The following is a 72,089-nucleotide window of genomic DNA, read 5'->3' as shown; positions in this document are numbered from 1 at the left end:
GTCCCATATAACTCCAACTGCACACGGCCCATACCATTACAGAGCCTCCACCAGCTTCAACAGTCCCCTACTGATATGCATGGTCCACGGATTCATGAGGTTGTCTCCATACCCGTACAGGTCCACCCGCTCGATACAATTTGAAATGAGACCGACCAGGAAACATGTTTCCAGTCGTCAACAGTCCAATGTCGTTGCTGACAGGGCCAGGGGAGGCGTGAAGCTTTGTGTCGTGCAGTCATCAAGGATAGACGAGTGGGCCTTCGGTTCCGAAAGCGCGTATCGATCATGTTCCGTTGAATGATTCGCATGCTGACACTTGCTGATGTCCCAGCGTTGAAATCTGCAGCAATTTGCGGAAGGTTCAAATGGCTTGAGCACTATGGGACTCAACTGCTGAGGTCATTAGTCCCCTAGAACTTAGAACTAGTTAAACCTAACTAACCTAAGGACATCACAAACATCCATGCCCGAGGCAGGATTCGAATTTGCGGAAGGGTTGCACTTCAGTCACGTTGAACTATTCTCTTCAGTCGCCGTTGGTCCCTTTCTTGCAGGATCTTTTCTGGCCACAGTGATGTTGGAGATTTGATGTTTTACCAGATTCTTGATATTAATGGCACACACACGAAATGGGCGTTGGGGAAAATCCCCACTTGATCGCTAGCTCGGAGATGCTGTGTACCATCGCTCGTGCGCCGACTATAGCGCCATGTTCAAACTCACTTAAATCTTGATAACCTGCCAATGTAGTCGCAGTAACCAAGCTAACAACTGCGCCAGACGCTTGTTGTCTTACATAGGCGTTGCCGACCGCAGCGCCGTATTCTGCCTCTTTACAAATGGTTCAAATAGCTCTGAGCACTATGGGACTTAACATCTGAGGTCATCGGTCCCCTAGAACTTAGAACTACTTAAACCTAACTAACCCAAGGACATCACACACATCCATGCCCGAGGCAGGATTCGAACCTGCGACCGTAGCCGTCGCGCGGTTCCGGACTGAAGCGTCCAGAAACGCTCGGCCACCGTGGCCGGCGCCTCTTTACATATCTCTGTATTTGACTGCGCATGCCTATACCAGTTCTTTGACGCTTCAGTATATTTAAGTAAAGAGAGACTCAAATCCTGCTCAGTGCACTTTGTTTGGATCTGGTAGATGGCAAAGAATCATATTAGTAGCGGCTTCAACAACCAATACTCTTGCTCATAAACGCTTTGGCACGTACGGCAGTATCAGGACCAAACTATCACGTCTTCATGCGGCATGTCAGATTTATATTTGTGTACCAAAGTAGTAAATAATTCAGAGCTGCATCAAATATGCCTGATTCAGTATTATTGCAATTGCTTGGCATCACATGTTCCTCAATTTTATTGTTCCATTTCCTATGACATCCGTTTTACTCCTACTTATTCCACTGTCAATAAAATACGTGTACGAATCTGTAAATTCATCAAAACAGATCAGCAAACAAATATTCATTTCGACTGGTGTTTCAGTTATATCATGCTCTTGAAAGCAAGAAGAACTGCTGTCGAGAGGAAAATGTGCGAAAAGGTTAAATATTCTCTTTTTTAAACTGTCTTGGCACGTTTTCAGAACGTAATAATGCACACTGTAGAGCTCTCTCTCAAAAAACCGGAAAGAGTATGTTAGCTTTCGCTTCTGTACGACCTTCTTTTTTCCTGAGACATGAGTGTTCTGAACGGTTTGATGTGGCACCCCATGAATTCCTCTCCTGCGCCAAGCTCTTAATTTCAGAGTAGCGCTTACCCCTCAGTTATTTGTTGGATGTAATCCAGTTTCTGTCTTCCCCTTCACTTTTCATCCTTTCCTTTCATCGCCGATTCTGCGGAGAATCTCCTCATTCCATATCTTACCCATACACCTAACTTTCAACATACTTCTGTAGCACCGCATCTCAAACGCTTCGAATCTCTTCTGTTCCAGTTTCCCCATTGTCTATGATTCACTGCCGTTCCAATGCTGTGCTCCAAACGTAAATTCTTAGAAATTTCTTGCTCAAATTAAGGTCTGCTTTTAATACCAGTAGACTTCTTCTGGCCAGGAATGTTCTCTTTGCCAGTGTTAGTCTGCTTCTAACGCCGTCCTTGCTTCGTCTGTCTTGGGTTATTTTGTTTCCAAGGTAACAAAATTAGTTAACTTCGTCTGCTTCGTGACCACCAACGTTGATGTTAAGTTTCTTGCTGTTCCTCATTTCTGCTACTTCTCATTGCTAGATGACAGTTGGGTTTTTGACTTGAAGTTGGGAAAAAGTGGCCCTATTAATCTGACATCAATAAATCGTAGCCCCTCCAAAATAATGAGGTAATCTTTAGCTATGAAATTATACAAGATTCACAATTAATTCAGTTAATAAAGTCAAATCATCTGACAAACATTAACAATATCAAGCTATTATCTTGGCAGATCTGGGTGAAGGGTTGTTGGTCTGATTCTAATAATCATGTCTTGGTATAAAATAATAATATTCTTGAAGTCAAACTGTGGTTGCTGAAATGTTAGTATCAAAAGATAAGTAGCGTTATAGAAGGGTAGGCATCTGAATCTGTGACCGGAATTGAAAGCGTATTGATCGTAAAAATCTGCAGTGAAGTCTTCAGAGGGAAGCTTGAAAATTACTGAAACTCAGTAGTAATGATCTGACTGTCGCTACTGTTCATCTCACTGTCGCAGTAAGATCTCACCATCTTTACCTGCAGTTGAAGGCTGAAGTGGCTGCAAAATTAGTTTCGCACAAATAACCTGCACCTGCGGCTAAGTGCAACTCAGCCCGAAATATACTAAGTCCCCCAGCTCATCTGCTGACCGCGACGCCTGGTTGCTCAGTTGATAAGTTGCAAAGAAGAGCCCTGTCGTAGGTGTCTGGCAAAGAAGATGAACTTCAGCGATGAAGTCTGGCGATGAATCGAATTTGTTCCGTCTGCTTCCTAAAACAAAGACTCGGGTTTCACATTTTCTGCTGTATTGGCAGAAGAGCCAACACCGTGTTGCTAGAGGAGGCCGAAATGCACGCTTTTAAGCTCACGCAGGCTGGCGCGAGGTCTGGAACAGTTAAGGGAATTAATAGTAGCAAATAAAGTACGTAGTTGATGTAATACTTAACTTTAATCCATAAGTGGTGTACATCGGTCTGACGGTACAGGCATCACAAGTTAAATATCTATTGATAATGGCGCCTTGCTAGGTCGTAGCAAATGACGTAGCTGAAGGCTATGCTAACTATCGTCTCGGCAAATAAGAGCGTATTTGTCAGTGAACCATTGCTATTAACGTCGGCTGTACAACTGGGGCGAGTGCTAGGACGTCTCTCTAGATCTGCCGTGTGGTGGCGCTCGGTCTACAATCACTGACAGTGGCGACACGCGGGTCCGACGTATACTAACGGACCGCGGCCGATTTAAAGGCTACCACCTAGCAAGTGTGGTGTCTGGCGGTAACACCATATTTTCGTTCTCCATGTCATTGTTGATTGGCTGAGTTACGGATATTCGGAGTGCCGACTAGCAAAAGCATGCCTTACAAGAAGCTGATCCCGTCTCTGTTTCTGATATCATGCAGTTAACCAGTAAAATGTTTCTTAACACTCGGTGCTGCGTTTCTCTCTCTCTCTCTCTCTCTCTCTCTCTCTCTCTCTCTCTCTCTCTCTCTGTCACTGTCCGTCTAATTTTCTATGGCCAATGAGGTGGGTCCTACTGGGTCTTACACAGCTCAGCCATGTCTCTCTTTATATCTTCTAGTTTATTTATAACATTAGAAGACAAGATTGCTTAATGTGAAATAGTTTATTTCATGACCAGTACCGAGAGTAACTAGCTGTTATCTTCAGATTTCTCACAAATATAACAACATATTTGTCTTGTCGACATAATGAGAACATGATACAATTACAATAATACGGCTGCACACTGGTCTGCCAAACATAAAAACTTGCTAAATAAAGTATCCATAACACCAGTTGGGAGCACAGGAGCAAAAACATCTACATCAGTAAAGATGATAAGTCGGAATTTCAGGAAGACACAAGGAGTCGCCACACGGGCTAGCAGCGTGGTCTGCGGCGCCTTGCCTCGGTTCGCGCGGCTCCCTCCGTCGGAGGTTCGAGTCCTCCCTCGGGCATGGGTGTGTATGTTGTCCTTAGCGTAAGTTAGTTTCAGTTAAATTAAGTAGTGTGTAAGCTAAGGGATCGATGACCTCAGCAGTTAGGTCACATAGGAACTTACCACTAGCACCACAAATAGTCCTGGCAACACTTACATTGCGTTAAACACCTATGGGGTGTCGAAATGGTTGCCCACTCTCAGGAGCTACAGCAACCACGAGGTACTTGTCAGCAGAACAGGTATCGAAGTCTCTTACAGGATCATTTTTAATGCACATAATAGAGGCGCATGGGTGGCACCGAAGGTGAGATCCATTGCCATTTTATTCACGATAATGTGAATATTGCACCCTTCTGAGATCGCGCCATAGGACGGGGGCAAACAGGATGACTGAAAAAAGCACCAACACCCTTTGCTGTTTCGGATCACGTTCAAATTTCTTCGAGTGCTTTTAAATGGACCCTAGTAGTTCCATCCGGCATACCAGCCCGACTATACACCAAGGGGGTCAGATCACATTCATGGGATTCCAGCACCACGATGTCCCTATGGTAGGGTTGAATCGTCTGCAACACGCCACCCGTGTTGAACGTTGCCAAGAACGCCGTACTGTTGCTCATCGTACTGTGAACTGTAGTTTTCGACCGCGAAATGTGTGGGAATCAACACCTCAAGGGAAGGGATGGTTTCATTGACGCCTTTTATGCCATCTCCTGAGGGTTTCTCGTATCGTTTCTCATTGGTGGAGTATCTGTAACGGTTTTCTCGGCCACTCATAAAAAAATCTCTTTTTTCTAACGCTGGGGGCCACGGTTCTGACCTCCATAGCAGAGGTGCGAAAGGAAGGGTGAAATGTAAGAAGTGCTGCCACGATCTTCCAATCCTGACATGTCCACGATGGCATTGGGCACAATTGTGGTGAAATTTGGTACCTTGTGACATCATTAATCCACATTACACTTCACGTGAACTTCTGAGCCTTTCTTTTCGCACCTTTTGATAGACTGTTGTTTGAAGCTTCACAGAGCGCGAGGCTGCTGCAGGGCACCACGACTTTGCACCAATACAGAGGAGTTTTGTAGGTACCTTTGAGCCACATTTCAAACTCACGCGTCGAAGTGGAAGACAATTACAAGATCTCGCAAAAGTGACAACATTTTCACTTTCAGTAGTGTATTTCAGGTACGCACATGAAATCTAAGGAAATGAGGAAAGGCAAGTCCACTTTAAAATGATGTAGGTACCGATTACATCTTAAAATCGGTTGTTTAACTTGGAAGGTAGATACTCAAAGAACAAGCAAGAGGAAGATGAAAATTGACGCAAAAATTCATGGGAGAAAAATACTGTCGCTACAGTTTGCTGATATGATTATCGTTCTGGCTGAAACTAAGATAATAAAGGGTGCAGAAAAAAATGTCGCACTTGGAGGTCGTCAAATGATTCCTCATCCAGATTCAAGACGAAAGTTTGTCTAGCAAAGTCAGATCGGGTGCATTCTGAAAACACATGTATTAAAACAAGGAGTACATCGTGTAACCAATCGGAATGTGCAGTGGAACGTGTATCAACCAGCCGTACCGTACCAGTCGTCTGTGCTCAGTGAGTAGACTTCTGGGACATCAAACTTATATCCAATGGAGCTATAGTTCGATTCCGCGTCCAGTTCCCCCCTTTTTTTTTACTTTTTAAACGTCCGTTCCACAGTTCTCTTTGTTTATAAGCAGAACGTCGTTTTGTTACATGACAAGACCCTATCACATGACAATGAGATCCATTAAATTGGATGCAAGTGCCTAATAACCGCGCAGTTCACAAACATAACTGGTCCTGTCAAGTTTATGTAAGGCGGCTTTCCGCTGCAGTACATAAATGACGAATGCTCAAAAATGGTTCCAATGGCTCTAAGCACTATGGGACTTAATATCTGAGGCATTAGTCCCCTCGACTTAGAACTACTTAAACAGAACTCACCTAAGGACATCACACACATCCATGCCCAAAGAAGGATTCGAACCTGCGACCGTAGCAGCAGCGCGGTTCCGGACTGAAGCGCCTAGAACCGCTCGGCCACAGCGGCCGGCTGACGAATACATCGATATGCTCTCGCTACTGAGTGCATCCGATAACCAAGTTGCTGTTGCTGTACGGTACCCTCAGAGGCAGCGTCTCCATAAGAATGTTTTTCGTCGCCTGGAGCACCACCTTCGGGAAACCGGTAATCTTCGTTCACAAGTCATGGAGAGAGGTTCTCCAAGGACTAGACGTACTCCACAAACAGAGGACGCGATTCTTGAAAACGTTCACCGTTCACCTGGACCGAAGTACCAGTGATAATGTAAGGCAGTTCCACATATCTCAAGGACTGGTTGCTGAGGTGTTTCCCGATGAAGAACTGCATCCATATCACTACACGTTTACTCAACAAAAGCGTCCACAAGACCACACTCGACGAGTACAGTATCCTAAATGACTTTTGCACCAAGTGGAAGGTAAAGAACATTTTATAAATACCGTGACACTCGAATTTAGCTTCTCGTGAAGGTATTTTCAACCTCCAAAACAGCAATTATTGATCGGGACACGGCCGAAATGTCACCCCTGAACGTGGCTTTCAGGTGCGCTTTGGCATACACCTGTGGGCTGGACTCGTGGTAAAGTGAATGTTGCTCATACCTGTGCGTACCGGGTCTGTGAGGATAAAAGGCTGGACGTCAAACACACAGACCCGAATTATTGTGCGTGGCATTATGTTCATTGTAGTGGTGGTGGTGGTTAGTGTTTAACGTCCCGTCGACAACGAGGTCATTAGAGACGGAGCGCAAGCTCAGGTTAGGGAAGGATTGGGAAGGAAATCGGCCTTGCCCTTTCCAAGGAAACATCTCGGCATTCGCCTGAAACGATTTAGGGAAATCACGGAAAACCTAAATCAGGATGGCCGGAGACGGGATTGAACCGTCGTCCTCCCGAATGCGAGTCCAGTGTGCTAACCACTGCGCCACCTCGCTCGGTGTCCAATGTAGTACAGCTACTTATTGTGTTTTTGTACCTCGGTGGATACAGACGATGTTACTGTTTCCACTATTACTTTCGGTTGGCTTTATTTGTGTCATGGACGAAAGAAAGTGGTCGTTTACGTCTGTAAGAGGTTCATGTTACATCTTAATGTTTAAGTAAATGTAACAGTATAAAAAATTATGCACGAGATACCCCATTATGAAAGTGTAGATTGTGTACAAATTTGATGCATTAACTAAAAAATAAAGGTGAGTCCGAACGCGAGTCGAATATCGACCAGTCTGCAAATCGTTCGCACCGGCACTGCCCCGTCTCACTTTTTTTTCTGATCTCATTTTGTTCTTTAATGTTCGTTGCATTTGTCCGTGGCGGTCGTCCCATGACACCTGATCAAGTTCACCGTTGATCCGTTCATTCGGATCATTACAGAGGCAACTAATCCTCTGACCGAACACGCTGAGCTACCGTGCCGGCTAGCTCAGCTAATGGGACAGCTCCGACAGAGCACAGAGTTCTTGCTACCTCTTTGCCACGTTTCTTGGCCACGCTCCACGCATTTACAGCGTTGCCAGAGACACGATTTTTAAGTCGCATTTCGCCTATTGGCGGGACAGGTTTTATACTAAATACAATTTTGTCTTGAACTGAGATAAGGATCCGCACGCCTGCTGCCAAGTGTGGCATTTTTTCTTCGCCCTAACAACTATAATGCATTCACTATACACAAATAAATTCGGATTAAATAAGAATAAAATGAAAGTGATGAATAGTAGCAGAAATTGAGATAACGATCTATTGAATATCAAATCTGAGGAACATACGAGGGTAAGTCAAATATTATCGGCAATTTAGTTATATTTTTGTTTATTTTGGTAGTACTGTCGTTTTACGTTGATGACGTATGCTTTGTTTATTTGTTGTTATATATTTGCAATTTTTAAGCTGCTGGGTTAATTTTGTTGTCGCTGCCGTGCTGTTAATCATGGTTCCTGTCTATTTGCACCAAAGAAGAGCAACGTTCAGTGATCCGTTTTTTGTGGAATGAAAGCATATCAGGAGCCGATATTCATCGAAGACTTTCGGTACAGTACGGGAACAGTGTTTTGCCACAACGAAATGTCTACGAATGGAACGAAAAATTCCGAAATGGTCGCACAAGTATTACGCACGGTGAAGGAGCCGGACGACCGTTTACCGCCACAAATGAAGAAACCATTGAGCTTTCACGTGAAATGATTCTCTTAGACAGACAATTAATTATTGACTAAGTGGCACATAGTCTGCAAGTTACTCACGGTTCTGCCTACGAAATCATCCACAAAAGACTTGGGTTTCTTAAAGTTTGTGCAAGATGGGTCCCAAAACAACACACACAGTTGCATAAACAAACGCGCTTGGACATCTGCAAAAAACATTTAGATCGCTATGGTAAGGAAGGGGACAACTTCTTAGACAGGATCATTACTGGTGACGAAACATGGATCCATCATTACGAGCCGGAGAGTAAACGGCAAAGTATGGAATCGAAACATCCAAATTCGCCGTGCAAGAAAAAGTTCAAGACCCAAACGTCCGCAGGAAGACTAACGCTTACGGTTTTTTGGGACGCACAAGGTCCAGTACTGGAACATTATGGGGAAAGAGGTACAACAGTAAACAGTGTAAGTTACAGTGAAAAGCTTACTGCCAGGCTAAAGCCTGCAATTCGAAGTACACGCCGAGGATTGCTGTCAAAAGGTGTTGAGTTGTTGCACGACAATGCGCGTCCGCATACTGCTGTCCACATTGCTGAAACGCTCCAGAAACTCAAATTTGAAGTACTGAATCATCCAACATATAGTCCCGATCTTGCCCCTTCTGAGTCTCACTCGTTTGGTCCTCTCAAACAGGCATTAAGGGGCCGTCGATTTGCTTCGGATGAAGCAGTGAAAGAAGTGGTGCCTTCCTGGCTGACAACTCAACCGAGAACCTTCTTTTATGAGGGCATCAGGAAGCTTGTACAACGATGGACCAAGTGCGCTGAAACGCAAGAGGCTATGTCGAAAACTGATGTTCCAGTAAGGTTCCTATTTGATTACAATAAAATGTTATAACTACTTTGCTGATAATAATTGACTTACCCTCGTAGCTGCGTTAAAATTTTTAACGTAACTAGTGTGTTATTTCTTCACATCAGCATTCTTAAAAATCAGTTGCTGAAAACAACGAACAAAAAACTAAATAACAAGTCGGTCTTTACGGTGGGTGTAGATGTTTGAGGGTAAATGTTGACGCAATCGCCATTCGTTGCTACCAACAAAAACTGCAGTGTTTAACTTCCTCAGGCAAATTTGACACCACAATTGGTAGCTCGCTGGCGTTTGTCAGGGAAGCATGGAAGCTGTAGGGAGAGACGGTTAATATGCAATAAGTACAAGAGCCAAGAGGGAATAATAATAGTGGACGACCAAGAACGAAATGCTCTGTTTAAAATAGATGTAAAATAGGAACGTAGTCTTTCGCCCTTATTGTTCAATGTGTACATCGCAGAAGGAATGACAGAAATAAGAGAAAGGTTGAGGAGTGGAATTAAAATTCAAGGTGAAAGGGAATCACTGGTCCGATTTGATGATGAGATTGTTATCCTGAGTGAAAGTGAAGAAGAATTACATGACCAGCTCAATTGGATGAACAGTTTAATGAGTAAAGAGTATGGATTGACAATAAATCGAAAGAAAGACGAAAGTAATGAGAATTAGCAGAAATGAGAACAGCGAAGAACTTAACATCGGGATTGATGGTCATGAAGTGGACGAAGTTAAGGAATTCTGCTACCTAGACAGGAAAATAACAAATGATGGACGGAGCAAGAAAGACATCAAAAGCAGACTAGTACTGGCAAATCTGGCATTCCAGGTCAAGAGAAATCTACTAGCATCAAACATAGGTCTTAATTTGAGGAAGAAACTTCTGAAAATGTACCTTTGGAGCACAGCATTGCATGACTGAGGGCAGGAATATATGAAAAACACTGACAAGGAGAAGGGACAAGATGATGGAACACGTCACAGAATGACAGCCATGTACTAGAGAGAGCTGAAGAGGGCAAAAACCGTAGAAGAAGACAGACACTGGAATGCATCCCGCAAATAATTGAGGACGTAGGTTGCAAGTGCTTCTCTGAGATGAAGAAGTTCGCACAGGAGTGGAGTTCGTGGTGGATCGCATCAAAACAATCAGAAGACTGATGACTCAAAAAAAAAAAAAAGCCCTGAAAGGTACATTCCTTCCAACAGGATTATGCAGCGATAGCGCCTAAGACCATCTAATAAATAGCAGACTACAGACTGACTACATCACATGTTTTCAGTGGGATGGAAGAAAGGAAGGAAGAGCGATTTAAGGCCCATTGATGGCAGAGTCATGACAGAGTGAGTACGCGCATATGAGCGTCACAGCAATGTTTAACAAAGTTCAGTGGAAGACGCTGCAAGAAAGATGCTGTACTTCCTGAATGATCTTACGCTGAACATTCCTAGGTCAATCTAAAAACAAATTATTTTCTTCATCTCATATACTCCGTCATGATGACGAGAGAAAAATGCATCCACGAGTAGAAGGTAAAAGAAAGAAACCGTGAAAATGATTCTGGTATAGAATGTAGCCGTCACCTCATGCGGTACAGTGGGTTGTGGAATGCTTATGAGTGTATTAGAAAAGTAATGACACTGGCAATACTGTGAGCGATCTCGCAACGCTGTGTTATTCTACTTACGTTGACCACTGCGGTCATTCCTTTAAGATGCCCAGTCCGAGTTTCAGCTCCGCTGGAAACCCTCCTTTACCAGGCGCACAAGTTTTTCGATGGCACAAATCATTTTTGGAAGCCCGAGAACGCGTTGAAGAGTAACCTCGTTCAGGGAGACCTTCAATTTCAGAAACTGACGGAAACGTCGAACATGTGCCTGTTCTTGAGAGATCAGACCTACGTTTAGTAGTAAAGGTGCTGGGTGATCTGTTAAACTTCAAAACTTTCACGGAACACCAAATTTTGACAGACAATTTGCACAAACGAAAGGTTAGTGCCAAAATGGCGCCGAAAAACCCTTCAACTGGGCAGAAGGATAGTCGAAGAAACTTGTGAGTTGATGTTCTTGGGAGGGTTGCCAATGATCACGAATGGTTCATTCGGGTGATCACAGGTAATGAATTCTGAGACAAAATGGCTGAGTGACGAGTGGCACACTGAGACATTTTCTCGACCGAAAAAAGCCCAAATGGGCAAATCAAAGCTCAAAACAATGCTATTTGCTTTTTTGATAGTAGGGATATCATGCATACAGATTTAGTTCCTTTAGGACAAACTGTCAAGCAAGTGTTTTACAAAGATGCACTTTAAAGGCTAAGGAAAAGAGTAAATCGAATGAGACCAGACATTGCAGACAAGTGGATACTGGAAATGGAAATGAGCGTTTGGCGTCATTGGCCGGGAGGCCCCTCGCGGGGCAGGTCCGGCCGCCATATCGCAGGTCTTATTACATTCGGCGCCACATTGGGCGACCTGCACGCCGGATGGGGATGAAATGATGATGAACACAACACAACACCCAGTCCCTGAGCGGAGAAAATCTCCGACCCAGCCGGGAATCGAACCCGGGCCCAGAGGACGGCAATCCGTCACGCTGACCACTCAGCTACTGGGGCGGACAAGTGGATACTGCATCATGACAAAGCGCCATGTCACACGGACACATCAGTCACGGAATTTTTAACCGAAAACGAGTTCATGTAGTTCCACAGCCCACCTTTCACCTGATCTGAGTACTTGTGACTTTTTTCTTTTCCCAAAATTGAAAAACGTCTTAAAAGTATGTCAGTTTGGGCTGTGGAGAACATTCAAAAGAATGAGACCGACAAGTTAAACTTTCTAACAGCTGATGCCTTTCGCTGCTGCTATCAAGACTGCGAACAACGACTCCACCAGTGTACAGCTGTTATTTCAGTAAATCTTTGGTAGATAAAAATTCAGCCTCATTAATTTTCTCACACAACTCGTATGGAGAAGTGGAAGCTTGGTACGAACTAGGATGGAAAAGGACATCTGATGTGTTCTCCTCAAAGGAAAGAGAACAGCTCCAAACAGGCCGGACCTTGTCGGTGGCGTTTAAGTGTAGAGAGGGGGATTAGTAATCATGACGTCATCATGGCAACTGTGGTTGCGGAAAGTTAATAAATCAGTCAAGAGTGCTAGGAGAGTGTTTCTGATAGAAAGAGTAGATAAGCAGTTGCTAGTATCTCACTTAGATAATGAACAGCAGTCATTTAGTACCATGATGATGGTCAAAGAAGAATTATGGGCAAAGTTTGAACAGATTGTAAATCCTGTGCCTGGTAAATGGATTAAGGATGAAGAAGACCCACCGTGGTTTAATAAGAAAATCCGGAAAATGCTAAAGAAGCAAAGGCTGTTGCACTCTCGATTCACAAGAGGACGCACAAACGACGACAGGCAAAAATTAGCAGAGATTCGTGCATCTGTCAATTGATATATGCGCGAAGCACACAACAGCTACCGCCGTCATATCTTGGCTAAAGATCTGGAGAAGACCCCGAAAAAATTCTGGTCCTATGCAAATCTCTAAGCAGGTCTAATTATTCCATGCAGCCACTCGTTGACCAGTCTGGTTTGACCCTAGAAGATAGCAAAAGGAAGGCCGAAGTCTTAAATTCCACGTTTAATAAAACGTTCATGCAGCAGAATCGTACAAAGACCCGTGTGGATGACACAGTAATATGCACCCCTGGCGTAGAGAAACAACTGAACGAGTTGAAAACAAATAAGTCGCCAGGTTGGGATGGAATCCTAACTCGATTTTACAAAAAGTATTCTACGTCATTGGCCCCTTTCTTAGTTTGCATTCACCACCGTGGATGTCTCAACCAGCCCCAAGTGCCAAGCGATTGGAAAAAAGCGCAGGTGGCTCCAGTGTACAAGAAGGGTAAAAGAACGGACCCGCAAAAGTACAGACCAGTATTCTTAACATCTATTTGCTGCAGACTTCTTGAGAATATTCTACGTTCAAATGTAATAAACTTACTAAAGACCGAAAAGCTCACAGTCGCGAATCAGCACGGCTTCAGAATTCCACTCATGCGACACCTAGCTTGCTCTTTTCTCGCATGATACACTGCGGACTATGGATGAGGGGAGGACAGGCATAGTCCATACTTTCAGATTTCGGAAAAGTATTCGACACTGTACCACACGACAGTCTTTAACGAAGGCCTCCAGATATGTGACTGGCTCGAAACTTCTTAAGTAACGGAACACAGTATGTTGTCCTTGACGCCGAGTGTTCTTCTGAGACAGGGATAACCGAAGGATGCCCCAGGGAAGTGTGATAGGACTGTTGCTATTTTCTGTATACATAAATGATCTGGCAGACAGGGTGGGCAGCAGTCTGCGGTTGTTCGCTGTTGATGCTGTAGTGTACAGGAAGGTGTCGAAGAACGTGACTAGAATGATACAAGATGACCTAGAAAAAATTTCTAGTTCGTGTCATTAATGACAGCTGGTTATAACTGTAGAAAAATGTTAATGCGGATTAGCAGGAAAAACCAAACCCATAATGTTCAGATACTGCATTAGTAGTTTCCTGCTTCACGCAGTCAAGTAGTTTAAATGGCTGAGCGTAGCATTGCCAAGCGATATGAAGTGGAACGAGCATATGAGAACTGTAGTAGGGAACGCGAATGGTTGAGTTCGGTTTATTTGGAGAATTTTAGAAAAATGTGGTTCATCTGTACGGAAGACCGCATATAGGACGCTAGCGCAACCAATTCTTGAGTACTGCTCGAGTGTTTAGGATCCGCATCAGATCGAACAGAAAGAAGACATCGAAGCAATTCAGGCGAGCTCCTACCGGTACGTTTGATGGGCATGCAGGTGTTACGGATATGCTTCGGGAGCTCAGTTGGGAATCCCTGGAGGGAAGAAGGCATTAATTTCGAAGAACACTACTGAGAAAAATTAGAGAACCGGCATTTGAAGCTGACTACAGAACGATCCTATTACCGCCAGCTTACATTTCGAGTATGGTCCACGATGATAAGATCGAAAAATTAGGGCTCATACAGAGGCATACACACTACTGGCCATTAAAACTGATACACCAAGAAGAAATGCAGATGAGAAATGGGTATTCATTGGACAAATATATTACACTAGAACTGACATGTGATTACATTTTCACGCAATTTGGGTGCAAAGATCCTGAGAAATCAGTACTCAGAACAACCACCTCTGGAGCCGGCCGGAGTGGCCGTGCGGTTCTAGGCGCTACAATCTGCAGCCGCGTGACCGCTACGGTCGCAGGTTCGAGTCCTGCCTCGGGCGTAGAGGTGTGTGATGTCCTTAGGTTAGTTAGGTTTAAGTAGTTCTAAGTTCCAGGGAACTGATGACCACAGCAGTTAAGTCCCATAGTGCTCAGAGCCATTTGAGCCAACCACCTCTGGCCGTAATAACGGCCCTGATACGCCTGGGCATTGAGTCAGACAGAGCTTGGATGGAGTGTACAGGTACAGCTGCCCATGCAGCTTCAACACGATACCACACCTCATCAAGAGCAATGACTGGCGTATTGTGACGAGGCAGTTGCTCGGCCACAATTGACCAGACGTTTTCAATTTTTGAGAGATCAGGAGAATGTGCTGGTCAGGGCAGCAGCCGAACATTTTTTGTATCCAGAAAGGCCCGTACAGGACCTGCAACATGCGGTCGTGCATTATCCCGCTGAAATGTAGGGTTTCGCAGGGATCGAATGAAGGGTACAGCCACAGGTCGTAACACATCTGAAATGTAACGTCCATTGTTCAAAGTGCCGTCAGTGCGAACCAGAGGTGACCGAGACGTGTAACCAATGGCACCCCATACCATCACGCCGGGTGATACGCCAGTATGGTGATGACGAATACACGCTTCCAATCTGCGTTCACCGCGATGTCGCCAAACACGGGTGTGACCATCATGATGCTGTAAACAGAACTTGGATTCATCCGAAAAAATGACATTTTGCCCTTCGTGCACCCAGGTTCGTCGTTGAGTACACCATCGCAGGCGCTCCAGTCTGTGATGCAGCGTCAAGGGTAACCGCAGCAACTGTCTCCAAGCTGATAATCCATGCTGCTGCAAACATCGTCGAACTGTTCGTGTAGATGGTTGTTGTCTTGAAAACTTCCCCATCTGTTGACTCAGGGATCGAGACATGGCTGCATGATCCGTTACAGACAAGCGGATAAGATTCCTGTCATCTCGACTAATAGTGATTCGAGGCCGTTGGGGTCCAGCACGACGTTCCGTATTACCCTCCTAAACCCACCGATTCCATATTCTGCTAACATTCATTGGATTTCGACCAATGCAGGCAGCAATGTCGCGATACGATAAACCGCAATCGTGATAGGCTACAATCCGACGTTTATCAAAGTCGGAAATGTGATGGTACGCATTTCTCCTCCTTACACGAGGCATCACAACAACGTTTCACCAGGCAACGCCGGTCAACTGCTGTTTGTGCATGAGAAATCGGTTAGGAAACTTTTCTCATGTCAGCACATTGCAAGTGTCGCCACCGGCGCCAACTGGTGTGAATGCTCTGAAAAGCTAATCATTTGCATATCACAGCATCTTCTCCCAGTCGGTTAAATTTCGCGTCTGTAGCACGTTATCTTCGTGGTGTAGCCATTTTAATGGCAAGTAGTGTACATTTCGTGTATGGACCACGTAGATAAGATCGAGAAATTAAGGCACATACAGAGGCATATAGATAATCGTTTTCCCCTCGCTCTATTTGCGAGTGAAACAGGAAAGTTAGCGACTAGTTACGGTAAAGGGTACTCTCCGCCACGCACCGTATGGTGACTTGCGGTGTATGTATGTAGATGTAGATTTAAATGTAGAAAGAGAGTGTGCAGGATAGAGGTCAGTATGGAATGGCGTGGACGTTCGCCTACTTGGGAATCGTAGTGAACCAAAGAGCGACTGAATGAGCAAGAGACGGTAAGGCGCAACGGAAGCGGACAGTCCGAGTCGGCAGGTAGCCGTGAAGGTCGCCCGCGCTGGAATAACCGGGCGTCGCTTGTCGCAGCCGCATACATTGCCTCCAAGAGCGTTTCCTGAGTACCCGGGGTTATCTCCACCGATGATGCCGGAGTGGGGGTCAAGAAAACTCACGGTACCGAGAGCCAGCCGGGAGGAGGAGCGGGTGGCGTCCGCAGTGAAGGGGAGGCTTCGAAATAGGCCCGCGGCCGAAGCTGCTGGACCTATATAAATGCCGGCAGTGGCCACACGGTGGCACTCGCGTCGCACTGTGACCGCTCCGCCCGCTTCTGAGGACCGTCCCGTCGCTCCCACACATCACTCCACCGGCTCTGCCCGTCACGCCCAAAGGTAAATAGCCCACAGCTTGTCTGCTCGGTAACCACGTTACGTGAGCTGTCATCAACAGTTTTTGTGAAACCTCAACCATACAAGCCGCTAGCGTGTGTTGGCCACGTCGCAGCACAGTCTGGAAATCGAATCAAAGCTCTCCTGGTAGATTATCAGTCAGTGCAGATATTACACGCGAACAAGTGACGAAGCTGACGCCCAAATGTTTTTTTAACTGAACGTGATTTTCATCATTAAAGACAGCAGTGTACCGCATATCGCTGATTTTAATAATACTGTGAAGATACATTTGATTCAATGAGCTACGATATTCTGTACTGTTACGAAGATGTGTAATAGCCAGAGTCAGTTATCTGAAACCTTAAGGTACTATTTACAAACTGAAACTGCCTCACTAATTAAAACTGTGTACCGGACCGAGACTCGAACTCGGGACCCTTGCCTTCATCACGAACTGCATTTAAAAATTATGTACAAGAGATAAATACTAGTGACTAAGAGTGCAATGTACTTTCATTTCGTTCAGCGCTGCGCCAAACACACGACAACCACTGTGTTTCGTTTTAAACGTTGATGTAAAACACGTTTTATACAGTGACACGCTTGTAATTTGTTCTTGCTAAGAGTAGCCTGCCGTACTGTCACTGTTAAGGTTAGTCTTTTCATTTCAATCTTTTACATGTACAATGTTGACAATAACGGTTAGCGTAGGTGCGTAACAATGACTTACCATTAATATTAAAAAGTAGACACTTCCCTGAAGTTCTGAGAAATAATGTTTTCTTGAGCACGAACGATGATGTAAGAAGCCGATAGGTTGTTCGTGATAAAATAAATAATATTTGCGGAATATCAGGAAAGTGATTTCTATTTAATATGATTGTTTTATTCTGTCTATGACCGATGGAAAATTTAGTTACAGATTTCGTTACAATTTTAGACTGTATACAAGTAAATCTGCAACAGATAGCCTCTTTTCAAAGGGTTGTTCGTGAAGAATGGCGATGCGTTACCGCATAATTATACTTTAGTTTCTTGGCTTACGATGTACCTGGTGAACAACGCGTTGGTGTCGGTTCAACGTTTCGGAGATGTCGTAAACACTTCGCAGACAACGATAAGACGATATCCCAGTGTGGCAACCGAATTACAGGGAATGACTTTACTCTCTTGCTTACTGTTACAAGTCACATCACTACACTAATTCACAACACGATAGTGTAATCGTCTTAATGGAAAAACGTGCATGAGATAATGTACGGGCCGCATTTTTTAATTTCTGCAAAAACAATGAAAGGAAATACTTTTCGGTACAACACTTTTTCTTTTTGATGTTCACCGTGCTTGCAAGCCAATTCCGGAAATGCTTTTCAACTCCACTGCTGATTCCTCAAAAACATGGGTTTACAGGGACTCACCAGTTTCTTGAGGTGATGAAACCTGCTGCTCATGATTGGTTTGTTTTGCATAAGGGAAAAAAAGAAATCGTCATGCGATGTATTTCGTGAATACGAAAAATGATGTTATACTCCGTAAATGATCGATTGTGTGATATACTGTCTGACAACTGGCATTTTCACTGTGCAGATCGATATGGTATTTTCGTTTGTTTTTCTTAATTTTATCTATGACTTATGGGAAACAAATTGTTTTCCACTATCAACCAAAGCTGTTCTCTGACGGTTCAAAGCAATGGTCGCGACATGTCCATTGTAAGCAAAGAAACAAACAATCATCTTTTGAACGAGTTTCCCTAACGAACTACTTTTTTGCGTAGGTTCATTTCGGATCCCCGTTAGTAAATGGCTAACCGGTTCATAGGACCCAGTATCACTTAGGGGTTGCCTATCTAGCCACTTCCAAGGGCAACAAAAACTTGATTTTCAATATTTCATATAATTATTAACCGATTTTAAAAATTTAAAATGGCGTCACAATCTACTCATTAAGAGGGATACTCTTAATTTAAAGGTTTCGCACGGAAAGACAGGTATCACAGTTACAAACTATGTATATTTCTTGAAGCATCGCCGGCCGCTGTGGCCGAGCGGTTCTAGACGCTTCAGTCCGGAACCGCGCTGCCGTTACGGTCGCAGATTCGAATCCTGCCTCGGACATGGATGTGTGTGACGTCCTTAGGCTAGTTAGGTTTAAGTAGTTCTGAGTCTAGGGGACTGATTATCTCAGATGTTAAGTGCCATAGTGCTTAGAGGCATTTGAACCATTTTTTGAATCTTGAAGCATCGTAAATCAAAGTGCGCTAATACCCAGACTATATTCATCCAGAATCAGTGAATAAGAGCATTTAGTGACTTGGAAAAACTTTACACATAATTTCACTCCGTTACGAAACTCTTTCTTGCTGGCAGACCCACAAAATGAAACGAACAAAAGTTTATCGCTTAATACGTTTTCGATGTTTATGCAGTAAAACAGAATCGGACATGGCGTTTTGATTTATTACTTGTTTGCTACCTACTATATTCACAACTCAGTTTTCAGACATTATCCGAATATACTACTGAATGTGCCTGCAAATTTATACCACGGTACCACACGTAGTTCAGAAGATATGACGTCATAAATTTGCGATGCATGAAAAACTAGATTTTCAATTGCCAATTTCCTCCCCTGAATGCGAAAATATTTTATCGTTGACAGCCTACATAGGGAGAAATGATCATCGCAATACAGTAAGAGACATCTGGCCTCGTAGAGAAAGTTTTAGGGCTCATTTTTCCTACATGCTGCTAGAGAGGGGAACGGTAGAGAGATATTTTTAAGAACATGGCGTAAATTGCAGAGTAGTCACGTAGATGTAGATGTACATATGGATGCTCAAACCGGAGCACAAATTATCCAGTATAAACTTTAAACATAATCTCAAACGGTTTCCAAACTTTTTCTCACTTTTATGCGTAATGTAGAATGTTTAACACATTAACTTATTTGTAAAGTAATCAGAAATTTGAAGCCGTTTCATACACGAGAGTTCAATGGAATCGGAGAGTTACTGGTTTACTGCTACTTAGTTTCACGCTGGTACGAATACATTCATGTAATGTCTTCTGTTAGTGTATTGTACACGGGTTTTTCATTATCTCAGTCGAATTGTTTTATCATATCTTTAAACCAGTTCACATGAGCTGTTACTGAACTTCGCTAGACCTACAAAATTCGTAAATTCATACGATGAAAACATCACGTGAAATGTCCTTTTTTTCACAACACAGTTTGTTTGAACACTCACTATAGACAAACTACTCGGACAGTTCATTGGTTTAAAAATAGGAAACATTTACAGTGATGAAATATGTCAAAAGCGCCATCTTATGATCGTTAATAAAATGTTTATAGTTGCTCTCATTGCATTCAAAACGCACAATGATAGAGTGACTGCAGAGTATTTAAACTTTCCACAACTAGGCTAGATGATTCATCAGGAAAAAAAGAAATTTCCCCGAGTTGCATTTAAACGGTCATAATTTTATTATACGATATAAAACAACCCGGCACATGTGCGGGACGTTCCAACTAGCGCTCAGCAACTAATTTAGTTACTGCAATTTCCGATCTCTTTCTCTCTAACCGCATAGCTGCATATTATTAGGTACTTGATGAGATCGCATTTTCATTTGTGCACTGCAACCTTAACGAACATGTAACTTACGATACCCTTTCTAACTGATGCTGTCTCTTCTGTTCTCTAGATTCTAAAGGAAATATTTAGCATGTAAATTGAAGTTCATGAAAAACCTATGTATGCAAATATCTATCGTATTTCGAGTACATTTGAGTGATGAATCAGTTCCCCCGTCCGTGAACAAGTGTAACATAGAGACACCTGAAGTTGTTCAGCGTTTCCACAAACAGCTGTGACGTCTCTTGGAAATTGTTAGAAAACGCTTTGGTGACCGGAACGCCAAAACTGTGAAACTCGAAGTATCCCAGACTAGCTACTCGTTCATTTCAAGTCATGGATAAATTTGAAATCTTTCTTTCCGGTTCACGAAAACGTGCTACAAGGGCAGCGCTGCATTTGTATTTTGTCATACGGGCATACTTTCTTTGTGCTCTCCAGCTTCCGCAATGCATCACTTACAGGACCTTAAGGTCGAATCACGCTGAAAGTCAACGGAACAGAATGGAATGCACGGTAATGTCACTGTCAAATGGAGGTGTGTTTGTACAGAACTTCAGCTAAACGTCACTTCGATTAGAATTGTACCGAACGGTGAAAAATGACATTATTAAATCTTTTTATGATACAGAAAGTCGGACTATAACATCAGAGTAAAGGAAAAGCAAAGATAGAGTTTATTCATGGCGAAAAAAAAAAATCATAAAGGGTATTTGTATAGAATAGGCAGTAGGGGTTATGACTGACTCCGGGTTGCCTACTTCCAGGCGTAGGGCTGCGGCAGGACAGGAAGCAGGGAAGATGATAATTCCCGTCGACAGCGTGGTCATTAGAGACGGAGCACAAGCTCGGATTACGGAAGGATGAGGAAGAAAATCAGCCGTGTCTTTTTCAAAGAAAAAATCCTGGCGTTTTCTTAGAGTGGTTTAGGGAAATCACGGGAAACCTAAATCCGGATTGCCGGACGAGGAGATTTGAACAGTCGTCCTCCTGAATGCGAGTCCATCATACTAAACACCGCGCCATCTCGTTCGCTGGCAAGAGAACGACGGCGGGTTGCTTTCTTAGCATTCGCCGAACCTACACGGCATCGTCAGAAACACACACACACACACACACACACACACACACACACACACACACACACACGAACGTGTGTGTACATAACATGTTACATGGGTATCTTCGTTATTTCAAGCTTACTATAGCTTTTGCAAAGAAATCCATTTGTTATGATCTTTGTTGAATTTCTCGAGAATTGCTGCATAGAAAGCTTCTGCTGCAGGCTAAGAATTGTAATCTTCAAGTAGATACGATCTCCGATTACTTTCTTTGACTTAACAAATTTTTGACTTTACAAAAGTTGAATATTGGAGTAGACCATTCTGCAGTATGATTTTTTTCAAAACAGTCTTCTGTTCGACAGCTCCAATGAAATCTCCCGCTTTTAATTTAAGTAGATGAGATTCAGTCATTTACGTTTTCTTATGTGCAGAAGATTAAGGGCTATTATTCTTTACACCAGATGGCTTTATTTTTATTGTCCTGTGTTCCGTGCGACTTTATTCTCGTACCAAACCTTGCACAATATTAATCGATTTTAGGAACTTCGAATACTATATACTTAAGAGTTTTGTTGGAGCGATCAACCGTGGGAGCTATCAAAATGGTTCAAACGGCTCTAAGCACTATGGAACTTAATATCTGAGGTCATCAGTCCCCTAGACTTAGAACTAATTAAACCTTACTAACCTAAGGACATCACACACAGCCATGCCCGAGGCAGGATTCGAACCTGCGACCGTAGCAGCAGCTCAGTTCCTGACTGAAGCGCCAAGAACCGCTCGGCCACAGCGGTCGACTGGGAGCTATCACATTTTAAAATGGTGCAGTAATGATTAACTTTGATATATTGTATTATTTTTTTAAACTACCATTGCAAAATTCCTTTCCTACATCAGCCTTTGTAAATGTGATGATATTCGTCCTTTTTTCAGTATATACATTTTCATGTACATCTGCTTCTTTTGTACCACGTTTAGAATTAGCAGTAGCAACCCATGCGTTTTATGGAGTAAATATTGATCACTGATGATAAACATTTACAGTCAGAATTCCATGTGGAATAAGGAATCGTGGTCTCCTAATTCTGCTTGGCGAAGATCGTCAAAACATTTTGTGATAACAGATGGTCTTGGACATATCCTGTATAGCAGGACGATGCAGCTGACTAGCGATGGCAGCTTGTACTTCTTATGGCTCTTCAATTACTGATGTTATTTGAATCGAAAATGGTCTTGCTATGAGGATATTGGACTAAAATGCTGGACTACATAAAATACAGGTCATAGTTTCACTATAATTTAGAGAAATTAATAAAAGGTTAATGATATTCTACATTCCAGGCTGAACTATAATTTTCAAAGTAGTGTTAATCTGGCTTCTACTAAGCACTCATCCTCAGTTACGTTGCAGGATCTTGCCAACACACACGACGGCCGACTATACTTTAGACAACGCCCACGCGCACCTGCTAACCTCTCAGAGACATTTAACTTCGGTAACGGGTTCGTGCTGGTGACTCTCGAACTCTGCCTATGCTCTATCTGATCAAAAGTATACGGAAACCCGTATGTATGAACCTGATCTCTGTACGTCGTGTGAGGCGCGACCTCCTGTACCTCCTTGGTACACAAAACGGGTTAGAACACTGCTGCAGAAACAACGAAACAAACATGCCAAATTTAAACAGATGCAAAATCCCCAAGATTAGCGATCTTTTACAGAAGCTCGAAATTTAGCGCGGACTTCAATGCGAGATGCTTACAACAATTTCCACAACGAAACTTTATCTCGAAACCTGGCAGAAAATTCAAAGAGATTCTGGTCGTATGTGAAGTATGTTAGCGGCAAGAAACAATCAATGCCTTCTCTGCGCGATAGCAAGGGAGATATTATCGAAGACAGTGTTGCCAAAGCAGTTACAAAACACAGCCTTCCGAAATAACTTCACAAAAGAATACAAAGTAAATATTCCAGAATTCGAATCGAGAACAGCTGCCAACATGAGTTACGTAGAAGTAAATATCGTCAGAGTAGTGAAGCAACTTAAATCACTTAATAAAAGCAAGTCTTCTGGTCCACCCTGTATACCAGTTAGGCTCCTTTCGTAGTATGCTGATGCATTAGCTCCGTACATAACAATCATATACAACCGTTCGCTCGACGAAAGATCCGTACCCAAAGACTGGAAAGTTGCACAGGTCACACCAATATTTTTTCAAGAAAGGTAGTAGGAGTAATCCACTAAATTACAGGCCTATATCGTTAACGTCGATATGCAGCAGGATTTTGGAACATATATTGTGTTCGAACATTATGAATTACCTCGAAGAAAACGGTCTATTGACACACAGTCAACATGGCTTGAGAAAAAATCGTTCCTGTGAAACTCAACTAGCTCTTTATTCACATGAAGTGTTGGATGCTATTGAGATCGGATTTCAGATCGATTCCGTACTTCTGGATTTCCGGACGGCTTTTGACACTACCACGGTCTCGCGGTTCTAGGCGCTTCAGTCCGGAACCGCGCGACTGCTACGGTCGCAGGTTCGAATCCTGCCTCGGGCATGGATGTGTGTGATGTCCTTAGGTTAGTTAGGTTTAAGTAGTTCTAAGTTCTAGGGGACTGATGACCACAGCTGTTAAGTCCCGTAGTGCTCAGAGTCATTTGAACCATTTGACACTACCACACATGCAGCTCGTAGTGAAATTGTGTAACTTATGGAATATCGGCTCAGTTATGTGACTGGATTTGTGATTTCCTATCAGAGAGGTCACAGTTCTTAGTAACTGACGGAAAGTCATCGAGTAAAACAAAAGTGATTTCTGGCGTTCCCCAAGGTAGTGTTACAGGCCCTTTGCTGTTCGTTATCTATATAAACGATTTGGGAGACAATCTGAGCAGCCGTCTTCGGTTGTTTGCAGATGACGCTGTCGTTTATCGACTATTAAAGTCGTCAGAAGATCAAAACGGACTGCAAAACGATTTAGAAAAGATATCTGAATGGAGCGAAAAGTGGCAGTTGATCCTAAATAATGAAAACTGTGAGGTCATCCACATGAGTGCTAAAAGGAACTCGTTAAACTTTGGTTACACGATCGATCTGTCAGACCTAAAGGCCGTAAATTCAATTAAATACCTAGGAGTTACAATTACGGACAACTTAAATTGGAAGGAACATACAGGAAATGTTGTAGGGAAGGCTAACAAAAGACTGCGTTTTATTGGCAGGACATTTAGAAAATGTAACAGATCTACTAAGGAGACTGCCTACACTACGCTTGTCCGTCCTCTTTTAGAATACTGCTGCGCGGTGTGGAATTCTTACCAGATAGGAGTGGCGCAGTACATCGAAAAAGTTCAAGGAACGGCAGCACGTTTTGTATTATCGCGAAATATGGGAGAGAGTGTCACAGAAATGATACAGGATTTGGGCTGGACATCATTAAAAGAAAGGCGTTTTTTGTTGCGACGGAATCTTCTCACGAAATTCCAATCACCAACTTTCTCCTCCGAATGCGAAAATATTTTGTTGACACCGACCTACATAGGGAGGAACAATCACCACGATAAAATAAGGGAAATCAGAGCTCGTACGGAAAGATACAGGTGTTCATTCTTTCCGCGCGCTATTCGAGATTGGAATAATAGAGAATTGTGAAGGTGGTTCGATGAACCCTCTGCCAGGGACTTGAATGCGATTTGCAGAGTATCCATGTAGATGTAGATGTAGAACCCGCCAGCATAAAAGTGGGCTGTGAGTACTGGTCGTCAGCAGAGAAGTAGTCACATCAGGAGAGTTCACTAATTTTGAATTTGGACTAGTCATTTGATATGACATAATTAACAGATACATCAGGGACATTTAAAACCTTCTAAAGCCGTCAAGTCCGTTGTCGGGGATGTGACTGTGAAGTGGAAGCGTGAAGAAACAACCATAGCCAAACAAAGACCAAGCAACCCTTATGCAGTGATGATTAGAGACCGTCAAGCATTGCGGAGGGTGGTTGTGAAAACTCGCATGAAATCAGTGGAAGACAACATGCGCCGGTTGCAAAGTGCTACCAGGAGTTCAGCTGGCACAATGACTGTGTGTAGGAAGTTCAAAAGAATGGTGTAAAATGGTCGAGTAGCTCCTCATAACTCACACATTTCTGTAGTCAGTGCTAAGAGATACTGATAGTTGCGTAAAGAGTGCCGCCACTGAACAGCTGATGACTGAAAACGTGTAATTTAGAGTTATAAATCACACGATACCCTGTGGCAAGCCGATGTCCCATCCATCATCTGTTGTGCCAGCAGTGAAGTAGAGGAGATGGTGTTACATATGGGAGGGTTTCTCGTGGTTAGGCTAAAATCTCCTTATTGCGCTTCAGAAAGCGCTTAATGATGAAATATTGAAACAGATTTTAAAGGACTGTGTTCTCCATACAGTAGAAAACAGTTCAGATATGATTGTTGTATCAGCATAAAAATACACCTTGTCATAAAGCAGCGCCTGTGAGACAACAGTACGTGCACATTAATATTCTTGAAATGGACTAGCCTACAAACGGAACACCTTTGGTATGAGAAAGTCGATTTTGCTCCAGACATTAGCATCCAACGTCACTACCCTCTCTGATCTCGGGTCTTGAGGAAGAACGGGCAGTCATTCCTCCACAGATATTCAGACATATCATTCTGTCTTGCCAGCATAGTTAAGCCATCATTAACCTGAGGGGTGGACACAGCCCATATTAATGTCCACTAACACGTGTCCTTATGCTTTCAGTCAAATAGTAAGTCTTCAGTCCTACTCTGAAATCGAATACGATCTCTCGTTTCCTGTTCTAAAGCTCCGAAGCGTACTGTTCCATATGCCAAATTCCACGTAATAATTTCGTGAACAGTTTCTAAATCCTCTGAATTTTCGAACAGAACCTTTTATGGCTGAGTTTTCAACTAACTGAGTTTAGGTTAGAACAGCTCAGTGTCGGTTAGACCGTCAGTGAGAGAGCACTTCGATTTCCTGCTGCTAATAAGGCGAGTACACCGTTCGCTTGTAGGGTAAACATAGTCATGTGTAGGGACTGTGGTTGTTGTGAGCGGACGCAAGGAGAATTGGCCACTCTTCGGGGGCAGGTGGAGGCTTTGTCTGTTAGGCTCATCGAGCTCGAGGCGCAGGCGTCGGCTCGTAGTGGCGTTGGGGCAACTGTGGTGAGACCTATGCCTACTTCGGTGGCCTTGGAATCGCATGGAACCCCTGATGTCGCTGCGTCTTCCGGCAGTGAGCATCTTACCGGTCAGCCATCACTCCAGGGTGAATGGCGGACAGTGGTGGGCTCGCGCGTGCCTGGCCGAAAGGCGAAGGTGGGATCTGGCCGCGTGGCAGCTGCCTTACCCCTTTCCAACAGGTACGGGGTGCTTCCTAGTGGTGATGACATCGTTTCCGAGCCACCACAGGATGCCTCGCCTGTTGGGCCAGTGGCCGATTCTCCGGCAAGGTCCCGACAGTCACAGAGGGCGGGCCTATTAGTTATAGGGAGCTCCAACGTTAGGCGGGTTATGGAGCCCCTTAGGAAAATAGCGGGTAGGTCGGGGAAGAATGCCAGTGTGCACTCGGTGTGCTTGCCGGGGGGTCTCGTCCGTAATGTGGAGGAGGCCCTTCCGGCAGCTATTGAACGCACTGGGTGTGACCGGCTGCAGATAGTAGCACATGTCGGAACGAATGACGCCTGCCGCTTGGGTTCTGAGGCCATCCTTGGTTCCTTCCGGCGGCTGGCTGATTTGGTGAAGACAACCAGCATCGCACGCGGAGTGCAAGCTGAGCTTAATATCTGCAGCATAGTGCCCAGAGTCGATCGCGGTCCTCTGGTTTGGAGCCGTGTGGAGGGTCTAAACCAGAGGCTCAGACGACTCTGCGACTATAATGGTTGCAAATTCATCGACCTCCGTTATTGGGTGGAGAACTGTAGGGCCCCCCTAGACAGGTCAGGCGTGCACTACACACCGGAAGCAGCTACTAGGGTAGCAGAGTACGTGTGGCGTGCACACGGGGGTTTTTTAGGTTAGAGGGACCCCCCCTTGGGCGAAACGATAAAATACCTGACGGCTTACCAGAGAGGACATTATCATCGTTGATAAAGAACGTCCGTCCTCAGAGACCAAAAACAGGAAAAGTCAACGTAATATTGGTAAACTGCAGGAGTATCCAGGGCAAGGTTCCTGAATTAGTATCTCTTATTGAAGGAAATAGTGCGCATATAGTATTAGGAACGGAAAGTTGGTTAAAACCGGAAGTGAACAGTAACGAAATCCTAGACACAGAATGGAATATATACCGCAAGGATAGGATAAACGCCAATGGTGGAGGAGAATTTATAGCAGTAAAGAATTCAATAATATCCAGTGAAGTTATTAGCGAATGCGAATGTGAAATAATCTGGGTTAAGTTAAGTATCAAAGGTGGGTCAGATATGATAGTCGGATGCTTCTATAGACCACCTGCATCAGCAACCGTAGTAGTTGAGCGCCTCAGAGAGAACCTGCAGAACGTCGTGAAGAACTTTCGTGATCATACTATTGTAATAGGGGGAGACTTCAATCTACCAGGTATAGAATGGGATAGTCACACAATCAGAACTGGAGCCAGGGACAGAGACTCTTGTGACATTATCCTGACTGCCTTGTCCGAGAATTACTTCGAGCAGATAGTTAGAGAACCAACTCGTGAAGCTAACGTTTTAGACCTCATAGCAACAAATAGACCGGAACTTTTCGACTCCGTGAATGTAGAAGAGGGTATCAGTGATCATAAGTCAGTGGTTGCATCAATGACTACAAGTGTAATAAGAAATGCCAAGAAAGGAAGGAAAATATATTTGCTTAACAAGAGTGATAGGGCACAAATCGCAGAATATCTGAGTGACCACCATCAAACGTTCATTTCTGAGGAAGAGGATGTGGAACAAAAATGGAAAAAATTCAGAAACATCGTCCAGTACGCCTTAGATAAGCTCGTACCGACTAAGGTCCAAAGCGAGGGGAAAGATCCACCGTGGTATAACAATCATGAACGAAAGGTACTACGGAAACAAAGAAAGCTTCATCATAGGTTTAAGAGTAGTCGAATCATAGCTGACAAGGAAAAGCTGAACGAAGCGAAAAAGAGCGTAAAGAGAGCAATGAGAGAAGCATTCAACGAATTCGAACATAAAACATTGGCAAACAATCTAAACAAGAACCCTAAAAAGTTTTGGTCATATGTAAAATCGGTAAGCGGATCTAAATCCCCTATTCAGTCACTCGTTGACCACGATGGCACCGAAACAGAGGACGACCGAAGAAAGGCAGAAATACTGAATTCAGTGTTCCGAAACTGTTTCACTGCGGAAAATCGTAACACGGTCCCTGACTTCAGCCGTCGCACGGACGCCAAAATGGAAAATATTGAAATAAAATGGCTCTGAGCACTATGGGACTCAACTGCTGAGGTCATTAGTCCCCTAGAACTTAGAACTAGTTAAACCTAACTAACCTAAGGACATCACACACATCCATGCCCGAGGCAGGATTCGAACCTGCGACCGTAGCGGTCTCGCGGTTCCAGACGGCAGCGCCAGAACCGCGCGGCCACTTCGGACGGCAAAAAATATTGAAATAAACGATATCGGAATTGAAAAACAACTGCTATCACTTAGTAGCGGAAAAGCATCCGGACCAGACGAGATACCCTTAAGATTCTACAGTGATTATGCTAAAGAACTTGCCCCCTTTCTATCAGCAATTTATCGTAGATGGCTCTGAGCACTATGGGACTCAACTGCTGTGGTTATCAGTCCCCTAGAACTTAGAACTACTTAAACCTAAGTAACCTAAGGACATCACACACATCCATGCCCGAGGCAGGATTCGAACCTGCGACCGTAGCAGTCGCACGGTTCCGGACTGCGCGCCTAGAACCGCGAGACCACCGCGGCCGGCATTTATCGTAGATCGCTGGAAGAACGTAAAGTACCTAGCGACTGGAAGAAAGCGCAGGTCGTCCCCATTTTCAAGAAGGGTAATAAATCAGATGCGAATAATTATAGGCCTATTTCGCTTACGTCAATCTGTTGTAGAATAATGGAACATGTTTTGTGTTCTCGTATTATGACGTTCTTTGATAATACAAATCTCCTTCATCATAACCAACATGGATTCCGCAAACAGAGATCATGTGAAACTCAGCTCGCCCTATTTGCCCAAGAAATTCACAGTGCCGTAGACACTGGCGAGCAGATTGATGCCGTATTCCTGGACTTCAGGAAGGCATTTGATACGGTTCCGCACTTACGTTTAGTGAAAAAAATACGAGCTTACGGAATATCGGACCAGGTTTGTGATTGGATTCAGGATTTCCTAGAAGAAAGAACACAACATGTCATTCTTAACGGTTCAAAATCTGCAGATGTAGAGGTAATTTCGGGAATACCGCAGGGAAGCGTGATAGGACCTTTATTGTTTACAATATACATAAATGACTTAGTTGACAACATCGGTAGCTCCGTGAGGCTATTTGCAGATGACACGGTTGTCTACAAGAAAGTAGCAACATCAGAAGACTCGTACGTACTCCAGGAGGACCTGCAGAGGATTAATGCATGGTGCGACAGCTGGCAGCTTTCCCTAAACGTAGATAAATGTAATATAATGCGCATACATAGGGGCAGAAATCCATTCCAGTACGATTATGCCATAGGTGGTAAATCATTGGAAGCGGTAACGACCGTAAAATACTTAGGAGTTACTATCCGGAGCGATCTGAAGTGGAATGATCACATAAAACAAATAGTGGGAAAAGCAGGCGCCAGGTTGAGATTCATAGGAAGAATTCTAAGAAAATGTGACTCATCGACGAAAGAAGTAGCTTACAAAACGCTTGTTCGTCCGATTCTTGAGTATTGCTCATCAGTATGGGACCCTTACCAGGTTGGATTAATAGAAGAGATAGACATGATCCAGCGAAAAGCAGCGCGATTCGTCATGGGGACATTTAGTCAGCGCGAGAGCGTTACGGAGATGCTGAACAAGCTCCAGTGGCGGACACTTCAAGAAAGGCGTTACGCAATACGGAGAGGTTTATTATCGAAATTACGAGAGAGCACATTCCGGGAAGAGATGGGCAACATATTACTACCGCCCACATATATCTCGCGTAATGATCACAACGAAAAGATCCGAGAAATTAGAGCAAATACAGAGACTTACAAGCAGTCGTTCTTCCCACGCACAATTCGTGAATGGAACAGGGAAGGGGGGATCAGATAGTGGTACAATAAGTACCCTCCGCCACACACCGTAAGGTGGCTCGCGGAGTATAGATGTAGATGTAGATGTAGATGTAGGTGAGTCTTCATTCCCCACGACCATCATAAACTTCAAGTAATAATCACTGCTTCCTGAAGCTCCTCCAATAGATATTATCTCATTACCCTGTGACTTAGTGCCCGCCACTTTTGATGCAGCAATAATTATCGGTCTATCAATTCATTCGGATTATTCCAGTGGACGAAGTTGATATGTGCTGACGATTCAATGGAGGCCTTCTTCCAATACTTAACGTCAAGTTCGTTTCCTCCATGCCTGTACATTCGCATGTCCATATGTATTTCATTATCTCTCAATGACGATCCAACGCATTTACCTCATTATATCAGAGAACTGAATAGCATCTCCAGCTTGAAAAGATAGTGACATACCTACTGAACCAAGAACAATGTCTGTATTCCAGAATGAAATTTTCACTCTGCAGCGGAGCGTGCGCTGGTAGGACTCTTCCTGGCAGACTAAAACTATGTACCACACGATGTTCGATCTCGTAACCTTTGCCCGTCGCGAACAAGTGTTCGCTACCTACGACCCCTCCTCACAGCTTCACTTCCGGCAGTACCTCGTATCCTACCTTCCAAATTTCATAGAGGTTCTTCTGCGAAACATGCAAAACCAGCCCTCCTGGAAGAAACAATAACGCGGAGACATGGCTTTGCCACAGGGAGATGTTTCCAGAATGAATTTAGCAGTCTCCAGCGGAGCATGCGCTGATGTCTAGTCTCGTGCTTGAACGCGTTCGTTTCCCCCCAACATCCTTCCTTCCATCCAGACCTCCCCCTTTCCCATTGCTCTTAGCTGGTGCAGTCTACCTAAATTTCCCTCTCACAGAACTCGCGACATCAGAATATATTACTTCTGTACACCTATAAATACTTTTAAATAATTTTACATCTGTCAGTGTCACAACTATTACTAGTGACAGTAGCAGCAACAGCACAAGTAGCAGAAATATTAACTCGACTACTTCCTAGTCAGTACTATTTATTCGCGTTGTTTCTGCATACACACAACTCATTTTTAATTTCATCAGTTCTATTTATTATTATATTTCATATTAAAATTATTGTTATTTTACAGGTAACTCTCATGTAAAAAAATATTTTATCTAAAGGCACAAACCTTGTCAGGTCAAATAAACAAAAAATGAATAGTTTCTTGCGAATTTCAAACATATTGTACCATTTTCCATTGTCTAAAGCTTTTCCTAGTCGGGAAATCCTATTTACGTGTTTAGATTTTTCTTAGGTTTTGCATCTATCGCAAGGTGCAACGACAAAACTGCCTCTCTTGTACTTTTACATTTTCTAAGCCAAACTGATCGTCATCTAACTGCTCCTCCATTCCTTTTCAATTTTTCAGTATACTATTCTTGTAAGCAACTCGGATGCATGAGCTGTCAAACTGATTGTACGATGAAACTTCCTGGCAGATTAAAACTGTGTGCCGGACCAAGACTCGAACTCGGGACCTTTGCCTTTCGCGGGCAAGTGCTCTACCATCTGAGCTACCCAAGCACGACTCACACTCCGTCCTCACAGCTTTACTTCCGCCAGTACCTCGGCTCCTACCTTCCAAACTTTACAGAAACTCTCCTGCGAACCAGCATTTTGAGAACACTGGCTTCTCGTTCTCGCCTTTCCTTCGATAACTTCCGAAATGCCGCCCCACTAATTTTGCACGTTCGCTTTTTTCACTGTTATTCATGTTATGGAACTTACAGAATTTTCAACCAAACAGCCAAAACAAAAGATAAAAATTGTAAAAGGAATGAAAGACTGTATCCAGTTCCAATCGCACTACACCACAAATGAGGACAAAGCTTCTTAACTTTAAGCACGGCTCACGAGCACAAAGATTTTTCCTTTAAACACGGAGCGATGAACTGACCAACTCGGATTACTCGACGTAATTGTGGTGTGAAAGAATTACAATGCAGTTCCTCTGTTGCCAGCGAACAGTAAAAGCACACCTGCCGGCTGGTATTCGTCTCGTAAAGAAACCGGACAGTCCCTTCTTTGGCTCCTGTTTCCCGCGTCGCCGAAATTTTAGCTGGGATGCAAATATTTTCTGAATACTCTTGACAATGTCTTTCTAATTTAAAGAGCAAATAATTTTTGCAATTTCTTGCCGTGAGGTGTGCTGGATCGACTCTTATCCCACTTATTATCATAACATTTTTAGCGGTTTCTATGGGCAGAGAAGACAGACTACAAACTTTAAGTAGTCTTGTTGACAGTTGATGTGACGTGTTGTCATATGTGTGAACACTGCTGTTATGTCTACACCCAAATGCACCTTTTGTTCCAACATGAAATAAAAATAACCTTTCCTCTAAGAAAAAAAGCTTAGTTAAGTAGTTTAATATAAAATTTCCAATGCCACGTACTGTTCGATTGTACACAGTGCGAACTTTGATATCGTGCAGGCTGCAGCACAACAAATGAGACAAACGAAAGTTGGTTACGTCTCCTTTTTTCGCCAAAAAGGTAACTAAGTAAATAAATAGACCAAGTTTCTAAACTCTTGTGAAGCATATTTCACTAATTATTAGGTATTCTGCTAATGTTCTTTTCGTATAAACATGTATATAAAAATATAAAACATTCCCTGGATCAACATGTTTTGTTAAACGGGTGTCATTAAATCAAAGCTCAGATACTGAAGACTATACAGCTTTGACATTAATTACAGTAATGGAGGGTTGACTTGATACTTCCTTGTAATTTCTACAAGAAATTTAAGCAGAGTCGGGTTTTACATACTGAGGCCCACACATATTACAGTATGTAAGTCACTGCTGATTAGTTTATCACAGCTTTCCAGGGGTTCCGGTATTTTCACGAAGAAAATAATGGTAGGGTTGAGTAGCAGCCGACAATTCTCGGAATAATAACATTTCAAACATTGTATTGTACATTGCCATCCTGACAGCTTACTTCAAAATATTTTGAACAATCATGAAGATGATACCAGACAGAAACCCAATGCTAAATTTCCATTCAGTCACCAAGTAAACTATGTATATTTCCAAGCTTGTATTGTCGAATTTCGTTCATAAGGCTTACTTATACCAACAAGCTGTTTAACAATATTAAAAATGTTTGTCGTTTGTAATCGCAGTTATTTCAAAACGTAATAGGTTAAAATGAATGCAGAGCAAAAAATGCCATCCCCTTAAGGTGCCACCCCTAGGCCCGTTATTAGTGGGCGTATATGTAAATCCGCCACTCGCTGGAGTACTAATTATTCTTCATGTTTCACTGTCCAAATTAAAAAATATCGATAAAACGAACATTGCACTAGACTAATTTAGAGTCTCCCTATCAAATGGGAACATAAAGTTACATTTTATTATTTTTTTTTAATGGAAAACAAACTGACCGTTTCCGTTGACACTGAGTGTTGAATGAAAAATGTAATGAGCGGTATAAGTTTGCGATAACTCCAGTTACTAAAAATATCTGCCAGAATACCAAAGAAAAAGCGCCAGACGACTCTTAGAAGGGACAAATTGTATGTGAACAGCAGAAACAGCAAGGTGTTTCAAAAGCAGAAATTGAAAACTTAATGTTGAATAGCTAATTATATGGGAACTAATTATATGTTTGTATGTATTTGCCTCTAAAAACGAAGTATTTATCTCCAAAAATTCAGGTTGATCACATCTCACACTGGTTTGTATGCATTCTGGATCAAATGTGACATCTGATTGTCAGATTTCCTGCATGTAAATACGGGGGCAAACGCATCACGTCATCATGATTCAACCTTCTCCTGAACCACACTCTCTTCAATAGGCAAATTAGTCAAATCCCTTCCATCCCATCCCCTTACCCCACCCCATTCCTAAGCCATGTCCATTCCTGGCAATACGCATCAAAGAGATTCTACACAAATGGTGTTACACATATTTAGCCCTCTTAATAACAGCTCGATATTTTAGTGCCGTATTAGCTCGTCCAATCACATCTTTCAACTAACACTTAAGCTAGCCTTAGAAGCATGTTGGAGGCTAAAGAAAATATGGCATGAGCTGCTACGGCTGTGATACACGAGCTTTGTTTGGGAGCAATCAACATGCATGACACAACTGGCTTAGAAGCTCTCTGACTGGTCTCTTCCCAATAAAGGGACGTCGTTTAGAAAGAGAAGTGGAGTAGGGAGAGGGAGAGGCGATGAAGGGGTAGGGGAGAGGGGGAGTTGGAGGGCTAGAAGGAGGGAAGATGTGTAGCTATCGAAGGTTTAGGAGAGAAGTATGGTGCAATAGCGTCATACACAGTTAAATTGTCACTCTGCAGTGGAGTGTGCGCTGATATGAAACTTCCTGGCAAATTAAAACTGTGTGCCGGACCGAGACTCGAACTCGGGACCTTTCCCTTTCGCGGGCAATTGCTCTACCAGCTGAGCTATTCAAGCACGAATCGCGCCCCGTCCTCACAGCTTCAATTCTGCCAGTATCTCGTCTCCTACCTTCCAAACTTCACAGCTGCCGGGTTAGAGGGGAGCTTCAGTGAAGTCCTCACAGCTTCAATTCTGCCAGTATCTCGTCTCCTACCTTCCAAACTTCACAGCTGCCGGGTTCGCAGGAGAGCTTCAGTGAAGTCTGGAAGGTAGGAGACAAGATACTGACAGAATTGAAGCTGTGAGGACGGGGTGCGAGTCGTGCTTGTGTAGCTCAATTGGTAGAACACTTGCCCACGAAAGGCAAAGGTCCCGAGTTCGAGTCTCGGTCCGGCACACAGTTTTAATGCGCCAGGAAGTTTCTTGATCCAGAATGTCCATCACCCTACCCGCCACCACAACCTGCCATTTCCACTGCGATAGGTACTCCCGATACACATTTCAGCGTTAGTGTGTGGATGGCTCCTCATAAGATTTTACCTCCAATTCGTCTCTATGTCAAGGCTGGCGAGACTATAAACGCTTCCTGGTGTATTCTGGCTTCCCCTTTAGTCTCTCGTGGGGCAGTCGCAATGGACAAGGCGGAGCTGTACTCGCGGTCCAACGGGCTCCAGCGGTGGGAGGCGTCGGCGGCGCTGGAGGCGGCGTGGCCGTCGCTGCGGTGGCCGGCGCCGCCCCTGCGAGTGCTCGACGTGGGCTGCGGCGCCGGAGACGTCACCGTCGACCTGCTACTGCCCAGGCTGCCTCCACACACCCAGGTTCGCATCACAGATTTCTCCTTTCCTCTAAACTCCACTGAGCTTATCTCCAGCAGTATGAATCCTCCAGGTCCAACAGCCCAATACCTCAGTGGGTTTCTTCCACCAAACCCCCCCCCCCCTTTAACAGACAGGAAGAACATGCTGTGATATGCAGATGATTAGCTTTTTAGAGAATTCACACAAGGTTGGCGCCGGTGGCGACACCTACAACGTGCTGACATGCGGAAAGTTTCCAACCGATTTCTCATACGCAAATAGCAGTTGACCGGCGTTGCCTGGTGAAACATTGTTGTGATGCCTCGTGTAAGGAGGAGAAATGCGTACCATCACGTTTCCGACTTTGATAACGGTCGGACTGTAGCCTATCGTTATTGCGGTTTATCGTATCGCGACATTGCTGCTCGCGTTGGTCGAGATCCAATGACTGCTAGCAGAATATGGAATCGGTGGATTCAGGAGGGTAATACGAAACGCCATGCTGGATTCCAACGGCCTCGTATCACTAGCAGTCAAGATGACAGGCATCTTATCCGCGTGGCGGGTACAGATCTTGCAGCCACGTCTCGATACCTGAGTCAACAGATGGGGACGTTTGCAAGACAACAACCATCTGCACGAACAGTTCGACGACGTTTGCAGCAGCATGGACTATCAGCTCGCAGACCATGGCTGCGGTTACCCATGACGCTGCATCACACACAGGAGCGCCTGCGATTGTGTAAACAACGGACCTGGGTGCACGAATGGCAAAGCGTCATTTTTTCGGATGAATCCAGGTTCTGTTTACAGCATCATGATGGTCGTATCCGAGTTTGGCGACATCGCGGTGAACGCACACTGGAAGCGTGTATTCGTCATCGCCATACTGGCGTATCACCTGGCGTGATGGTATGGGGTGCCATTGATTACACGTCTCGGTCACCTCTTGTTCGCATTGACGGCGCTTTGAACAGTGGACGTTACATTTCAGATGTGTCGTGACCCGTGGCTCTACCTTTCATTCGATCCCTGCGAAGCCCTACATTTCAGCAGGATAATGTACGACTGCATGTTGCAGGTCCTGTACGGGCCTTTCTGGATACAGAAAATGTTCGACTGCTGCCCTGGCCAGCACATTCTCCAGATCTCTCACCAATTGAAAACGTCTGGTCAATGGTGGCCGAGCAACTGACTCGTCACCATACGCCAATCACTACTCTTGATGAACTATAGGATTGTGTTGAAGCTGCATGGGCAGCTGTACCTGTAAACGCCATCCAAGCTCTGTTTGACTCAATGCCCAGGCGCATCAATGCCGTTATTACGGCCAGAGGTGGTTGTTCTGGGTACTGATTTCTCAGGATCTATGCACCCAAGTTGCGTGAAAATGTAATGACATTCCAGTTCTAGTATAATATATTTGTCCAATGAATACCCGTTTATCATCTGCATTTCTTCTTGGTGTAGCAATTTTAATGGCCAGTAGTGTAAATAATATAAATATAAATAAATAAATATAAATACGTATGTATTACGAAAAGTTTTTAGTGAGCTCTAACACCAACACAGTTCCAGACGTGGCTATTCTAACTGCTAAAATATCTAACAAGCGTAAAATAGGTCGCATCTGACAGTAAGACGTGTATTTGGAAGGCCGCACCATTACTATTTTGCTGCTGAAAGTACTTCAGAAATTCCATAGCAGCACCAAAATTAAGTGACTTTAGATTTTCCACTAAATGTCATGTAGTACTCCTGGAACAACTACGACACAAATACGCGACCTGTACTGATAGCATATGTCACAGCACCCACTCTGGGTAAAGGTGCATTACTGAAGCTGCCAGTCACGCCATCATAAAATTCCGGTATTCTCAAATGTGCCTTCCATCCGTAGCATGCTCACGACGAAGATCAGCGCAGGTACTGTGTGAATGTCTCTCGTCAGGAAAACGGTGGCCGTATATTCTAATATCCGTCGCGTCACTGGAACATAAAGTCATACCGAATCCAAGACCAAAGTCTCACATGCCAACAACAGCTCGTAGGGGAGAGTGAAAACTTTGATGTAGACGTCACTAATTGCGAGTTGGCTACAGAGGACAGCGATTCACTCACGCATCTTTGTCATAAAGGGTGGATGAAAAAGATACGTTCACAAGGGGGAAAAAGAAGATCTGTATTTGACCTTTTGTTTCTCAAAGTTTGTTGGTGATATGAAATCCTGAAATAAAAGTTCTATGAAGAGAAATTGGAGTTTACAATTGGCCTTGAGTAACTGAGGCACCCATCCTACATCTTTATAACGCAAACTGGATGAAAAAACGTTTACATTCGTTCGCCTTTCATTATCGACATAATCTACTACACTTGCAATCAGATTCATAATCAGTTCTGATCTTAGAAAATTAATTTCCTTTAATAACAATTGCTACACAGCGAAGAAAGATACCAATGAAGTATCAAGTGCATGACATACTTAAACTACTTGAATAACTTAACAATACACTACGATTCAGATTTCAGTAAACTGAGGCCCTCGTAATAAAATCACAGCATTTGCTGTAGTATGGCTTCAACGTGAGCGTGGTTATGTTACTGTGGAATCTCCTCTGCGCGCGTCTCATGTACTAACAGTGATTACTAAGCGAGTGTGACGAACAAATTTCCGACCAAGGATGTAATGACTGTGTTACGTCATGTGAAGAAGACTCCAGGAAAGTAGAGGTACTTGCCGATTTTCGAAGAAGGCTTCTCCGTTCCTCGCCACATGCAGATGAACACTGTACTGCTTAATTAATTTATGGAGCATGTTCACTACTCTGGGGTTAATACCTCCCTGGTGTGGATGTTTATGTTCAGGGAGTCTGAGTATGTACGAGTCAAGACCGGTTATTGTTTCCACTAGTACCCCATACTGTCACATCTGACATTTATCGGCTATGCCGCTCAATAGTGCACTGTAGTCGACAACCGGTGTGCATCTAACATTACGGACCTTGAAAGCTAGGATTCACCGGAAGACATTATATTTTGCGACTAATAACTCCACTGCCCTCAACAATGATATTGATGGACTGTGAAGAGGGGCGCAATTGGACGCGTGTGCCAACCGTCGACACGGATTGATACACAGTGCTCCAACTCAAGCCAAGACTTTGACCAAAGCCGTACGTCAGTTAACGATATGTGCATAAGATGGCGGCCATCCCGTGTCACCATCACATTGCATGGTCTAGTACCTACTCAAAGCTTCGTACGACTCGTGTCGTCGTGGCATTTCCCTTCAAAAGTAGGACTACTCTTCGCTGGCGGTTAGCTTACAGTCAGGCCGACCTTCCCGCTCACTCAAGAGAATGTGGCGAGGATCCTACATTTACGCCATGGTGACCATTTTATATTTTTCCTACTTTTTGCATAGCACTGAAAGACCTAAGTCGAAACAAGGGCCCGGGAGTAGACAACATTCCATTAGAACTACTGACAGCCTCAGGGGAGTCAGGCCTAACAAAACTATACCATCCCGTGAGCAAGATGTATGAGACAGGCGAAATACCCTCAGACTTCAAGAAGAATATAATAATTCCAATCCCAAAGAAAGCAGGTGTTGACAGATGTGAAAATTACCGAACTATCAGTTTAATAAGCCACGGCTGCAAAATACTAACACGAATTCTTTACAGACGACTGGAAAAACTGGTAGAAGCCGATCTCGAGGAAGATCAGTTTGGATTCCGTAGAAATGTTGGAACACGTGAGGCAATACTGACCCTACGACTTGTCTTAGAAAATAGATTAAGGAAAGGCAACCCTACGTTTCTAGCATTTGTAGACTTAGAGAAACCTTTTGACAATGTTGACTGGAATACTCTCTTTCAAATTCTGAGGGTGGCAGGGGTAAAATACAGGGAGCGAAAGGCTATTTACAGTTTGTACAGAAACCAAATGGCAGTTATAAGAGTCGAGGGGCATGAAAGGGAAGCAGTGGTTGGGAAGGGAGTGAGACCTGGTTGTAGCCTATCCCCGATGTTATTCAATCTGTATATTGAGCAAGCAGTAAAGGAAACAAAAGAAAAATTACGAGTAGGTATTAAAATCCATGGAGAAGAAATAAAAACTTTGAGGTTCGCTGATGACATTGTAGTTCTGTCAGAGACAGCAAAGGATCTGGAAGAGCAGCTAATCGGAATGGACAGTGTCTTGAAAGGAGGATATAAGATGAACATCAACAAAAGCAAAACGAGGATAATGGAATGTAGTCGAATTAAGTCGGGTGATGCTGCGGGAATTAGATTAGGAAATGAGACGCTTAAAGTAGTGAATGAGTTTTGCTATTTGGGGAGCAAAATAACTGATGATGGTCGACGTAGAGAGAATGTAAAATGTAGGCTGGCAATGGCAAGGCAAGCGTTTCTGAAGAAGAGACATTTGTTAACATCGAGCATAGATTTAAGTGTCGGGAAATCGTTTCTGAAATTATTTGTATGGAGTGTAGCCATGTATGGAAGTGAAACGTGGACGATAAATAGTTTAGAGAAGAACAGAATACAAGCTTTCGAAATGTGGTGCTACAGACGAATGCTGAAGATTAGATGGGTAGATCACATAACTAATGAGAAGGTATTGAATAGAATTGGAGAGAAAAGAAATTTGGTGCACAACTTGACTGGAAGAGGGGCTCGGTTGGTAGGGCATATTCTGAGGCGTCAACGGATCACCAATTTAGTATTTGAGGGCAGCGTGCAGGGTAAAAATCGTAGAAGGCGTCCAGGAGATGAATACACTAAACAGATTCAGATGGATGTATGTTGCAGTAGGTAGTGGGAGATGAAGAAGCTTGCACAGGATAGAGTAGCATGAAGAGCTGCATCAAACCAGTCTCTGGACTGAAGACAACAACAACTTTTTGCATATTCTTTTGGCTCTCTCCATATTTTCTTTAATGGAGTTCCAGTTTAGATGGTGGCTTTGATGGTCAACAAATGGCGTAGAGCACACGGCTCTGTTATGCGGAACAGATATAAAGTAAGTGCAACAACCTGTTAAACTGATTTTGTATGCATACTGCATCTCCCATATGTGTATAAGACAACGCGAATAAAACCGTTTCTCCTACAAGAGTCCTCCATGATAGATATTGTTTCGACTGTTTCTCTTCTGTCGGAGGAACGAATTTTCCGCAACGGTCAACTACTGTTGTTGTGACCGAACGAAACTATTTTCGCCCGACCACAATCGTAGGCTCTTCGATTGCTCTGAGAGCAGGTGCACCAAACTAGAACACAAGAAATATTAGCTCACTTTATTACAGAAATGAATAAAAGATTTACTTAACTTTGACATACTTCTTTGTCACATGAGTACTAGATAATTTACAACTATCTTCGATCAGCAAGGCATTACTTGATCCACTAATTAAGTAATTATTTCTTGAAGTACAATTTTCAACATCAGCAACAGAATAAGTTCATGTGAAACTTTAACTACTCGTTGGTCCTAGACGATGGTCTTGTCTGCTGTAGCTGAGATCTCTAACTGGGCTTTCTTCCTGGCTCAGGTCTATATTGACCCCAGTGCGAGAGCACTGCTGTTGCTGAGAAGGAGGCGATGTCTTCTGGACCGCCTCCCATATATCGTTGCGGATTGCAGCGAACTCTCGGTAATGTCTGTGGTATCGATTCGCGTTGCCAACTCCGATGTGGTGCCGCGATCTCAGGACGATACCACAACTGTAATATTTAGGCTGCAGCTCCATATGCGTAAAGAGATTTTACTCGCCACTAACGAAAGACCGTATGGTAGTGATGATGAGCACTAAGACGCCTTACAGCGGCATCGCTCTTGCAGCTGGTGGGCACAGACGTATCGGCTGCCATGGTGGAGCACGCTGCGGAATTGTACGGGGCGGCGCATTCCGGCCTCAGCTTCCAGCTCCTCGACATTGCCGACCCTAACATCGACGCCTCGCCCGTCTACCAGCTGGCGCCATTCGACAAGATCTTCTCCTTCTTCTGCTTGCACTGGGTTCCGGAGCAAAGGTGAGGCCAGGCAGTGTCGCTGCAGATATTTATGCAAATTATTTCTTGTTCTTTCTTCTCTCTGTACAAAGTAGATTTCCTACAAACTGTAGCAACCCTCTTACAATTTTTCAGCCTCATTAGATGCAAACTGTGTATTGAATTCACTCTTCTTAACACCAAACGTGCGATAGTTTTATCTATTACGCATTCTACTGACTTTATCTTCCACAACCAGTCTCGTTTTCTGACCCACCAAGTCAGCTGAGAGCGCTAATGCGCTGCTTCCTGCACTCGGGTAGGCACGCCAGCCCCGGATCGAATCCGTCCAGCGGATTAACGACGAGGGCCGGTGTGCCGGCCAGCCTGGATGTGGTTTTTAGACGGTTTTCCACATCCTACTAGGTGAATACCGGGCTGGTCCCCATGTCCCACCTCAGTTACACGACTTGCAGACATTTGAACATGTTCGCACTATTCCATGGCTTACACTAGACGCAGACAGCTGGGGTACACACGTTCCATCCCAAGAGGTGCGTGGTGGCGACAAGAAGGGCATCCAGCCACCCCTTAAAATTAACCATGCCAAATCTGACCGTAACCATGCCGACCCTGCGCAACATGTGGGACAAAGGCACTAGCAAAAGAAAACAAAGAAAGATTCAGTCTTGTTTTCACTAGGTCCAGAAATAGAAATTTTGCTAATCCCATTTCTAAATTTCAGTTCATGATGAAATTTTCTTTATATTTTTACAAAATTAGCTTTAAATAATTCATTCCTTGTTGTTTTTACATAGGTTGACGACAAGCTTGTTTCGGCATTTGTAGCTTTTTCTGGTGTTTCTTTTGACTTTACATTTGTATATCATTTTAATTCTACATCTATGTAAAAGCAGTATAAGATTTTTATCACGTATTATACTTATGTCTAGATGCAGGACTTACATAAAACATCTTGGAATGTAACTTCTTTTATTTACTACATTGTTAAAATAAGCAATGTATTTACCTTCTATAGAAACTTCATGTCATACACTGAAGAACCAAAGAAACTAGTACAACTGCCTAATATCGTGTAGGGCCCCCGCGAATACGCAGAAGTGACGCAACACGACGTGGCATGGACTCGACTAAAGTCTTGGTGCAGGAGGGAACTGGCGCCATGAACCCTGTAGGGCTGTCCATAAATCTGTAAGAGTACGCTGGGGTGAAGATCTCTTCTGAACAGCACGTTGCAAGGAATCCCACATTTGCTAATTAATGTTCATATCTGGGGAGTCTGGTGGCCAGTGGAAGTGTTTAAACTCAGAAGAGTGTTCTAGGAGCCACTCTGTAGCAATCCTGAATGTCTGGGGTGTCGCATTCTCCTGCTGGAATTGCCCAAGTTGGTAGGAATGCACAATGAATATGAATGGATGCAGGCGATCAGGCAGGATGTTCACGTACGTGTCACATGTCAAAGTCATATCTAGACCTATCAGGGGTCCCATGTCACTCCAACTGCACACAACCAATACCATTACAGAACCTCCACTAGCTTGAACTGTCCCCTGCTGACATTCAGCGTCCATGGATTCATAAAGTTGTCTCCATACCCGTACACGTCCATCCGCTCGGTACAATTTGAAAAGATACTCGTCCGACCAGGCAACATGTTTCCAGTCATCAACAGTACAATGTCAGTGTTGACAGGCACAGGCGAGACGTAAAGCTTTGTGTCGTGCAGCCAGCAAGGTTATACGAGTGGGTCTTCGGCTCCGAAAGCCCATATCGATTATGTCATTGGTCCCGTTCTTGCAGGATCTTTTTCAGGCCACAACGCAGTCGGAGATTTGATGTTTTACAGGATTCCTGATTTCACGATACACCTGTGAAATGGTCGTACGGGAAAATCCCCACTTCATCGCTACCTTGGAGATTCTGTGTCCCATCGCTCGTGCGCGGACTATAACACCATGTTCAAACTCGCTCAAATGTTGATAACCTGCCATTGTAGTAACAGCAACCTATCTAACAGCTGCGCCAGACACTTGTCTTACATAGGCGTTGCCGAACGCAGCGCCGTATTCTGCCTGTTTACACATCTCTGTATTTGAATGCGCATACCTATACCAGCTTCTTTGGCGCCTCAGTGTATTTGACAGTTGCCGATGCATTTTGCTTGCAAGTAAATTATGTCTTAGGTAGTCAGAGACATTTTTGACAGAGATATTTTGCATTATGCAGACGTGCAATCTTAATTTTATTTATTGTTTTTTGTTTATTGTGTTGTGTTCATCCATGTTCTTTATCTATTATGTAAGTAAAGCCCAATGCCGACAACGTAGGATAACTACACATGATATTCATTTGCGTTTTCAGGGTTTTTGGATCTGCTACTTATCTTTTGAAGGTTAGTAATCATTCCACGAAAGGCAAAGGAAGCGAGGCAAAAACGACTATCTATACACCTCCGTGCGAGACGTAAAGTTTCTGTCTTGTCCTCACGGTCCTCCGCGAAATGTACGTTGGCGGCAGTAGAATCGCACTGCAGTCAGTTGCAAATGCCCATTCCTACATTTTCTCAATAGTATCTCCCAAAAAGAACTTCGTGTTCCATATGTCGACTGCCGTTTGAGTTCACGAAGCATCTCTGTAAAACATGTATGTTGATAGAATCTACCAGTAACTAATTTGGTATTGCGTTCCACAAATGATGCAAACCAGGTAACTAATGATTTCTCGTGCTCTGTTTGGAATTGGCGAACCTCACCACGCCAGCCAGTGATGCTGACCGTTACGCCACACGGCATACACCACATCTCGCCGTATTGCTCCCTCTCCCGGAGAAACAGCGACCTTCTTTTTCAAAAGCTCTCATTGAAGCCAACTGTCAATCTCCTAATGTACATCTTGTCATGGTCCTCTGTATGACGCATTCGCGAATCCTCGAGTTCTCGTCATGTTGTTACACAGTCTTCAATATGATGAGCGCGAAGGTAGCAGCTCCTGTCTAAGCTTGCCACCGTCCATTGGGTCTTCAGTTTTCTCGAACCTTCCATCGTCAACCTAGGCCTCTGGACTGTAATAGGGCTTCATACGAAGAACATGGATGACGTATCTGTGCTTTTGGCTTTTATGAAGGATCATAATTCTCGACTAAATATGCGACGTCCGACAGACGACGAAGGGTACGATACGGCCCAAAGTAGCGCTTTGCTAACATTTCCGATAGTCCTACTTCCCACAGAGGCGTAAAAATCCAAACCAGGTCTCTCGAGCTGTATCTCGCTTGGCCGGTGCTTGGCGTTATAGCGCTCGCGCTCGTTCTCTTGGGCGCCCAGGGTCGGTACACGAACAAGCTACCTTGTTCCTTTGGTGATATGTTTCATGTAGACATCGTGAGAAACGTCCTGCTCCTACGGGACCAATGTATCCATTGGAGCTTCGGCCTTGCAAGCAGGTAGAAATAACGGTGTAAAGCCTGTAGTGTCTTGCTTCGCCGTATTGTATGCGAATGTCACTATGTGCAGTATTGGATCCCAATCTCTATAATCCAAATTATTGTACATCAAGAACTTACCTGCCAGCATCTTATAAAGCGTTGTGTGAGAGCATTCGTCTGTGTATGGAGGACAGTTGCCGTTCTATCACTAAACTGACATGGCGCAATGTCATCCATAAAAGTTCCATTGTTTTTTAGATCAAAATAGTCTCCAAGTAGCCGAACATAACCATCTCCAGTCAGTGATCGGTTCAGTTGGACGAGATAACCCAGCCCATTCCACGTAAACACAGCCCACACCATTATGAAGACACGATCAACTAGCACAGTGCCTTGTTGACAACTTGGGTCCATGGCTTCGTGGGGTATTCGCCACTCCCGAACCCTAACACCAGCTCTTATTGACTGAAATCGGGACCCATGTGATGAGGCCACAGTTTTCCAGTCATCTATGGTCCAACCGATAAGGTCACGAGCCCAGGAGAGGCACTCCCGTCACACGTCAGCTGTCCTAGCCCATTAACCTCCAATTTTGCCGAACTGTCCTAACTGATACGTTCCTCGTACGTTCCATATTCATTTCGGCAGTTATTCCACGCAGTGTTGCTTGTCTGTTAACACTGACAACTTTCCACAGACACAGCTGGAAGTTTGAAAATTTGTGGTAAGTTCTGTGGGACCAAACTGTTAAGGTAATTGTTCCCTAGTCTTACACATTACTTAATCTTACTTTAACTAGCTTACGCTAATGACAACACACACACCCTTGCCCGAGGGAGGACTCGAACCTCCGACGGGGAGAGCCGCACGAACCGTGGGAAGACGCCCTAGACAGCACGACTACCCCCGCGCAGCAAACGCAGCTGCTCTCAAGCGTTAAGTGAAAGCTCTCGACCAATGTGTTGTTCGTGGTGAGAGGTAATGCTTGAAATTTGGTATTCTCGGAACACTCGTGACACTGTTAATCTCGTAATACTAAATTCCGTAATGATTTCCGATACAGAATGTCACAAGCGTGTAGCTCAAACTACCATTCCGCGTTCAGAATCTGTTGATTGCCATTGAGCGGCCGTAATCACGTAAGAAACCTTTTCACATGAATCACCTGAATACAAATGACAGCTCCACCAATCCATTGCCCTTTTACATCTTGTGTACAGGCTAGCGACACCAACGACTGTGCCACATTGCATACACCACAGCTCGCAGCAGTATCTACAAGTAATGGCAATACACATTCTAAAGACAATTTTAAATAGGAAACATTAAATTAAATTTTTCAAGATGAAAAAATGGTGCAGAGCATAAAAAACTACACACCCTCATCTATATAATGGAAGTAGTAGAATAATGAAAGTTTTCTGCGAACACGACATAATGATAAACATACCAAGACGTTTTCAGACAAGCAATAGCGTTTATGAAGATAAGAATCGAGGATGATTTGTCAAAAATTTCTTCATTTATCACCTACAACAGTACTCAAACAGAATCATGAGTGCTACAGCTGAATTATTTGTAGTGCTTTTTGATACTCATGTAGAGACGCCTCTGTGTTTCGTATTTTTGTAACCATCCAATAGTTCGTAAATTACTTTTCCTATGCATCAACAAAAAACAAACTTTGAGTGAACTACCTACACGCACTCCGTCACGGATATGCATACTTGCTCGTTTTCTGTCATTGCTGAAATGTCGAATTTCCACTGTAAAAATTCTATAATTTGTAGTCACATGCGAATGTAAACAGTTGTACATAAATTCTGAATTCTAAGACTACTGTGTACACGAATTGGCAGGCAGGCAGCTGAAAATCTACACCGGCTGCTGAAACCAGGCGGTGAAGTGGTCCTGACACTGCTGGCCCACTGCCCCATCTTCAGCGTGTACGAAGGACTGGCGCACAAACCCCAGTGGAAAGAGTACATGCAGGTAGGTACACAAGATCCAAAACAACCCGACTAAAACACTCCGTAATCCAGTTCGCACGTTTTCTGTGAAGCATTATTTGTAGCTACTATAAAGAGCAACTAGAAATGAGAAACAACATATGTTATTCAAAGCTTTCACAGCAAGACATATACATTTCTGTGTTGTCAATGACAACAAAAATAAAGTTTTACAACTAATCAGAATGACAATGCCACGTAGCTATCACACAATGGAGCTATGGTGTACATCAAAGTAGGAGTTACCACAACTTGTATGCTCATTGCCCGTAAACATGTTCCAAATGGTGCCCCGTGGTAACTGGATCACTGTCGTAGCCTCCTTCCACCACTTTCCTAGTTATAAAGTGCAGAGAAAAAAGAACATTTACAATGGGGTGACAGAAATCGTGGTCTAAAATCGTGTCTGATCTCCTTTTCCCCAGCATAGTGCAGAAACTCGATGTGGCATGAAATCAACAAGGCAATGGAAGTTCCCTGCACAAATATGGAGCCATGTTGCCTCCTTAGCCGCCCATAATTGCGAAAGTGTTGCCGGTGCAGGATTTTTTGCAATAATTACGTCCCATAAATGTTCAAAGGGATTTATAGTGAACGATCTGGGTGGCAAAATCATTCGATCGAGTTGTCCAGAGTGTTCTTCGAAGCAGTCGCGAACAGTTGAGGCCTGGTGACATGGTGCACTGTCATCCATAAAAATTACATCCTTCTTCGGGGAAAATTAGCCGAACATAACCTTTCCTTCTGATTATCGCTTCTGTTCGACCAGAGGACCCAGTCCGTTCCATGGAAACACAGCCTCCACTTTTGAAGTCACTATCAGTTTCCACAGTGCCTTTTTGCCCACTTGGGGTCTGCACCACAGTCGAACATTACCACCAGCTCTTACCAACTGAAATCGGGACTCATCTGAACAGCGCACAGCGCACGGTTGGTCAATCGTCTAGAGTCCAACTGATATGGTCACAATTCCAGAGGAGCGCTTCAGGCAATGTCGTTCTGTTAGTCAACGGACTCGCGTCGGTCGTCTGCTGCCATAGCCCATTAACCCCAAATTTCGCCACACCGTCGTAATGGATACGTCCGTCGTACTTCTCACATTTCGGAGGGTTATTCCACTCAGTGTTGTTTGTCTGTTATTCACTGACAACTCTACGCAAACGCCCATGCTCTCGGTCGTTACGTGGAGGCCGTGGGACAATGCAATGTTCGAGGTAAGAGGTAATAACCGAAGTTTAGTATTCTCGGCACATTCTTGGCACTGTGGATCTCGCAATATTGAATTTCTTAATGATTTCCGAAAAGGAACGTCCCACGCGTGTATCTCCAACCACCATTCCCCGTTCAAGGTCTGTTGTTGATTTCCGTCGTGCGGCCATAATCATGTAGGAAACCTTTCCACACGAATCACTTGAAGACAAATGACAGCTCGGCGCTGTAATGTCATAAAATAAAAATTATTTGTGACTCTTTTTCTTTGCTGTCAGTGTAATGTAACAGAATGAATATGAGCCGTGACTTATATAAAAAAGAAACACACATTAATGCAATGGCTCAGCATAAAAGAGAAATAACTAATGTAGAAATGTTATTAACAGTGTAATATTTTGTTTAATTTAGCCCGACGTGTATAAGCACTCAGAAAACTAGCTCAGTTCTCAGGGTAGTTACGTAATCGTCGATAGTTAATTGTCCTTTTCTTATTTAACCAACAATACAGACATTATTCCAGGCAAGTGAGAAGTCGTGTGCTTATTGCACCAGAGAATATTTGCCAAGTCTGTTCGATGTACACTACTACAATACGTAACTTAACCTCGTGGTTTGGTCTCAATTCCCCAATATAAGATAACAATAGTAGCATCTTCAAATGAAATCCTATAATGGAACTGGAATCCTGTGACCAGACCTTTTCTGCCTGCGATGTTATCTCGTTATATAAAGAAAATCTGTACGTAAAAGTGTTCAATTATTAGTAGCTGCCTCCGGTCTCGTGGGATCTGAAATAAAGTTAGTTGTCCTAACCGACGGCACGTCTCGTAGATGAGCTAAAAGAAAAATGTTAAAGATTTTTCTAAGATGGCGCCTAACAACGAAAATTCTTTGTTAATTCCCATATCTACGTAAGACAATCCAGGTATCAGACTACCAATTGATTGACAAAATAACCATTATATTTTTCGGGATTTAAGAACAACTTTCATTATCAGCTGGTACAGCAAGATGAGCTTTACACAAGAACGTCCTCTTAGGTCCGCATCCAAGCAGATAAGATAAGTGAAAGACAAAGGAAAGAGTTCATGCATATAAGCGCAAGAGTCCATGGAATAACATGTCCATTGTAGTTCTATCTCTTCTTCTTTGGCGTACTTGTCGATTATTTATAAAATTTATCGTGATATTTCGTTTACAGTACTGCCTTTTCATACTTTCTCTACGCTATACTACCGCCATCTGTATTTGTGCACATCACTGTCCCATGACTTTTGTCACCTCAGTGTATTCTATACTTCACCTCAAGAATTGAAAACAAGTGGAATGTGGCATCGACATCGGATGTTTCAAATTAATTGCGACGAACGTGTAGAGATGATATCTTACGTAATGGGGACCACAGAAGTTAAGTCCCATAGTGCTCAGAGCCATTTGAACCATTTTTTTGTTACAGATTTTCAACAATAATTAACTTTTAGAATGAATGCGTGTAAGCAAAGAAAGATATTTTAGAAACTCGGGCCACAGCCTTTCAGGTGATAAAGATGACTGGCTTAGGCAACACACACTGCATACGAATGCCACTGAGTGCCTCCGACCTGATGCCTTTCAGGGCATATGCAACACAACAGGAAACTTAACGTAGCCGAGGAACATCGTGACATGATCTGCTAGTCACAGAAGTTTGTTGTAGAGACTTTGAAATACTCCGTACGTTCCTTCATACAAGGTACCACTAACGCCACTTACTTCAGTGGTCCTGTCAGTGCAGACTGGGCACAAACGGTCATTTTCCAAGTCATGTTTCACATTGGACTGCATTTATGGCTGAGTACACGTTAGATAATATTGACATGAATGCCGCCAACCAATCACAGCGGACGAATGCCTGGCGTGATGTTACTGGGTCACTATTAGTCGTCTCAGCTGCCGGTAATTAATCATACTTTCAATAGTATCTCTACATCAATCGATATGTAGAGCTCAGAAAGTTACACATCGTTCTGGGCATTCCTGCAGCTGCAGAATTCTAGCAGAACGATACGAATGCGAAGTTCGGTATTTTCTCTGCACTGGAACCACTGCTCCTCCTCCTTCGACAGGTCCTTTCACCTCACTGTCGCCGGCTTTGTCTTTCCGCCAGATATCCACTCACTCGTGACTTCACACAGTAAATCACAAATGTGAATTCCGAAGACAGTGAGAAGTTATTTGGACTGCCAACATATTCTTCACTTTATTCTATCACCTGTACGCTGTCCCACCGTCCCATCACTAAGTAACGAGTGTCTGCATATAATATTGTGTTATTTGCTTACGTACGTATAGCAGAGTAACTCAGTTGGTGTAACAGGACGCAAGCCGCTTCATTTCGCCGTACCATCACAGCGAAGACCCGGCGCACGAGATGAATGAACTCCTGTGCCGCGCCGGGTTTCGAGTCACGCTCTGCACCCGGCAGCAACGATCCTTCACTTTTCCCGGCCACGGCGCCCTCATAGGTGAGTTACCGAAACTGAAGATAATCACTACATCTCAGAGTGTTGTTAACAACGTTCTGGAAGTACGAAGCTCCAGGTTAAGATGCTGCCCAATTATCAACAATGCTCTCATTGCAAGTTCCCAAGTAACATATTACTATTTTGTAATAATGCGCACTGCTTGTTATTAAAACTCCATTACCATGAAGGCACAATACAAACAAACGTCAATTTGTCGTGAACTGCACCAACTGTTTGGATACGCTACTGATTAGCTTTTCCTCCACTACATTCCCATCCGGCCGCTGTGACCGAGCGCTTCTAGGCGATTCAGTCTGGAACCGCGCGACCGCTACTGTCACAGGTTATCCAATGCACCTTTGTGCGTCAGTCTGGTGATTCGACTCGCGACCGCTAGGGTCGCAGGTTCGAATCCTGCCTCGGGCATGGATGTATGTGATGTGCTTAGGTTAGTTAGGTTTAAGTGGTTCTAAGTTCTAGGGGACTGATGACATCAGATGTTAAGTCCCATAGTGCTCACAGCCATTTGAACCATTTGAACTACATTCCCCCCACTATTTGAAAATAAGAGCATTCAGGAACTTTCAACACCCTTTAAACATCATTTCAAGCCTTTTCTAAACTTTTTCTACCTTACGTGCTTAATATCCAACATTTAACACGCTGTCTCATTTGTAAAGTAAACAGACGTTTGAAGCTGTCTTATGCAAGGGAGTTCAGTTCTTTAAAGAATCAAGGATTTACTGGTATCACTACATACTGCAATGTCTGTGTATAATAACACTATGGATGATGCTAAGTGGTATTTCCTACGCACAATTTTCTTTAGCACCTTTGATGCCAGGTTCCGTCTGTTGGTACATCCAAAAATATGTATGACTTGCGCCTTCCACTTCGCCGCAATGTAAAGGCAGAGATGCTTGTATTTTTACGCGCTGTTGGTGCTGTGCAAAGTGGCCCGGTTGAACTTCAACAGTGTCATGTGTAACTGCAAATTTCCATATACATGACAGCCTGTGCCACCTAGGCCGGACAGAAATCGTTATAATTCTGACGTGTTAAGGTTGGTCGTTTTATCCATTTTCAAGGTCTCCGTGGCATCATCTTTCAACAAGTTACTGCAAGATGGCCTGTTGCGCATGTTATCCTGGACAACATAGATACAGAGGTTCCCTGAACTGCATGTACTCATAATCAAAATTTAATCGTGGGTTGCCGAAGACTAACACGCCACAACTAACCAGGAACTACGACTGGTGAAATAAGGTATACGGTTGAAACAGCACGGAACGACGTACCCCTCTTTTTAATCAAAGCTTAGTTCGAATCAATACATACCTTCTACCCATTTTTGCTGCCAGTTGTGGAAGCTCTGTGTATTAAATTTCCACATTAAGCACGTAAGCGAGAAAAGATTTATAAAAGTATTAAGATTATTTCTAAAAGTTGTTGGAAGTCGATTTTCTCTCATGATCAAACACTGGATCAGTATATTCTGGGTAATTTGTGCTCCGTTTTAAGCAAAAGCTTGTTCTTCACGCATCTCAGTGCTGTGACCGTCATACATCCTGAACCGTGGACAACGATAAATACAGACCTGATCTTTTCCAAAAAACTCGCCAGACGTCTTTGACCAAACTATTTCACTGGAGCTATCACACACGATTGGAAAACTGTTCGTAATGGATGCCGAACAGTTAATCGCCTGTACAATAGTAGATGTTAGTGGCGACTGCATTTCTTGAAAAGAAAGAGAAATGGAAATGAATGTGGATGAAACCGTGGATTGCGAGCATAAAAGCTAGATGTATTCGCCAGAACTTCCTTTGCGAGCTACAGTGCGAGGATACAAAGAAAAACGAAATTTTTTTGAGAACACGCTAACAATCTTTTCAGTCTGCCCCCCACGAAAGTGGTCCCTCATATTTTCATGCACAATACTCATTTAAGAGACGCCACTTCTTAAGTTCATTATAATAATCGATGTTTTTGTAAAGCCTGCAGCTCTGTCATTTAGGATTTAAACAATGAAACGCCGCACCAGGTACCCACTTTTTTCTTGCTTAACACGACGCGTTTCCAGAATTTACTATTATCAAGAGTAAGTACTCATATAGGTATTTTATGGAGTGTTTGTACAGGGTGACAATTATTGAACTATATGAAATAAAATCGTCACGACTTCTGAACGGTTTGCGTTAGGATGTTCAGACTGCAGGCCGCGGGGCGTGATGGAAAATAGTGTGAGCATGTATGGTTTGGTTTAGTGACAAAACCCACTTTCTTTTGGACGGGTTCGTCAGTAAGCCAAATTTGCGCATTTGGGAAACCGATATTCCGCATTTCACGATCGAGAAGTCTCTTCACCCTCAACGGGTGACTGTGTGGTGTGCAGTGTCCAGTCAGGGAATAATCGGTGCGATATTCCTTGACGGCACGGTGACTACCGAACGGTACGTGAAGGTTTTGGAAGATGATTTCATCCCCATTATCCAAAAGTGTCGCTGATTTCGACAAGATGTGGTTCATGCGAGACGGAGCTCGACTCCATTGAAGTAGGAGAGTGTTTGACGTCCTGGAGGAGCACTTTGGGGACCGCATTCTGACTCCGAGGTACCCAGATGCCACTGGCATGGTCCTCGATTGGCCACCATATTCTCTGTATCTGAATACATGCAACTCCTTTTTGTGTACAATTATATTAAAGACAAGCAATAACCCCAAAACCATTGCTGAGGTCATGGACACCATCGATGTTCTGGCACTTCGTGGGTCAAGCAGAATTTCGCTATTCGTCTGCGCCACATCATAGCCAATGATGGCAGGCAAAGAATTTTTTTCTAAAGAAATTATGAACTTTGTAAGCGCTGGAGGACTTGCATTGAGCTTGGGGGAGATTATGTTGAAAAGTGATACAGCTTTGTACCACTTCTGCACAGTAAATAATATTTTAAAAAATATTGAAGGTTTTCATTTGACTCATCCTCGTATGTTTACAATAACCCCCACTAATAATTTTGTAGCTATTCTCATGGCCCTTTTCTGTTGTTCGCAAACACATGGAAACATTTCTGTACGTCTTTCTTGTTATGACAGCGTCAGACATTCACCTGGGGGTTGAAATTGGAAGTAATTTTTTCCAGAGTAAATCGGTTCCGCATTAACGCATTAGCATACCTACCAAGTATCGGTGCCATACGATAATTACAGCCCACATCGCACCTCCGTTAGTAGCTTTACTTTAATTATAAGCACCTAGTATGTATTGAGGCAAAACAGTTGTTACCTTTCCGTAGATTAGGAACAATCATTGGAATCAGTACTGCAAGGTTTGCATTTCAAAACCAATATAATATATAAATCCACGTCTCATCATTTTTAATATATGCAAAGTAATTAACAACTAGAATGATCTATTACTCTATGACAAACAAGCATTTACTGTTGGAGGCATTTAATCAACACATTTAAGTTTCGCCACATTCTCCAGTTCCATAACAATCTGCATGAAGGTTCCACTAACGTTTTGACTATTTGTCCACATGAATTAATCTCCAATCTTCTCGTTCTTGGAAGTCTTTTTTCGTATTCAGCTAACCGTCAACTATCCAGGCACTCTTTTAACTTGCCGCAAGGATTAAAGAGATGGGCCGTAGCCAGATTACTTCAGTGTTTGCACTTTATCTTAAAATTTAAATGACGATTTGTACACCTTAAAAGTAATGTTTCTAAAACAATTTAAAAACATGTACAATGCTCAAGGCTGCTTAGGGAACTAGGACACCAGATTTTCTATTGTGAAACAGCCTGATTGTCTTAACTGGTTTGTTACTCCTTGATAATTCGGTTCTTATAAAAAGTTGTAGAACGTGAATAAAAGATTAAAGCAGGTATAAATGTCTATCGCCTTAAATTATGAGGGCCACATAACTAACACGAAACCCAGAGAAACAGGTTTGAATTAGCTACTAGTCTTTCTTTACTCTGACGTTTGGTACTTGCCTCTGTTTCAAAAACAACTCTTTTTTGTTCCACATAGAAGCCGTGACAGCCGTGAACCCGTTTGTGGAGCGCTTGCCAGAAACGCTGCAGCAAGAGTTCCTAGAAGACTGCATGAGAGAAGTTCTGCGACAAAAGCTCGTGTCGATAGAAGACGATGCTGACAGCAACAACAATAGCAACGGCAGTAACAAGAGCGGAAACAACGCAGTCGACGCCAACAGCAAGAAGTTCACCACACGCTATAGCGTGCTCACTGTCGTGGCAACGAAGGCTGCAGCACAGAACGGAGTTCGAACTGTACGTTGACTAGGCCGGAGAACACAACAGTAAGCGGTATCTGCAGCCATCACGAGTAGAATGTGGTAGTTGCGGCTGGATGTTCGTAGATGTCCCGCCAAGTTCTTCCCCGTAGTCCTGAGTACGCTACGGCAGTCGGAGAATAGTACCACAGGTTATTTCACCACCTAATCCTGTAGGCAATTTCCTGTGTCTCCGTGGTCTGCAAAGGACCAACCTCATGGTACTTGAGATGAGTAAAGCACCTTGGATAGGAAAGTTCTCGTCAGGTGTAGAAACCGCGACAGGATTGTCTTTCATAGATCTGTGTAGCTAATGATAATTAATTAACATTCACTAGCACATCTTAAGAGAGGCACTGAAGATTAAATAAACAAAGTTAATAGCGCATGGACACTCCTATACTCCTACACTGCGACCCCATGTGCAATTCATACATTTTCCAAACTGTGTACCTATAACACTTCTACCAAATCATCTCTCAAAAAAACCATTTCTTTTTCAGTAAGAAAACTGTAATGAAGATATTCATCATTATTATTCTTCCATATTTTGGAGTGCAAGTGGCCTTTTGGATTCCGATACAGTGTCAAGCTCTATGTTAAGCATAGTTTATGCAGACATGCACAGTTTATAAAGATACGCACGACATAAACACATCGTAATGTTGATAGCGAATTAGGGTTTCAGACAGAGAGTACAAGTTTTCGAGACTGGAGGTGGCATGATGGGAACAAAATGTGACTGTTGACACATGAATAAATTAACAGAATCTCTTACGACATCAAGAATGGATGGTGTAGTATAATCATTTATAGTTTTCCTGTGATCAGTCTTCTCTGTATGATTGTCTGATGACTACATAGTCACATGTATACCTTTTTCCCAGTACATGTTATTGATCACAATAAATATTCTAACGCAGGGATACTTAACCTTTTTTGCCTACCACCCACTTCTGTTTGTCTGTCACTGGTAAAACTTCGTAACTGCCCCCCAGTTGGACAGTAATTGTTTTTTATAAAGCAGGGAAGTAACTTTACTTACAAAATTTATAAAGATGACTTATAGCAAGTTAAATCATATAATAATAACTACGTACCAAATATTTTGTGTCAAAGTTTTATGAAGACTTAATGAAAATTTTTTAAAACCCCTACTGTCAACCGCCCACCATGAAAGCTGAAATGGCCAGTAGCTGGCGGTAGGTATCAGGTTGACTACCACTGCTCTAACGCTTGGAAGAGATTGTCCTAAGAAGAGTACTTACAGCTTAAAGCTCCTACTACATCTACCACGTTAATTCAGTTCGGAGTACAAAACCAGAGTAAATAATTAATGACGTTTATTTCCAGATGAACCACGAATATTATAGTAAGAAGCTGCAAGGATTGTTTTCCCACAAAAATTAAATAAACGAAGTGTAAACAAAGGCTGGCACTGGAAGACAAAAAAAATCATCTTCATTAAGTAACATTAAAATACAAATTATTGTCAGTGAGAGGAAACACTCTTGAAAATAAACAGATGTACTGGCTCGCAACATAACACGAAAAGTAATTATCACTCAGTTATTCTAACTGAAAGGTCTCATGTTACACCACAACATTCAATAGACAGTAACATCTCCGCTCAAATACAGACACATATCTCTGCCAGAGCTGCAGAAACATGGCAACTCTTGCACAAGTAAAACGCATTCCGTGACCTGCTGACAAATTGGCACACTACAGTTACAATATGTGAGGGCGTCGCATTGTTGCCGCACAGTGCATAAGACTTTGGTTGCATTCAAAAAGGGCGAAGTTCAAGTCCTTTCCCCTCATCCAGATTTAGATGTTCCCTGCCAGCCTTCAGTTTCCCTAAGATGAATTTGCGGCTTGTCCCTTTGGAAATGAAATTTTCCATTTTGTTTTTCATCGTTGTCCATTCAAAGCTTAAACTTTACAATAACCTCGTCGTAGTCAGACGTTAGACCTAACCATATTTACTGACAAACAGCTCGCTCTCTAGTCAGAATCAATACTTCTTTTCAAGGTTACTGCTTTCTATTTGTTATCATTAATGTAGAAAAGTGAAACTGTTTCAACCGCAGAACTGATTGGCATAGAAGCTAAGTTCCATTAAATACACAAAGGTTTCACTTGTATGTGTTAGTTTTTTTTTTTATATATATATATATATATATATATATATATATATATATATATATATATATAGTCAGGTCTTCGATCACCAGACAAGCACATGTGAAATTTACGATTCGTGGAAATGTCTTCTAGCAACAAATACTCAGAAACAAACAGCAATATTGGAAGATGTGGCTATTAGAATCATATTTATTTTATAACTTTTTAGTTTTATATTAAGTAAGTGTGAAAAATTCCGTAAGTGCACATACACAAATAGACAATCCTCCACGTCTGCGTAGCTCACATGTTCATACCTATTTAAACAGGACTGGTTTCTTACAACAGTCCTTTTCTGAAAAAGACGTTCTTTTTTTTCATCTTTAGAGGATCGAAACGGATATACATACAAGCTGTATTTACTTCTGTTCTTCTACGCGATTCTTTATGTAAAAAGCTACATGGGCCGGCCGGTGTGGCCGTGCGGTTCTAGGCGCTTCAGTTTGGAACCGCGAGACCGCTACGGTCGCAGGTTCGAATCCTGCCTCGGGCATGGATGTGTGTGACGTCCTTAGGTTAGTTAGGTTTAAGTAGTTCTGAGTTCTAGGGGACTGATGATCTCAGATGTTAAGTCCCATAGTGCTCAGAGCCATTTGAACCATTTTGAAAGCTACATGAAAGATCGCCTAGAAGTACAGCCATCCATTTCTGTAAAAATCATTTAATGTGTTATAATACAGAAATTAAAAGGTCGAAATGCAGTAGTAGTCGTTACTGCTCCATTTATTCAGGACTGCGTTGTACGAGCAACATTATCATTTAAAGATGCAATCATGAAATGGCCATTTTCAGTCACCTGCTCAGCAACTAGACAATGAAAATTGCGTTATTCTTTCTGTGGTAGCTAAATGTCAAAAGTATATGTTCCATATACGTCTACATTACGAAGTTGTATGGCAATTTGCGACCTTAATGTACTACCAAAGATCAATAAAAGAAGCAGAATATAAAAAGACTTTTGTAACCACTCACATTTTGTCATTTCTTACAGTAGTGAAGGGTAATTGTCATAAACTTTGTTTGTGTTACGGATTCCCAGTAATCACTATTCCAAATATCTCTACCCAGCTACATCACTGCTACAGCCTCTCCTCAATAACACTTGAGTTGTCCGCACCTCGTGGTCGTGCGGTAGCGTTCTCGCTTCCCACGCCCGGGTTGCCGGGTTAGATTCCCGGCGGGGTCAGCGATTTTCTCTGCCTCGTGATGACTGGGTGTTGTGTGATGTCCTTAGGTTAGTTAGGTTTAAGTAGTTGTAAGTTCTAGGGCACTGATGACCATAGATGTTAAGTCCCATAGTGCTCAGAGCCATTTGAACCATTTGAACACTTGAGTTTATGTCACGTCCTTCTGCCTTATAAACACTCAGTTATGGAATAACATGTGCGTACTATCATATAAGCTATGTTTTTCCTAGTTTCAAAAATAAAGTGACGGCTTTCCTTTTGGAATAATGACAGCTCTATCTTTACTCCTCGCTGAATCCAAATACACCATAATCTACATGCTCAACACTTTTACCCAGAGTCACAAAACGACAGCAGTAGATCACCCCCCTCAAGCGGATTTAGCTGAGAAGGAAAAAACTCAGTTTCGCTGAATGGTAAAAGCTCAGATAGCACGATTCAAAGGATGTCTGCTGTGCGAGTAACAGAAAGAAGTTTATCAAGTTCACAGAATAAATAACAATTTTAATTCTTCAAAACAAATTCCTTCAACAGTCAGCCCAGATCTTCTTTAGAGGAATTCAAGGAGAGTTAGAGTCTGGAAGCTGAGAAGAGTCTACTGAGATAGGAACAGAAGTCTTTATTTAACGCAGTGGGCTCACTTTGATCAAGACGGAACGGTACACTACAAGTAACTGGAAAAAAACAAAGGCATTTCAGTAGATTACTAGGCATCAAATGAATAAACAAAGTAAGCCACATGAATTCAAGCCACAAACGAAAGGAACTCTAAGGCAGAGGATGCTAAGTTCAAATTACTGGCCTCTAGATTTAATGAATTCATTCTAATAACATTAGTAAATACTGGGAAAGAAACTGACGATCAAATCCATATATATATTCTAGATTCGTTTAGGCACTGAATACTCCTCCAGTAGACAGATTTTTGCCAGCTCAGCTGTTAGAGACCACAAAAGTCACTACGTCACTGTATAACAGTTACTCTTCAGGTCATGATGGTATATTTCAGTCACAATGCTGAAATCTTAAGCTGATTTGGTAGCGTCTCCCTCCAGTTGCCTTTTTAATCATTCCATGAGTCGTGGTGTATTTTCTGAAAGACTGGTACATGTGACAGTAATAGGCACTTATAAAAATGGAGACAAGGGAGTTACATCTAATTACAGATCACTCTGCTTCACCACCGAGTTCTTCTGAGAAGTCAGCTTGTAATACAATAATCAACGACTGTTGTGATAGTAACTTCTTAACAACTGTGCAATTTGGCTTCCATAAACGATACTCTACACAGATAGGGATATAGAATCTCAAAAAGTCACCTATAGTATTATTATACAAAAGAGCTTCCTCTGTTAGCATTTTCTGTGACACATACTTTCTGTTCCGTAGATCACAGAATTGTACTAGAGAAATTTTTATGTTATGGACTTCAATACATCACCCACGCCTTTACGTATTCATCCCTCAGAAAACAGGTAATACATTAAATGATACTCTAGGAATAAAAGCCGGCCGAAGTGGCCGTGCGGTTAAAGGCGCTGCAGTCTGGAACCGCAAGACCGCTACGGTCGCAGGTTCGAATCCTGCCTCGGGCATGGATGTTTGTGATGTCCTTAGGTTAGTTAGGTTTAACTAGTTCTGAGTTCTAGGGGACTAACGACCTCAGCAGTTGAGTCCCATAGTGCTCAGAGCCATTTGAACCATTTGAATTAGGAATAAAACTAAATTCTGAGTCAGTAACATTAAGTAGAGTGTCCAAAAAGGTTCAGTACTTAGATCAGACCCGTTATTGAACTACATAAATGATATACCAAAGGAAGGGGAGAACTCTTCTAAAACTGTGTTGCTGGAGTATACTGACAAAGGGATCAAAAAGATGGACTGGTTTTCTTTCTTTCTTCTTTTTTTGCAACCAAATAAATGTGATTTATATGTACCAGAGATAGACAGATATGGACTCACTAAATGAGCCTCCATGTGTGTAATTCCTGGACATCTGGGTGGATAACGAACATTTAGATAGGTTAATCAAAAAGCTCAGTTATGTCTTTTGCACAGAAATCTCTCCCATTATACTGACCTGCACACAGAATTGCTAGCAAACATTGTATCCATACACATACACTATTTGATCAAAAGTATCCAGACACCTGGCTGAAAATGACTTACAAGTTTGTGGCGCCCTCCATCGGTAAAGTGGGAATTCAATTGATGGCAGCTTCCACTCTCGCAGGCATACGTTCAATCAGGTGCTGGAAGGTTTCTTGGGGAGTGGCAGCCCATTCTTCACGGAGCGCAGCACTGAGGAGAGGTTTCGATATCGGACGGTGAGGCCTGGCAGGAAGTCAGCGTTCCAAAACATCCCAAAGGTGTTCTATAGGATTCAGGTTAGGACTCTGTGCAGGCCAGTCCATTACAGGGATGTTGCTGCCGTGTAAACACTGCGCCACAGGCCGTGCATTATGAACAGGTGCTCGATCATGTTGAAAGATGCAATCGCCATCCCCGAATTGCTTTTCAACAGTTGGAAGTAAGAAGGTGCTTAAAACATCAGTGAAGGTCTGTGTTGTGATAGTGCCACGCACAACAACAAGGAGTGTATGCCTCCTCCACGAAAAATACGACCACACCATAACACCACCGCCTCCGAATTTTACTGTTGGCAGTACACACGCTGGCAGATGACGTTCACCGGGCATTCGCCACACCCACACCCTGCCATCGGATTGCCACATTGTGTACCGTGATTCGTTACTCCACACAACGTTTTCCCACTGTTCAATCGCCCAATGTTTACGCTCCTTACACCAAGCGAGGCGTCATTTGGAATTTACCGGCGTAATGTATGGCTTATGAGCAGCCGCTCGACCGTGAAATCCAAGTTTCCTCACCTCCCACCTAACTGTCATAAAACTTGCAGTGGATCCTGATGCAGCCTGGAATTCCTGTGTGATGGTGTGTGTAGATGTCTGCCTATTACACATTACAACCCTCTTCAACGTCGGCGTTCTCCGTTACCGAACAGATGAGGTCGGCATGTACGCTTTTGTGCTGCACGTGTCCCTTCACGTTTCCACTTCTCTATCACATCGGAAACAGTGGACCTGAAAAAATGGAAATGAGCATTTGGCGTCATTGGCCGGAAGGCCCTTACGGGGCAGATCCGGCCCTCTTGGCAGAGGTCTTATTAGATTCTAAGCCACATTTGGCGACCTGCGAGCCCTGATGTGGATGAAATGATGATGAAGACAACACAACGCCCAGTCCCTGAGCGGTGAAAAATCCCCGACCCAGCCGGGAATCGAACGCGGGCCCGTAGGACGCCATCCGTCCGCAGACCACTCAGCTATCGGGGAGGACACAGTGGACCTAGGGATGTATAGGAGTGTGGAAATCTAGCGTACAGAACCCAATCACCTGACCACGTTGGAAGCCTGCGGAGTGCCCCATGCTTACTGCACTTTCCTGTAGAATACTTCATTTGACCGACCTACTTTGCTGCAGAAGGTGATGCCGTAGGACAGTCATACACTATGTGATCAAAAGTATCTGGTCACCCTCAAAAATACACATTTTTCGTATTACGTCAACTGCCACCTAGGGCATCTCTCACAATTACTAACGGCTACTGAGGTCGCTGATGTGGAGTACCTCGCTGATATGGAGTACTATACCTGGCAGTAGGTGGCGGCACAGTTGACGTAATACGAAAAATGTGTATTTTTGAGTGTGTCCAGATACTTTTGATCACATAGTGTATGACCGTCCTACGGCATCATCTTCTGCAGTAAGTATGTCAAATAAGTATTCTACAGGATAGTGCAGCAAGCATATTATGTAACGTTGATAACTGAACGTCTTCCAGAAGTCTGTTCAGGAACCTTGAGGTCTAGGTACTACTGTAATCACTCGCTACCCAAGAACACGGTACCAGTTTTAGGTTATCTCTCTAACGGCGTCCAGGGGCACAAAAAGTTAATTTTCAATATTTCGCGTTATTACTTAAAATACTGTCATAATCTCCTCATTTAGAGTTGAAAGTTTTAGCAAAAGTGTTACTGTTAGAAACTGTGTGTAGAGTGAGGCAACGTAGCTGACCGCACTTAAACACCTGGATTTTATTCATCCAGCACTTGAGAATAAGAGCTCTTAGCAACTTACAACAAACTTAACACATAACTTCAAATCCTTACGAACATTCTCTCGCTAACACCCCCACAAAATGATGAAATGACAAAAGTTTATCGTTTACTACATTTCAGTTGTTCACGAACTAAAACTTCAGCAACAGACATGACGTTTTAATTTATTACGCCGGTACTACCGACTCTGTTCATAAGTCTGCAGCAGTATCCAGACATACGAATGAATGTAGCTGCAATATTATATCACTGCACGACACATAGTTCAGAAGATATGGCTCCATAAACATTGCGAGACGTGAAAAATTAACTTTTTCTTAAAATAAAGTGCAAATTACCCGGACTATATCTAGCGATTCATGTTGAGAACACTTAGCGACTTCCAGCGAACTTATATCATAGTTTAAAACCTCTCCTACACTTTTTCTTGCCTACGTTCTTAAGGCCAAATATTTAACTCATTAACATATTCGTCAAGTAATCAGATATAATGATAAACTGTGAAATCTGCAACGACAACATTAGAAATAAAAATAATGCATCCCCTTATAGGATACAGAATAGAGTTTTATATTCTGCTGCAAAAGTTTGAAATAGGTCACTGGCAAACATAAGGCAGGAAACGGGGAAATCCTCAAATGTTCAAAGCTACAGTTAAAGAGTACTTTATTAGCAATTCCTTCCATAATTTATCACTGCATCTGGTCTTGGTGATGTAAGCTTATGTTAAACATTTTAACTTTTGCAGTACATAGACAGCGAGTGGAATTCTCGGAGACCAGTAAGCCTAAGGTACTTTACAGAAGTCACCTGCAGTGGCTATTCCTCCCAGTTAATGTTTAAATTGACTTATTCGATGTCCCTGAAGGCTCTTACTCATGATGGAGTTTACAGAACATGATATATGAATGAATGAATGCACTGTCTTAACTTCTTTATCCTGTATCACTACTTATCATCTGACACTGAGGGCCAAATAAGTACCAGTAAGGCCATGTTAATCTCTTCTCTTTCAAAATTGGATAATTTATTGACTGTTACAGTACCAGTTTTTTCTTTGTTTGAACTGGATTTAGTTTTCTTTTTCACACATATTAATTTAATTTGATGACAGTCTTTCTATACTCGTTCTTTTTCGGATTTTTTGTATCCTCTCATTTTCTTGTGTACTGGCACTACCCAGTTCTTTCTTAATGCTATACCAATTATCATATGTTTGAAATCGTCGGTTTAGTTGTGTAAAACTAGGAAAAATTTATTAAAATTTTAGTCTCAAATTTTTATTGTAGACTTTTGTGGTTTGTTCTGTATATCATCCTGAGCTTATGCAGTTTGTTTTGTTGAACCTTGCCATGTTTATAAGTCACTACAAACTGAATTCTATAGTTTCATCTATTTTGGAGTTCACAACATAACAGTTATACAAAAGCATCACTTCACCCAACAATTTTTTTATTTCTTACAGGTAAAATTTTAGGCAATGTCAGTTATTAAGCACAGCTGGAATAACTACTTCCTTTTGAAAAAAATATTTGTAATTATCAGACATCCATCAAAATACCATTTCATAAGGCGAAAAAGGTAATAATTTCTGAATCCATGCCGTAAATGATTTGAAGTCCGCCCCAATAGCTGAGTAGTCAGTGTGACGGATTGCCGTACTACGGGCCCGGGTTCGATCCTCGGCTGGGTCGGGGATTTTATCCACTCAGGGACTGGGTGTTGTGTTGTCTTCATCATCATTTCATTCCCATCTGGCGCGCAGGTCGTCCAATGTGGCGTCGAATGTAGTAAGACCTGCACCAAGGCGGCTGGACCTGCCCCGTAAGGGGCCTCCCGGCCAATGACGCCAAACGCTCATTTCCATTTTTCCTATGATTTGAAAAGACTTGAGAAATTATTATAATGATAAGAATATACACATGTTCCTCCTTCAGAAACATAATCATCTGACCATAAAAATAAATCATGTGATACATGTAGTAATTCCTGTGCCAGTACACAGATCTGTTCAATTTATCTGAATTTTCTTAAGAGTTTCCACAAAAATTTATGGCTGCAGAGTAATAGTACACTTGCAACCAATGTTAACTGGAAACATACCGAACTGTTGAGAGTGAGAGAGACAGAGTAGCGAAACGATAAGCCATAAGCAGCGCGATTACAGCAACTTGACTAACACTGCTACCGAGTATTCCAGCGTCACCAGAAAGTGAAAAAATCTGTACTGAGTGGTACTGATTCAGGTAAGTCGGTACCGAAAGGCTGCGTATCTGGGTGCACAGTTTAGTGGTGTTAAAATCATAAAATATGATGGTTGGACAATATGGGAGATTAAGGAAGATGACATTACGTCAGTGACGTATCCTTGACTCAGGAAAGGCTAAACCTCTAGAGAGATACGAGGGTTTTACCAAAAGTAAGGTTCCCAATGAGCTACAGCCTTGAGGGAAGATGCTAGGCTAAAGCTTACAACAGTACCATGTGCAGTTGTTCCCCCATTCTCCAGCCCACCCGTCGGCGGTTCGCTACGTCGCTCAGTGTTGGCTTAGCAGCCATCAGAGATGGAAGTGTTAATCGCCGCTCCCACCAAGTGTGAGGTTCGAGCAGTACTCCGGTTTCTCCACGCAAGGAAGTTACCACTCATGGAGAGACATTGGCAACTGACTGAGGTTCATGGTGAAGAGTGCATGTCCATTCAGCACTCCCACAAATGGTGCAGGGCTTTTGCTGAGGATCGCACAGAAGTTCACGATGAAGAACGGAGTGGAAGACCGCCGCTTTCGGATGCGATTGTTCAGAAGATCAACAGTGAGCTGCTCAAAGATCAGAGGGTCACTGTCCGTGAACTTGCTGAATGCATTTCTGAAGCTTCCCACAGCACAACTGAAAGAACTTGAACAGAAACGTTGGGTTATCGCAAGGTGTGTGTGCTTGCTAGGTCCACCGTATGCTGACTGACGGACACAAAGAGCAACACTCTGACTGTGCTCGCTAGTTTCTTCAACAATGTGAGGGGGAGGGCAACAAGGAGAAGCTGTTGGACTCTATCGTCACAGGAGATGAAACATGAGTGTTTCATTACACCCCTGAAACAAAACAACAATCTCATCACTGGCGTCACTCCAGTTCACCGCCATCAAAGAAATTCAAACAAACGCAGTTGGAGGAAAGGTTATGGCGACTGTGTTTTGGGATCGGAAGGGGGAATTCTCATTGATTTCATGCATCCAGGGACGACAATAAACTCAGACAGATATTGTGAAACATTGACCACACTCCATTGAGCAATCCGGAATTAGCGGAGAGGACGACTGATGGAGGAAGTAGTTCTTCTTCACAACAATGCTCGACCCCACACCGCTCGTCAAATACAGGAGCTTTTGAAGAAATTTTCGTGGACTGTTATGACCCATCGCCTGTACAGCCCGGACTCAACCCCCAGCAATTATCACCTCTTCCAGAAGCTAAAGGAATACTCAGGTGCCAAACGCTTCAAGAGCGACGATGAAGTCCAGGCAGAGGTCACACGCTTCCTCAATGGGTTGGTGGGAGACTTCTTTGACTTAGCAATACAAAAGCTGGAGCATCGTCTTCAAAAGTGTGTCGAAAAAAATGGAGACTATGTCGAAAAATAGACAAAAATATAAGGTTTTCAACGATGTATAAATTAATAACAATAAACAATGTCTTCTATTTGTAAAAAATATTGGAACCTTACTTTTGGTTCAACCCTCGTAGTAAGAATGTACTGTGTGGCTACTGTGGGCTGTAATTATCGTATGGCAGCGAAACTTGGCAGATATGCTAATGCACTAACACAGAACCGATTAACACTGAAAAAAAAATTAGTTCCAATTTTGGCCATCAATTGCAAGTCTGGCGCTGTACACTGTTTGTATCTTGGTATGACATCCACACTTTCATTTGACAAGCTGTGACATGAGTGAACAATGTAGCTATCGAGAAGAGAGACTGTGCGCTGTTAGTGAATGTTTTACGTGAATGGCAGCAACTACAGAGCTGAACTGAGAAAGTACCTCCGACTGAAAGTTCTGATGAGAGGTCCAATGTCATTAAATGCTTTTCGAAAACACAGGTGCGTTTGGTGTGGCACCTGGAAGACGAAGGCGTGCTATCTCGGTGGAAGTTATTGACGAGGTTGTTTTTGCTGTGACTGATCATGCAACACGAGCCCAGGTAGTGCTAGTGCTCATTCAGTGTCATGAGAATAGTCCACCCATTAGTCAATAGTGTGGAAAGATTTTCAGTCTATTTTGGACTGGTACATGTGCAAGATTCAGATGGTAAAGCAACTGAAACCTCATAATCCGCAGCAACATTCTAAATTTGCTCTTCGGTTTCTGGCACCGATAGAAGTTGATAACATATGGCTGGGCAACATTCCACTGAGAGACGAGGCACATTTCATAGTGCACGAACAGCCATTGTAATTGCCGTATGCGACTGTGTACTGTGCATTCAAAAGCACCTTTATTCTCGCTTCGTTCTTCTTTCAACAGCATACACCCAGAGAGCATGTCAGATACTCGTGACGTTTACACATTGTCGAAATTTGGAAACCACTGTTCTCATGCAGGATAGGGCAACTCATGTCGTTCGCCTAGCGAAAGATCTGCTTAACGTAAGCATCCACGAATGTCTTACCTCCGGAGGTTTTCTAGATGTGTGGCCTGCAAAATCACCTGATCTGTATTCATTTAAGTTTAGCTATGGGGATATCTAAGAGAAGGTGTTTATCAGGGAAATGTTCGGACTCCACCTGATCTGAAGGCCAGTAGACAGGAACACATTTTTTAATTTCAACAGGACTTCTGCGAGCAACTGTTGACCACATCGTTTTACGGATGTAGCAAGTCGTCGACGTCTCCAGTGCTCATATTGAATGAAGTGTGAAAGAGACGGTTAGTAACAAAACCAACTTTGTGCCTCTCTCACTTGTTTGATCTTTTCGGCCCACATCAAATGGTTCAAATGGCTCTGAGCACTACGGGACTTGACATCGGAGGTCATCAGTCCCCTAGAACATAGAACTACTTAAACCTAACTAACCTAAGGACATCACACACATCCATGTCTGAGGTAGGATTCGAACCTGCGACCGTAGCGGTCGCGCGGCTCCAGACTGAAGCGCCTAGAACCGCTCGGCCACTCTGGCCGGCTCGGCCCACATCCCATTCCTAATTCATTACATATGGAAACATTTCCACACGTCTTTTTTATATTCAAAGGTCCAGGTTTGGACATGGCGACCACAACTGGAACTAATTTTGTCCACTATAAATCGGTTCCGCATGAATGCATTAGCTTATCTATCATGTTTCACTACCACACGATACTTACAGCCCTTATTGAACCTCTGCGAGTAGAGCGCACTTTAATTATAGCCACCCCGTGTGAATGGCGATGGTTGATGACCAATGGAGAGATAGTGAGGACTGATGGACCATGGAACTTGATAGGTAAATCACGTCGAACTGTGATATTAAGAAGAAAAAGGTTTGTTAGATGGAGCTCAAGTCCAGCCATCTGTGTTACAGCACTGCTGCTGTAAGACAAATGAGGGGGAGGAATTCGACCATGCGTATTTCAACTAAACAAATTTACGAAAACCGCTGATAACCCCAGCCATCCAAATTATGAGTGCAGCGCTCTAACCCTTTGACTACCTCGATATTGAGGGATGAATAACACTTAGGCGGTTTTTTGTTCTACTGATAGGTTATCATAGAACCAATTAGAATTTGTTGCATATTATTGTTATGTAACAGTGTTCCATTGGTAAGAGCGAGGCTACTCACAGACTGCATATTGAATAAAAGCGAAGAAAGTGGATAGTTACAGAAATTACGAAACAGCACAAACACAAGTTGCAGCAAGATTCGTTATCTGGGGGGACAATCTATATAAAAAAGGGAGAGAATGTGCGAGTAGTAACGACATATAAAACGTAATTCGTAAAGCGCTACTTGTAATATTTTCTAGTTTCGAAATTAGCACTCGTTTTCAATCTTTTGTCTTGATTATGTCTACAACAAAGTAACATGATAAAAGTGGTCACAGAAAGTTTATCTCGCACTGATTCATTATTAGACGAAATACACTGGTGGGAAATGAAAACGGCTAAAGATGAGGGATAGGAACATCAAAATTGTAAGGGGCACTGAAGGAGAACCTAGCAACCACAAAATGACATTGTAAATTCTACGGCCCTGACGCAAGTATCTGATGCAATAAAATGATGAGCTGGTATTTCGATCTCGAAGTGGATGAGAAAACAGTGTTCACATATCAGTAAGCTATCGATGAACGTAATTAGTGCATTTCACTCACTTTGGGTCTGTGAGAGGTTAGATCCTTTCGGAACTCTTGCCCACCACAATGAACGTGAAGTGTCAACTCTGAAGTGGAGATGGATCTCCGGTAGTACCATATACGTAAGTTCACACTTGGACCGCCGCATCAGATGAGAAACCGTTACCGAACGCACGACGACTGCAGCACAGATCAGGACCTAGACAGCGTTTCTCATTTCTAAGATTATGACGAATAGCTACTAAGATTTGTTTCGCGAGTAAGGGTACCGCTCGCCAGACTCTTTCTCATAACCCATAAACGCCCTGCTAACATCTGATGGTCTAGCGAAAGACGCAGCTGCAAGTATGAAAACGGTTTTTTGTGATTATTGATAAGAACAGGTTTGCGTCATTGAAGATTGCGTAATCCAAGAGACTGACAACTGTCAGTGTGTGTGTGTGTGTGTGTGTGTGTGTGTGTGTGTGTGTGTGTGTGTCAAGGAGCTATACGCAGGACCAACTCCATGTTTGATTATGTGGAGACTCACTGCCTAATGTGACTATATATCTCTGATATTTTGTATGGAGGACCTGCTTGGTGCGTCGTATGACCAGAATACCGTCCAACACATTCTGACACGGTGTATGAAGTGCTTTTCCAGCAACACAATAGCCAGACCTGCCCCTTCACTCCCCCCCCCCTCACCATTTACTCCTCCCCCAATTATGTGTGGGACATGGTGGTGTAGGGGCTCTTGTCTAGTTTGCATTTCCAGGAAAGTCCCTTGAACATTTGCAACAACAGTAGGAAACTGTGTACAACATTATCTCCTAAGATAATATTCGCCGGCTTTATGCACGCTTCCAGATCTGACTCGTTGCTAAAGTAGGGTATAAATGATAATTTAACTGTTGACAATCCGTCCACAGGTGTATGAACCATTCAGAATGTGTAATATGCGGACGAACGTCATTTGTGTCAAACTATTCCGTATGAAAGTTGAATTATTTTCCATTTTTTTCCTGTGTAATTATGCAGAAATACCGGGCCACGCTTTTTCAGTAGTTACGTTCCCAATATCTGTAGTCCAAGGGTCATGGGAAGAAATATCGCCTCCTACAGACATAAATGAGAATTGAGCAACTGCAGGAGAAATATAGTGGCCAGCTAAATGCTAATCACACCTACTATGCACATGCCTGCCTATTGTACAGTTATTCTCCTGAACATACCATAGGCCTGAGGATGTGTGCAGTTCCGATGTTTGCTGCGTATGTATGGTCGATCAGTGCATTGTGCATTACGCAAGGTAAAACTTCCAAACATATAAGTTCATCATATGTTGAGGAATATGAAAAATCGAGACTATTTCGGAGATAATCCCTTTGTCCAGTATGTGGTCTTCAATTCTGTGACCTCTTTTATAAGAAGCATGACCTGTCCTCACTGGGAACCCGCAAACTACAGTGACATTTGTGCATTTTTCCGACTAGCTGAAAGTTGTAAACATTTAGCGCCGTCACTTCATTGGCACAAATTCACTGCTTGCTCCAAGAAGTGAAGACTTTTGCCAACTGTCTCTATTTGCGTAAGTACACATCGATTGAAAGGTATCTTGTGAATGAAGTTTTGCTCACGTATCAATCTGACGATCATTGTAGGAAAGTTATACATTCTGCACTGAAGGCCTAAATAAAACGTGTTCTACAACAACCTGTTCTGCCCGTTGTGCACACGCGTCGATCTTGCACACTGTGCAAATCGAAACAATCGTCAAAAAATGAATCTAGAAACGCATTATCGTTAAAAAATTACTAATAAAAGTTTTGAAGCCTGACAAACAAAATGTCTACTCTTGAAAATGTTTATAGCATAACTTACATGTTTGGCTCTGTAAACAGAATTATATCTACAACATTCCAACCTTACATTTCCTGGAAATTCTAGCGTTTCTAAAAATATCCACCCTTCTTCTTTTATTCTTCTGACAATTACTGAGACTCTTTTATCGATTTTCGAGGTTGTACATGGGGCACATTGAAACTGTAAAGACAGTATCTCCCTCTCTCTCCTTTTTTGTGGTTTGTTATCGATATGAGTAAGCTACACGCCTTCTCCCGAGTCGTCGAGCAGAAAATTCCTATTTGATCACTATAAACAGTGTCACCTAACCTCCTTTTGGACTTAATCCGAGTTAAAGGCACACAGTTTGGCAATCGTGCACCTAACACCACCTCCTCTCCATACCTTGATACTGTTCCACTTGTGTTGGAAATTTCTTCGACCAACAGTATTCGAATCACTTACATCAAACGAAAAACGCAACATTTCTACTACAAGTTTCTACACTTTGCAGCAATTCACTCCTCGGGTATTTACAGTCACTATGCTTAAGTATAGCTTAGTGACTCTGTAGTTAAGTGAGTGGTTTTCACACGACTTCATGTAACCCCACAGAGATAAATATACTGATGGGAAAAAAAAACACAACACCAAAAAGTAATTAAGTAGAGTAATGAAAATTCGGGGATAAATATGTCTACGTAACATATTTAAGTGATTAACATTTGCAAGATCACAGGTTAATGTAATTATGAGATAAGCCATTGCAAATTTGAAATGCTGGCACATTAATAGCGGTGTAACTCCCAAAATGTTGAAACTAAGCATGCAAACCCGCATGCCTTCTGTTGTACAGGTACCGGACTTCAGTTTGTGGGATTGAGTTTTATGCCTGTTGCACTTGGTCGTTCAACACAGGGACGTCTCAATACAGGGACGTCTAATGCTGGTTGTGGTGGACGCTGGAGTTGTCGTCCAGTAATGTCCAACATGTGCCCTATTGGAGACAGATCTGGTGATCGAGCAGGCGAAGGCAACATGTCGACAACGTGTAGAGCACGTTGGGTTACAACAGCAGTACGTGACTCAGCGTTATACTGTTGGTAAACACCCACTGGAATGCTGTTCATGAATGACAGCACAACAGACTGAATCACTAGATTGCCGTACAAATT

The 72,089-nt window shown here is 43.1% G+C and overlaps 1 protein-coding gene across 2 annotated transcripts; it reads left to right on the top strand.

Annotated features, from left to right (window-relative positions):
* The first annotated feature begins 16,489 nt into the window (after positions 1-16,489).
* LOC124802930 (juvenile hormone acid O-methyltransferase-like) lies at positions 16,490-56,589 on the top strand. 2 transcript variants are annotated; one of them, XM_047264010.1, is made up of 6 exons: positions 16,490-16,573; positions 35,584-35,789; positions 41,619-41,809; positions 47,072-47,204; positions 50,790-50,937; positions 54,980-56,589. In XM_047264010.1, exons 2-6 carry the CDS (start codon positions 35,604-35,606, stop codon positions 55,243-55,245), a joined length of 924 nt encoding a protein of 307 aa, XP_047119966.1. In that variant the 5' UTR covers positions 16,490-16,573; positions 35,584-35,603; the 3' UTR covers positions 55,246-56,589. The 2 variants fall into 2 exon arrangements, with proteins under 2 accessions (XP_047119966.1, XP_047119965.1); XM_047264009.1 differs by having other exon boundaries at positions 54,977-56,587.
* Positions 56,590-72,089: the final 15,500 nt, after the last annotated feature.

The sequence above is a fragment of the Schistocerca piceifrons genome, chromosome 6 (assembly GCF_021461385.2).
Source record: "Schistocerca piceifrons isolate TAMUIC-IGC-003096 chromosome 6, iqSchPice1.1, whole genome shotgun sequence".
Classification (NCBI taxonomy): Eukaryota; Metazoa; Arthropoda; class Insecta; order Orthoptera; family Acrididae; genus Schistocerca; species Schistocerca piceifrons.
This window is presented reverse-complemented; position numbering and strand designations above follow the sequence as displayed.

What these genes read in the sequence shown, in the direction of transcription:
- LOC124802930 (XM_047264009.1), top strand. Translation starts at nt 35,604, where the DNA reads ATGGACAAGGCGGAGCTGTACTCGCGGTCCAACGGGCTCCAGCGGTGG. An exon ending in GGCTGCCTCCACACACCCAG is followed by an intron (nt 35,790 to 41,618) that starts GTTCGCATCACA and finishes TCGCTCTTGCAG; the next exon opens with CTGGTGGGCACAGACGTATC. An exon ending in CGGCCACGGCGCCCTCATAG is followed by an intron (nt 50,938 to 54,976) that starts GTGAGTTACCGA and finishes TGTTCCACATAG; the next exon opens with AAGCCGTGACAGCCGTGAAC.